Genomic DNA, 66,777 nt, shown 5'->3' on the forward strand with positions numbered 1-66,777 from the left:
GAAAAGCAGCAGTCAGAATCCCCTGAGGTTAGATAGAACTTAGCCGTAAATGCTTGGGAGAGTGCAGGCAGGGAACCACAGAGAGCTGAGTGGGGCAGAAAACTGCTGACTCAGAGGAGGCAGTAATGCTGAGCCTCTTGGCTGTGAGCATCTGTGGTGTCAGGGACTTTATAGCTGGGGGAGGAGTTAAGCCATGACCACTATCCAGGAGAAAAGCTCTCTTTTCTCTCAGGAAAAGAGGGCTTTTCTGAAAAACGTTTGTTTCTATGGGGAGAGAAGTCCCTACCTTCAGATGCAGAGAAAGTCACCACATCAGGGGCTGTTTCCGGGGGAGAGGAGATGAGCTGAGACTAAACCCGGAGCTGTCTGGGAGGGAGTCTCTCTGATGGACCTGTGGGAAAGCTCTGTTTTAAGTGCTTTCATTTCTTTTCATTGACTGGCTGGGGCAGATGAGAAAGCCCCTAGGGAATTTTGCTTTGGGCATGGAGGGACCTGTCTGCATGATTGGGAGGGTACACTCAGCTCCAGGAACAGTGTCAGCAAGGGAAAACACCTAGCAATGCCAGCTCAGGGAGAACAGAAATCTCCCAATCTCCTGTGATGAAAAAGCAAAAAGCTCAGTTCAAACTTCCCATGCTGAAAGCAAAAACTTGGCTTTGGCCGTGTAAAGGGAAATGGAAATGGCAGACCTGAAAGGAACTATGGGAAATGGAGTCTGAAAGGTAGCTCAATATAGAGAAATGCATTCTGGGAAAGGTAGTTTTTCAGCTTAAGATGGCAATACTGTCCAGAAACTTTTTTCAGCTCAGAATGAAGTTTCTTTTCAAAGCAATGTTAAAAAGTTTAGCCTTATCTCTTGAGAACTAAGACCAAACAAACAGCTTGCCTCTAAGATAATTAAAATGCTAATACTGTTTGTCAACAAGCCACTTTAAAATCCTTAAAAAAGCAAGGGAGGGAAAGCAGTCCATACATTGAACATTGTTTTAGATATGAAGAAATCTATGGGCAAATAAAACAGTTCTTTGCCTCTTGAACAAACGGCCTGCAATGAATGATTCCTTTGAAAATCTCATAGGGAGACAAGGAAACTGGCATTCAAAAGGATGACTGCTTTATAGATGGGGCTCAAACGCCAAAAAATTTAGCTATATCACAAAATAGAGTTGCTTCACTTCCTGTGTTGTTAAGAGAGTCTCTCTAATAGTTTTAAGAAAGTAGTCATATAGAAAGTAAGTTTATATTAGGGTGGATATTGTGTGAGTCTTTCTAATAGTTCTAGGAAGTATATGTGCTAAGGTAGTCCTATAGAGCTTAGAGAGTCTTTCTAATAGTTCTTCTTAAATCGCTCCTTAAGAATATAAGCTTATAAGAAATATAAATAAGTATATGTTGAATGCGTGTTTGTGAGAAGTGTAAATGTTGAATGTAAGTCTAAATGTTTATTGTAAGCTTACAAGAAGTGTAAATATGTATAGTGATAATAGTTAAGAGAGTTGTAAATATGTATGGGGATGTTTATACCAGAATTATCTTAAGGTTAATGAACCAGAGTTTGGTAAAAAGCTAAGGGAATCTTTAAGTTAGATATAGTTTATTGGATGCAGTTTGCATCAAGAGTTTTAGTTGAAAAGGGGGTTGGCACAGCTAAAATTGTTATGGACATCTTAAGACCCATTCCAAAAATTAAATGCCATCTCTATCATCTTCTACTCCTGTACTGGGAGGTGTAGCAGCTATAGAGATCACTTTGGAGGTTGTAAGTGTTAGAATTCTGCCCTCACTCCAGCTACATGACTGCACATGTGCAGTTCAAGAGTTAAGCAAAGGGTCTTGCGTCTTATGTCATTACGTTCACGGCGTGGTCATATAATCAGTGCATGCATGGTGTAGCTTTGTAAGCCCACCTGTGCATGTTCACCAGGAACCCTTAAAGAGCCATGACTCAGACCTCTCTCTCCTCTCTCTCTCTCTCTCTCTCCTGCTCTGTCTCTTCCCAACCACCTTTCCCTCTCCCTGCATGTGCTCCTTTCCCAGGTCTGGTTCTCTTGTACCCCCCACCCTTCTTCCTCCTAATAAGTTGTCTGCTACTAGGCAGCCATGACTCATGACTTGTGACCTTTTTGTGCCACAACCAGTGCCATTTATCATTCATTTCAGTAAGCTCAATAGGAACCTGGGCCAGAGCTGAGTTAAGCTCAATACTCCCTTCTATCAGAGGCTGAGAGTTAAAGATGGACAATTTTCTCTTGATAGCTTCCAGCCTAAGATAGAGTGTGCTTGATGGAAAGCATATCTCCATGACGGGTAATGGAAGAAATAATTATAGAGAATGACCTAAAACAGAGCTCAGTCTATTCTGTGGGGCCTCAGGGGCTCTTTAAAAAATTAAGAGGAGGGACCTGTGGGAGCCCAGAAAGATTTTCTAGTGAGATCCAAGCTTGCTTTACACAGCAGAGCTGCATTAGGGGATGGCTTGACCATTAGCAAGGTTACCAGGTATTTGGGATGGTCTACACTTGGCTGTGCTGGGGGGAGATCTTTTGCTCCACCCCTTGGCATTCCTTTAAAAAGCCCCTTAGTTGGGGCTGGAGTGATGGCTCAGAGGTTAAGAGCACTGATTGTTCTTCCAGAGGTCCTGAGTTCAATCCCAGCAACCACATGGTGGCTCACAACCATCTGTAATGAGATCTGGCACCCTCTTCTGGCATGCAGGTATACATGCAGACAGAATACTGTATACATACTAAATAAATTAATTTAAAAAAATAAATAAATAAAAAGCCCCTTAGTAGAGACAGAAGGGGCTGATTGGTTTGGACCTAGGCCCTCCTGAGGCTATCCTGTTTTCTGTCTCTCTCTATATATATATTTCTATCTACAAATTCCTCATTTCTCCCTGCTCAAGAGTACCCTGGGGGAACAAGAAGAAGCTGGTCTCCCTCAAGTAGGTAAGTAGATGGATGGATAGGTAGATGCATAGGAGGGTAAGTGAATGGAAGGGTGGATAAATGGGTAGTTTGATAAGTGGGTAAAGGATAGGTGGATAGATGAATGAGTGGATGGATGAATGGTAGGATGGGAAGATAAGTGGTTGTATATGTAATGGATGCATACATGGGTGGATGGCTGGATGCTAGGATTGATGTATGGGTGGATGCTATGATGGATGGATGGATGGATGGATGGATGGATGGATGGATGGATGGATGGACAGGGATAGATAGATGATAGAATGATACATGATAAGTGGATAGATAGTAAACAGGTGATGGACAAGTGGATGGGTGAATGAATGAGTATATGGATAAATGGATCATGAGTGGATGGTTGATTGATGATTGGTAGGAGAAGGTGCTTTTAGAGAATTGCTACTGATGGCCAGGGTCCCAGGGAATAATTTAAGGTGTGGCGGGCTATGCCAGGTGCCAGACAGCAGATGAGCAATACCCATGTCTAGATTTGTGGCTCCATGTGTAAAGGTTACTCTTGTGCTAGAAGAAAGGGGTGTGGAGGAAGAGCCCCAGGCCCAGAGGCCAGGCCCAGCTACGTCTCCTCTTCCTGAGTGATGATGACCGAGGTTCTGCCCATCTCTGTGTCATCTGAGGCTCTACCTGTATGATTAAAGACAGAACAGGCCTCAGGGAAACAACCCTCTCTCCGTTGCCTGACTCAGAGAGCATTTACATGGCTTTGCAGAAGAAGAGATGGAACCAGGGTGTGGCATGGGAAGCTGAGGCTCTGCTGCCCTGGACTGGTATCCTCTCCACCAGCTGATGGCTACCTACCCTCAGGTCCCAGCTTAGACAAGTCTACTTAGGTCAGTCCTCCTACAGTGCCTCAGAGCGCCTCACCCCCCTCTCTAGTTATCACACTCATGCAGTGCATTCCTCACAGCAATGAGTTATCTGTGTCCTCTCTCTCCTATTAGTCTGTGGCACAGGCCCTGACTCTCTCCTTCCTCAGTGTCCCTTATACCAGTAGTGACTGGAGTACAGTAGGTCCTTCTAAAATATTAGGAATGAGTAAGTGAAGGGCTTTGAAATACAGGGTAGCTTTGGGAGGCCCTGGGGTGTGCCTATCCTTATACCCCAAGGTGTTTGGACACCTTCAGCCTAAGGATATAACCTGCCTACTGAGTGCCTTCTTCAGGTCTGGGAAGGACCCAGGGCTGTGCTTTCAGAAGGGCTGAGGTATTACACTGTGCCTGTGCTCACTCATATGGCTTCCCTCTGGGCCTCTCACATTCTCCTGATCTCTGTGTCACAGACATGAATGCAAGGGGGAGGGACATGAGCAGGGAGACCTCTGCTCCAGACAGAGGTCCAGGCTTGTCCCTCAACTTCCTGGCCAGCTTGCTGAGGTCAGGGAGCGGGCAGGCCAGAGAGACAGCATTCTCTGCTCTGTGTCCCTTTATTCCACTTCCTGGGCAATATTCTTCTGTCAGCATCTCAAAGGTGGAAGTCATGTCTCAGCCACAGTCCCAGGAGCTATGAACAAGGGCTGGAAGGATCCGTGCTCTCAAAGCAGTGACTGTCTGCAGAAGAGGTGCAAAAGGCAGATATAAAGGACGTGATGGCTCCTGTGCTCACTTTATCTTGGCTTGCCTTCATATCCTAGCCTGGCCACCTCCAACAAGACCCTTGCTGACTGCCCCCGTAGCCCCAAGAGCTCCTGCTGCCAGAATCACACACTCTTCTAAGGGTAAATTTAGTATGTTTTACACTTCTGCTGGGACCCAGCTGGGGATAGGTGGCTGACACATCCTCCTAGCAATCCCGCCAAGGACAAGGGAACTTCTCACAATGGATCTCACCATGGACCCCACCATGGACCTCCTACAGCCTCCAGCTCCAAGATCGATGGCCACCATGAAGCCTGAGGTCCCTGGGGGCATGCCAACATGCAGATGCCTCCTCCTACCCTGGGTGTGGGTGTGAAGCCTTTTGTACATTGCTCTCAAACTCAGGCCCAGACCCCCACTTCTATTCTTCCCTTCATGCCCAGACCCCACAACTCCATCAAGCCCATAAGTAGATCCAAACCTGTTTTTCCAGAAGTTTCCATACCTCTCCCAATGAGTCATCTTTCCACCACCTGCCAACTCCACCATCACCACCTTGTCATGGAGACCTACGTTCTGCTCCCTAGGCTGGAAATCACACTCCCTAACCTCCACCCACCCATTCTCCCTGTATCTGATGTATTCAGGGAGGCCCTGGAGGTGGGTGGGCCTTTCCAAGAAGGCCAGGATCCTGAATTTCAGGCCTTTCCTGTGACATTCCAGCTGCCCTAGGCAAATCCCAGGGACCCAGGCACTATCTAGCAAAACAAGGGACAGCATGGGACAGCGATGGGCCTTCTTCAGGGGCTCCTATCCAAGCCTCTCCCAGATTCCAGGTCCTGCCAAGTCTAAAATTCACCTCCAGGAGAACCACATGGAAGTCCTCAGGGTGTTTGATCCAGTCCTGGCTTTGCCTCCTCTTGATTCAGCTCAGGAGAGAGCTAGCCCAGGGAAAAGCAGAGAGGAGGGCCCAAGGTCTATAGGGCTTCAAGAACTTCAGCCTGGCCCAGGCCAACCCTCCCTGAAGCAGGTCCTGACCTATCCATCCTTGTTGGTGCTTGTCTATCTGCTTTGCATGGATAGCGGTGGGATAAGCCCAGGACTAGTCTCTGTCTGTGTCCAGCCCATGGTTAATAGCCTGGACCCCCCAGGACAGGGGCAGAAGGAGGACTCTATAGGGCCCACTCACACTACCCCCAGATGAGTAGACAGAACCAGCAGCTAGGGGGACAGTTACCTTCCTGCTAAGAACTAGAGTCACGGCAAAAAAATGTCTCCTATGCATACAAACAGAACAAGGGTGGGGCTCCGACTGCGTGACAGAGACCTTCATCAGCACCTGCCCAGGGCCTTGGCGTCTGCCCTGAGATGCTCTCAGCCACAGGGGAGCAAGGCAGAGAGGCAGGAGATTGACAGTTCTCGTTACCATTGTGTGAGGGTCTGGGGTGGGGATTTGATGAGAATGGAGCCTGAGGCCCAAGTGGAGGGAGGACGAAGTGGAGGGAAACTCCTACCTCTGCAGCAGTGAGAGGCCCCCACAGCCTGCTGCTTCTCAGTTGAACCTGTCCTACCCTGTCCCCCCCCCCCCCCAGTTTCCTGGGATGGCCAAGCTCCCATGATCTAGGGTCTTCATAGCCCTAACCTGGTTATACCCAGTACACACATAGCCCCTCTGCTTTCCCCCCTCCCCCCGCACCCCACAGTCACCTCCACATCGACTGCAAGGACTATTTGCTTCCCTGGGGTTCCTTGCTCCGAGGTCCCACTGGATCAACCCGGCGCTGAGCTCAGAGCAGAGAGGAATTTAAGCTCTGTGCCTTCCGACCTGTGACTATCGAGATAGCCAGCATGGGCTGTAACTGGAGGTAACTACCCAGTGGTAGGCAGCAAGGAGGGTAACACAGAAGTGGAAAATCTATGACAATGTGACCCGGGAACAGGCAGGTAATCAACAAGGAACTGAGAGCCAGAGACAACAGTGAGGGAAATGGAGACTCAACAGCATCTGGTGTCCTGGAGCAGGAATCGGAGCAACCTAGAAGACTTCTGACCACAGCCAACCCTGCTTAGGGAGGCCCCAGAGGTGAGGGGGTTAGGAACCTCAGTCCTTGCAGGAAGCAGAGCTGTTCTGGGCTTCTTGGCTTGGGCCGGAAGGGTGGGGTGGGCCCCGATTTGCATGCTGCTGTCTGGCCTGCCCTCACTCCTCCCACAGCTCCTCCTGCCCCATCTATAAGGGCTGGGGAGAGGAAGAGCCCCCACTGCTTCCAGAGGATACTTAGGATGAAGACGGCTCTGCTCCTCCTCCTTGCCTTGGCTGGGGCCACTAGCCCAGGTGAGAGGCTGCACCTGGGGGCTGGGAAGGGGTGGGTAACTTTGTCTAGATACTGGACCCTCAGCCTCCGGTAGCCCATGCCTGGCAGAAGGTCATCAAATACTAGAAACTGGCTTAGGGAACACTGGTTTTGAGGGATGCTTGCCTCCTGAAATTGAAAACAAAATGACTTTCACATCTTAACTCGGTGAAATCATAAAAACGCAGTATTTCACAATCAGAGAATTTTAGCACTGACCCTTAGAACTGGGGGTGTTTTGAGAGGGAGGAGGGCTGGAGCTATTTAAGAGGATTCCCCCTAACACCATCCCCACCTCACATCTGTCCTGGATGGCCCTGGGGTGGCCAAGTCCCTCTTCCTCCAGGCTCTTCAGGAATTTAGACCTTTGAGGTGGGGGGCAGCTGCATCCTTAGCAAAGACCAGGAACAGCCTGAAGTCCTCGGAGAAGGGCCCTCTCCACTCTGTACTCCCTCTGCTTCCTCACCTCTTCCCAGAGGTGGCATAGGATAGAACACCCTCTCTAGGGCTCTGAGGGATATCCAGACAACCCTCTGAGCTAAACACAAGACATGAGCCTTGTGGGGTCTAGGACAGGAGTAAGGTAACACATGAGAGAAGGCTCTGTCATAGCAAAGACCTTTATTTGACTGACTCTCTGACCCCCTCATCCTCCAGCCTGGGCACTCCAATGCCACGTGTGCAGCAGCAGCACTAACTGTAAGCAACCTCAGACCTGCCCAGCCAGCTCCAAGTATTGCAAAACTGTCGCCACAGGTGAGTCTCAGTCCAAGGCCCTCAGGACCGAGAGAGCAGCCCTAGGCACGTTCACTGGGGGTGGGTCAGTCATGGTGATGATGATGGTCTGGAGTGGAGAACGCTGTGTGGGAGCCAGGGTGCATGGTAAGCTAGGCCTGATGCCCTTTCCTCTCCTGTGTGCAGTGGACACTCTGACTGGGAACCTGGTGAAGAAAGACTGTGCAGACTCATGCACTTCCAACCACAGCCAGCAGGGCCAGATCAGCAGCGGTTCCTGGGTCACACAATGCTGCCAGGGTGACCTGTGCAACGAGAAGCTGTACAGCGCTGCGCCTGCACGTGCCCTGTTCAGCAGTGCCACCCTGGGCCTGGCAATGAGCCTGGGCCTCCTCGCTCTTGCCGTTCTTGGCCTGTAACACGCTGCTTGGCATTTTCCTCGCCCCGTCCCAGGGACCCCACGGCTTCCTCCTTGGCCATGATGGAGGCACCAGATGCTAAGACTGGGGGGCTGGGTCATGGAGGGCACCAAGAGCTGATGACATACCACAGTGCCTGCCCCAGAACAGGAAGGTTTGGCCTGCTCCCCTCTGATTTTGTACTCGCTCCATTTATTTTTCTACCTGAACCTCTACATGGAAATAAATGATCTAAAAACACTGTAGCTGTGTGGAGTGCTGAGTGGGACGGCGGAACCTCTGGCACACGTTACCCTGGACAAGCCTCGGCAGCATGTAGCACCCCCTAGCACCCGGCCTGAAAGACATCTCCATCCTGGAAGGGGCAGACTCTCCCGAAGTCCCATGTGGGGAGGAAGGACACTATACCCTAGGCCCCAACCCTGAGATTCTGCTTCCCCCAGGCTGTAAAGAGACCCCAGTCTTAGAGTTATGAGGGTACTGCACACAGCCCTGGTCCAAGGTGAGTCTAGCTACCAGGATGATCTCACTCCTTAGGAGGGCTCAGCTGGAACTCATCCAGATGTGGATGTTTGGGGCAGGAGTGACTCAGTACAAGCTGATAAGAGACAGCCTAGGAGGAGCCTAAGCAGAGAAGAGCCCTAGGGACCCCAGGAAAGCTCACTGCCTACTTTTCCATCCCATTCAATGGATTCCTGCTGCTGCCTAGGCTCCTGTGTGCTACTTGGATTTAGGCAGTTTCCCGAGTGTGGTGAGGCTGTGAGGTTGAATGAGGGAGAGGTATTCAGCAGGCACCCAAACATGCAGTCTTCCTTGCCGGCAAGCAGGCTAGCCCATTCCACTGCAGCCACTACCCTGCAAGCCTGCAGGGGTGGACACAGGGTTAACATCCTGGCAGGCCTGCATGGCAAACCCCGCCCTTTGCAGATGTCAGAGGGATGGTGAGGGACCCTCCTCCCTTCATGCACCTACACCCTGAACCTTGAAGAATCCTCACCACCCTGCTTCCAAGAGAGGGTTATGAGAGGTGGAGTGTGATGCAAGCTCCCTAAACTGAGTCTCAACGTCCAGGTAAGGCACTGCTTGGTCTGGGGTGAGCCCTGCTACCTCCACCCAGTCAGTCTCTTTTTTCTGGGCCCCTTCTGGTCCCCGCTTGGAACAAAGTGCTGGACCTGCTGAGCCTGGGTTTTCTTTTTTTTTTTTAACGTAGACTCCCACACCCAGTCACCACTGATTGTAATGGGGGCGTGTCTGCTGGAGAGCCACGTCCCTGTGGGAAGGCAAGGAGGAACATTCTCCAACCCCAGAAATCAGGAGGTTTTCCAGGAGCCATGGGTGATAGATACCCTGAGCTGGCTGCTGGGTAGCATGCTGTTCCCTGGGGTCATTGCTGGAGCTGAGGGCCAGGCCTGGTGCCAGCGCGCCCCCTAGTGGCCAATAAGTCAGGCAGCAGAAGACAACTATCGGGAGGGAATTCTTTGCTATTCACGTTCCATCAGCCTCCTCTCTACAGGTGCCCCGAAATGCCCTGGTCATAGAAAGCCACTTGTACGTGGGAGTCACGCAGAGAAGAGGGCTAGGGGAGCATAAGCTTAAATCCTAGCCATTTCCAAGTATGGAAATAGTCTGGGAGCAGGCTTCCCATGAGACACAACAGCATCTGAGGCTGGCAAGATGCCACAGAAAAGCTGAGAACAGCCAAATCTCCTAGCCCAGCTCTGTCTTCTAATCTGCAGTCTGTAGGCATCTCAAACCCAGCTCCCTGTATGCCCCTGTATGATTCCACTGGACAGCTTCTCTGGTATGCCTAGCACTAACCTAACTTCACCTCCACTGACTAGGTCACAGCCCTTGGCAGGGTATGCAAAGATGGGAGCCCTCTCCAGCTACATACAATCCTATGTATGTGGACAGACTTCCAGGACCCAGTGGTAAGACTGCACTCCTGCCCCTCATTCTTAGGGTTCCTCCTGCAGGAGCCTAGTCCCAAGGCCTGCACAGCAATGTGGTGAGGTCATGACAAAGACAATAATAGAGGTAAGAGGGGCCCCAGTGGTGACCCTAGCTGGAGGTAGCAGCAGAACAGTGCCTAGGAGCGGCAGAGTCTGAGAACTCCAGGTGCGATCCGATCTGCAAAGCAGCAACCCCACTAAAGGTCTGGGCCGATCCCTGACCCACCTAGGACGGGGAGAGACACCATTCCCTTTGCATTAGCAAAACACATGCCATGTGTGGTAGTTTGAATGGAATTGCCCCCATAAGCTCAGAGCAAGTGGCGCTATTAGGAAGCATGGTGTTGGAGTAGGTATGGCCTTGTTGGGGGAGGTGTATCACTGTGGAAGCGGGCTTTGAGGTCTCGTATATGCTCAAGCCACACCCAGTGTCTCAGTGCACTTCCTGTTGCCTTTGGATCAAGATGTAGCTCCTTTTCCACTCTCAGCTCCTTCTCCAGCACCATGTCTGCCTGTATGCTGCCATGTCCCACCATGATGATAATGGACTAAACCTCTAACACTGTAAGCCAGCCCCAACTAAATGTTTTCCTTTATAAGAGTTGCTGTGGTCCTGGTGTCTCTTCACAGCAATAGAAACCCTCACTAAGACACCACACAACCAAGCACAATTTCCAAATAGTGGTTAGGGGACTTCAAAAAATAGCTTCTCATGTCTTCTGAGAGGGCCAGCCTACCCAGAACATCCATTGTCCTCACCATCCCAAAGAGTGTGACCTATAGCCTCCCTGGCAGCTCAGCCTAATTGCCTGTTTCTTACAGAGGACACAGGGCTGCCTATTGACTGTTCTGATAGTCAGTCACTTGGGTCTGGCTTCTGATAAGCCCTCTCTCTGGTTGGGCCATGGACAAAAAGGGGCTGGGATGGTACCCCTCCCGGGCATTCTCCTAGAACTGGCCTTTGAATTGATCAATTCTCTTACTGTTTTGATTTTTGTATTTCGGTGATTTCTTCCCTTTTTTGCTTTTAGTGTGTGTGTGTGTGTGTGTGTGTGTGTGTGTGTGTGTGTGTGTGTGCATGTGTAAAGCAGAGAGGCTGATGCTGAGTGCTTTCCCCTATTACTCTCTACCTTTTTTCTTCCTTCCTTCCTTCCTTCCTTCCTTTCTTTCTTTCTTTTTCTTTTTTTTTTTTTTTGACACAAGGTCTCTCACTGAAAAGTGGAACTCACTGATTTGGCTAGATTGGCTGGCCAGAGAATCTTGGTGACCCTCCAGCCTTCACCTCCCCAGCACTGTGATTTCAGGCAGATACCACCCAGGCCAGCTTTTAACGTACTTATTTTCTGAGCAACAGAACCTGTTTCATCAAATACAGGAGTTCGTGTGTCTCCAAACATCACTTCAGAGTAGCATTTCTCCAGACAGCGCCTTCTGTTCTAATAGTGTGTCGACAGAGATCGGTAGCCACAGTGTTTAGCCCGGCTTTTCCATGACACTGGGGATCCGAACTGAGGACCTCACACTTGCACAGTGAGCCCTTTACCCACTGAGCTCTCTCTCCAGCTCTGCTCATGTTTTACTGTATTTTGCCTCCTTGGGGTCTGATTCGCCCCTTTTTGTTCTAGTTTCTGAAGGTGGAAATTCAGGTCCTCATCGGGGACCTTTCTTTCTCCTAAAGCAGCATTTCTGTGGAATCTCCCTCCTGAACCGGCTGTCACTGCATCCTACATCAGTGGCTTTGAATGTTTCTGACTCCCTGATGGATGCCACCTTTGCCCATAGGTTATTTAAAATGTGTTACCCAGACTCTGTGCATTTGTAAATATTTTGCTGATTACTTTTAAACCTTTGTTGTTGTTGTTGTTGTTATTATTATTATTATTATTATTATTTTATTGGGGGTAGTGCAGGCACACCCATACTGCAGCAGAAGTATCAGAGGACAACTTTCAGGAGTTGGTGCTCTCCTTCCACTGTGGGCTCCAGGAATCAAACTCGGGTGTCAGGCTTGGACAGTAAGGGCCGTTGCTCACTGAATCTGGCTAGCCCCACCATGCTGCGGATTTCCAAGTCCTTTGCCGTCCAAGAAAAGTGATGTTTGGTTTCCATCCTTGCACATGTATGTACTGGGATTCATTTGAACATGGTCTGTCTTAGTTACTTTTTATTGCTGCAATGAAACACCATGACCAAGGCAACTTGTAAAAGACAGTATTTAATTTGGCTTACGGTTTCAGAAGGTCAGAGCCCACGAATGATGGAGCAAAGGCATAGCAGCAGGAACAGCTGAGAACTCAGCCTTGATCCCCAAGCAGGAGGCAGAGAGCTAACTGAGAATGACGTGAGTCTTTCAAAACCCCAAACTCTGCACACCTCCTCCAATAAGAGCACACCTTCTAGCCCTCCCCAAACATGTCCACCAACTGGGGGCCAAATACTAAAACAGATGAGTCTATGGGGGCCATTGTCATTCACACCTCTGCATGGTCTTTATTGATGAAGGTCTGGGGAAACAGGTGTGTTTTCCTGGGGACCAGAGTGTATTGGTTATTTGTCTCCGTTTTTGTTTGTTTGTTTGTTTTTCTTTTTTGTGTTGTTTTATATTTTGATTTTTGGAGACCGAGTTTCTCTGTGTAACAGCCCCAGCTGCCCTGGAACTCAAAGAGCTCCTCCTGCATCTGCCTCCAGAGTGCTGGGATTAAGGGCATTCGCCTCCAAGACTTGTGTTTGTCTCAGTTGTAAGGCCCCTTGTATGTGCGTGCATGAGAGTCTGCTGGAAGACTGGCCTGTGCACTCTCCACCATCTCTGCAAGTTTTCTTTATCTTCTTCCTCACAAAATGGGGTGGGGGAGAGTTTGTGAAAACCTATTAAATTTTGGCTGCTTGAAACAGAATAAAAAATAAGACGAATTTTAGAGACATAAAGTAATTATTTAGTGGTGAACTTTTGATGGTGAGAGCAGCCTGTGAGCCATGGGATGCCTCTAAGCCTGGCTCGAAAGTCTTGCTAGTGGATCCCATGTAAGGACAGAGGTGCAGTGAGGTCCCTGTCCAGGTGGTACCTCTTCCCAGAGTCAGCATGCCCACCCATCAGTTTGGTCTGTGGGAGCAGGCCAGCAGGAGTGAGAAGAGCTTCGATGAAACGTGAGGAGAATGTCCAGGAAATATACGCTCACCTCGGGATCGCTACTGTGTCACTGTGAATCTGCGCATGAGTGGGCGCATTCGGATGCCCATGGGATGCCCAGGCTTTGCTCACCAGAGGGCTCACGACTGAGCCTACAGAAGTTAGCTTGTGGGCAGGGTTTGGGAGGCCTCGGGGGCGGAGCGTTTGGCCTGGAGGCGGGGTGGGGCGGGGCCAGTAGTGCGCTGGCACTGCGGGTCGGTTGCGGCTGCGGAGCCTACCCGGCCTGAGATGCCGTGCAAACGCAACACCAAGTGTGCACAGACTCACGGTCAGACCGCGGGAGGGACCTGGGAGCGGCCACGGGTGAGTTCCCATGGCGACAGGGATTGTGGTGGTGAAGGGCAAGGGCGAGGTCACCCCGCACCCAGCCCGCACTGGGAGCCCTCTTGAAGCAAGACTGCAGTCTTTCGGGCGGAGCTCCCCGAGAGGGCTCAGGAGGGGCCGGAGCCTCAGGCTTGGCCTGATTCAGGATCTCAGAATCCTGGGCTGGCACCAGGGAAATGGGTCATGAAGGATGGGTTGTCTTCCGGGGAGTGTATTTTGGTACCCTCAGCAGGGGCCGGATCGCATCTGTAGGCAGGGAGGAGAATATTGGTCCACATCCCCCCAACAGTCCCAATCGTCAGACCCAGCCTGTGGAACTCGGTCTTGGGCAAGCATCGTCTGGCGTGCATCCGAAGAGTCTTTAGGTAGGAGCTGGGTACTCATCATGGCCCCTTCCGCTGTGGCAAAGGACTGACACAGCGGAGGAGTCTACACTTTCCTGGGGGGGAGGGAGGAGAGTCCACGCGGGGGAAGCAAATGCGAGAGGAACCTCTGCCCCAGAAGAGACCAAGCCTGGGTTCCAGTCTTCTGGAGAGCCTCCTGCACTCTGGGCTCTGCCAGGAAAAAACTGCGTGCCAAGTTTCCATAACCCCCTCTTAAAAAAAAAAAAAAGAAAAAAAAAAAAGATCCGCTGGATGAAATCCTCTATTTTTGGGATTCAAGGACCTCAGGGCCTCCCCATTTTCTTTGATGCTGCCCGTTCCTCCCCTTCTTTAGCTCCCTCCACCCTCACCTTTGCTTGCTTTTGGTCTTCTGTTGGAATGCCGCATATCCTGCTCCCTCCTCCCATCTCCAGGTAAATGAAAATCAGCAACACCCACTGAGCTGGGAGGCGCTTGCGCCTGGCCCGCGCCCAGCTGTGATCACAAGTCTCTGTCGTTGTCTGTGCAGGATTACTTTATCCTTAGGAGAGCAAGAGCTCAAACGGAGAAAGAGCCTGCCCTTTGGATCCAGGACCAGCCGCTGTCCACCTGTTCACTTCCACACTATCCTCACATCTCCATCATGACACCCCTACTCCCAGTGTTCCTGGTGGTTCTGGTGGGCCTGCCTGTGGGTAAGGTGGATAGAAGCTAGAGGGACCTTGTGGGACAGGCAGGTAGAAAGTCAACCAGCTGGCCAGAATTCTCCTGCCCTCTAACTGTCCTGACCTGGTGGTGCCTAGTAGGAGTGGGAGGTTGGCTGGAGACAGCTGGGGTCTGACTGGTAGGAAAAGGATTTCTTCCTGTTCTCTGACCCCCATCATGGCCCACAGCCCAGGCTCTGGAGTGCCACGTGTGTGCCTACAATGGAGAAAACTGCTTCAAACCCATGCGATGCCCAGCCATGGCCACCTACTGCATGACCACACGTACTTGTGAGTTTGGTGTCCTGGAGCATTGGGATAGGAGTTGCACAGGGAGAGAGGTCCCCACCTGTCCTGGTGGGCCTACAAGCTGTGATTGAGCCGTCCAAGGTCCTGACCCTCTCTCACTGTAGCCTTCTTGTGTCCTGTCCCCTGTAGACTTCACCCCATACCGGATGAAAGTGAGGAAGTCGTGTGTACCCAGCTGCTTTGAGACTGTGTATGATGGATACTCCAAGCATGCATCTGCCACCTCCTGTTGCCAGTATTATCTCTGCAATGGGGCTGGCTTTGCTACCCCAGTGACCTTGGCCCTGGTCCCAGTACTCCTGGCCACCTTCTGGAGCTTGCTGTAAAGCTCTGTTCCCCTAGGCAGACCCACTCAAACACAAAGCTCTTAAAAGACACAGTTGCATCCTCTCACCCTCTTGCTCCACCCAACCCTCTTCCCTCTGAGACTCCTCAGCCACAATGAGGGCCCATGGCTATCTACAACAGACTGATGACACCCAGATACCTCACTCCAAGGCCATAACCTTTTGTTTTCAGAAGGCTGATACACGGATCTAAATCTCTTTACCCAGGATCAGGGGCATCCGGGAGAGTGCTGTTTGCGGGCCGAGGGGCATCACTCAGTCAGTTAAGGAACACTGATTTGAAGGAATTAGTGGCCAAATTCCACCTTCATGGCATCAGGACCCTGCCTCAGTCTACCCAGCAGAGGATAGGTCTGCTAGAGGGGGGTGAAAGATCATGAACTGAGTAGAAGCAAAGAAAGACTCAGCAGAGCTGTTTCCTACTGAGTCTAGCAGCTGCCCAGAGCAAGTATGAGACGGAGGCCATGTGAGAAAGCCTTTTGTCATTTCCAGCTAGCTCAGGAACTCTGCCAGACCTGGTGTCAGGACAGCTCTTGGCCAAGGGTAGCTAGCAATGGCTTTATTTCCACGGGCCACTAAGATCTCTCCAGCCCCAGCAGCTTAGCAGGCCCCTTGACCTCCACTACACCCCCTCACCCTCACACTAGCTGCTGGGCCTTGAGGCTGGCAGGGACATGAGGGCAGGTGGCCCATGCTATATTTTGTCTGGCCTGTACACTGGCCAGAGCTATTCTGGGCATGGCAGAAAGGGAACAGAGGCAGGTCAGAGCAGGCTAGTTGGGGTGACTGGGACGGCAAAGCAGACTTCAGCAGGCTTCCCAGGTCCTGTAGGCAGCTTCTGTACCCTCTTGTCCCTTGGTAAATTATGGGGAGACAAATTCACAGGGAGCCAGCCCAAGTCCCGGGTGACTGCCTGTGAAGTTGATTGTGACTGAAGACTTCTGGGTATCAAGACTCCAAAGAACCCAGCCCCAATTTAGGAGACACCGATCTGCCTTTCATGCCAGTGTAGTTGACCCAGGGAGCCTTACCCTCCTCTCTTGACTCATGTGCCACTGTACCGCAACTCATGTGCCACTGAGGAAACCCCTGAAGCTGGCCCAGCCCAGGGGTCAGGATGTTGGCCAGTGTCCATGTAGTGGGATTACCCATGGCTGGCTATAGGAGAGTCTTATTGGTCACCACATCCTACTGGTCACACATCCTGAATGCTTTTCTCAGACCAACCAGCTGTAGGAGCTCAGAACACAGAGGCCCATCCTGGGGACCTTCCTCTCTGTTCTTAAGCATGCCTGATCTCTGCTGCTGAGACTGATGTCGTTTTCTGCCTCTGTTTCCTCCTCTGGGGACAGGCTACTCTATTGGGAGATAGAATCCTGTTGGTGGGCTTGCCCAGATCCTCAGAAATAGGAACTGTGCGGCTCTATTGCAAAGATGAATTGGATGGGAAATGGCCCAGAGATGAGGAGACATTGACTACCCAGAAAGAATATGAGTCTCATGGGAGGTCACGAGTAGGGGGGCGGGGAGCACACGTGCATATGAACACACAGTGACGACAGAGCCCAGAAGGCAGCACTGGTTATGGTGTCCCCTGAGGTCCAGGCAGGCTGCTGGGAGGAAGCCAGTGCTGCCCCTACCCATGCTTACATACAACACACACACACACACACACACACACACACACACACACACACAGAGCAAGCAGCATTGGAACTGACCTATGGAAGCCACAGGGTTCTGGTAAGGAGGGTCAGAGGCAGGTCCCTGACTCAGTGGGTGAGGCCTGGGAAACATTACCCTGCTTGTGCAAGTCCATTGTCCCCAGTCAGGTGGCATCCTGGGCCAGAACTGGGCCAGAACTGGGAGGAGGCCCGAGACTAGGTCCTCCCTCCCACCACAAGGGGGCGATGTGGAAGAGGCCCTTGATTACCTGTGGTTGAGAGCGTTGCCGTGTTGGGGGCAGTTTCACATGTCTCGTGACACCATCCAGACAGGCCCCACAGTGTCCACACTGCCACCCCTCCCTAGCCTGTCCTTGGTGCTTAGCACAGAGCCCCAGAAGGTGCTCACTTAACACAGGGCCAAGCCTGCCAGTGGGAGGTGCACATTAGGGGCACAGTGCCAGATGGCTTGTCCTAAATCCTGTCTGCAGGTGACTCTGTACCCTCCACAACAGTTCTGCAAAAAGTGCGCGTGCGTGTGTGTGTGTGTGGGGGGGGTCATTATTGCACCCCTTTGACAGGTAAAGAAACTGAGGCAGAGAGGAGTGAAGCACTTAGTTTTCCCGGGCCACCCGGCCACCTCATCTGCTTAGTACCAAATCATTCTACTATGGGTGTTCTTCCAACAGCTGGGGGGGGGGTGGTCTTTGAGGCTGCAGACCCTCGGGATGACCATGGCTTCATAAACCAGAGAATCTCACAAGTTGTGAAAGCTTATGGAACGGAGGCCTTAGAAGGGGACATCAGAACTGGAGGTTTGGGGGGCTGGAGAGTAGGTCAGGGGTGCCCAGCCCTGTGTGAGGATACGTAGAGAAGGAACGCAGGATGGAGTGAGACAAAGCAACCAAGTACCATCAGCCGTCACAGGCTGACCTTGCCTCTGTCAGGCACTAGGGCTTAAGGCAGTGGGTGTTCTCACACTAGGGTAGACAGCAGCCCTTCAATGTGGATGGTGTCCAGGGCGGCTGGTGGTGGTTATCTACAGAGTTGCATTCTGGAAGCAGCTGGGAAGTCACCGGAGAGAGGCTGCTGGATGGAACCGTGATACCACAGAGCGTATGAGTGCATGTGCCTCTCTGGGGTTTGGTGAAGCCAGGTCAACACATGAAGCTAAGGCATGCCGCAGAGGTGTCTGCTCTAGCCCACCAGAGAGGAGCTGCCAGCAGTCACGCCCTGCCACCATGTCTGTGGTTGGCTTCCCCAAAACGGATAAGGGGAAGGGGGCGGGGCAGACCACCTCCGTCTTCATCTTCTGCTGCGAGCATGGGAGTTCACATTCTGAAACTCTAGAATGATTTCCAGGAGTAAAATGGCCCCTTGTTTCGGTGCTTGGTTACTTTCTAGCAAGTACCATGGCATCCTGCAGCATGGCTTGCCCTGCGTTCTTCGGGCACAGGCTCACACTCCAGCCATCTCACTGGTGAAAAGACAGTGACAGGACCCACCCAGCTGCCTCTTGGAGGCCAGTGTCAAGCCCGGGGCCTGCACAGAGGAGGCCCCGAAGGATGCGTGGATACATGCTGCCTGGCACTTCCCTGGGTTGTATCTCTGCCAACCCTCAGCTCTCACCCAGCAAGGACATGGAATCCACTTTTATGCCACAGGTTCCTTCCCCCCTAGCCAACCTCATGTACCTATACTTCAGAGTGGTCAATGTCAATGTCCCCCCATTGAATGAATAAACAAATGAAGGACATGTGTCTATCTTGATCTCCTACCTGCCTTCTCCCTGAGTTCAGACCTCACCCACCCAGATTGGCTTGGTAGGTCCTCCTGACCCTGAAGGTCCCTGGCTCCTGTCCTGATGTCAGAGCCAGCCAAGGCAAGAGAAGTATTAACAGGATTCCAGGGGCTTGATGAAAGTCACCCCCATTCTCTGGAAAGAGGCAGACCCACCAGTTCCCATCTATCAGCTAACAAGCCCAAGGGTAGGATGAGGAACTGGGTAGGAAAAGACAGGACCCCCCTCCCCCAACAAACACACACCTGGTTACTTCTGCCTTCTTCTGGCTTTTTAATTTCTGGTCCCACTTTCTTGCTACTTAGTCCTCAGGAAGAATTCTCAGCCCCTCTCTCAGGATCTCTGGCTATTTGCCCTGCCCAGCACCAACATGTTTGGGGGCCCCATAAAGCATGGAGGTAAATCAAAGCCACCCGGACAGCCAGAGTAGACACGTGGGGCCTTCCGCCTGGCCTGAGTGCCTGTACAGCCAGTCTATTGGCAGATGATCCCCGCCCTACTATATGTCACTTTGGTCTCTTACCCCAACCTGGAACCTTTTTAACACCAAAGGCTTTGCTTCCCCGTCCTGCTGCCACTGGGCATGTACCACAGGACTTAGTTTCCTTGGTACCATGTCAGTACAGTCCCTTGATAGGTAACACTCACCCCTTGTCCCCAGGACTATGTGAATAGCCATGCTTCTCCTGACTTTCTTAGACTCGGGAGGGCCAGGACAGGACTGAAGCCTGATTTGGCAGATGAGAAAGCTCCGACCTCTCAAAATCCTGGCTACCGTGCTCCATGCAGAGTGAGCGGCTGAGGAAGACGGTGTAGTTTCATCGGGACTCCGCTCCATTCACACTTGCAGGGGAGGGGAGGGGAGATCTGGATGGCTCTCCCATGCCCTCCATGCAGCTGCAGGGTGAGATGGACCTGGACTGAGCTTCCAGCCTGAGCAAGGTCTTTCTTGAGAGCCTTGGGCCTGATGATTGGGACATCCCTACTCCATGGAGGAGGGAAGAAAGCTTGTGAAATTGTACCAGGCTCCCTGAGGCCACACAGCAGCAAGCTCTGCCAGCACCCATCTGAGCCAGGTTGCAAGTGACTCAGGGCCGGGAGCCAGCAGCAATGGGAGCCAAGGGTGGAGTGGGAGCCACAAGCAGGTATAAGGGGGTGGCCAGGGAGTCAGCCTCATCCTTAACACGGAGAACATGAGGCTTCTCTTCTGGTTCCTTCTGGCCGTGGTCTTGAGCATGGAGCTAGGTGAGTTGGGGGCGGGGAGGGTGGCCACTTTTTCTACTGCCCTTACTTGTCACTGTCCTTCCAGCCTGGGCTACTACTCGCCCTTGGGGGTACCCCTTTCTTGTCCCCTCTTCTCGTCCTGGGCACCAAGACCCTCTCTACCCACCAGCTTCTGTGCTCTGCCATTGACCTTCATAGATTCCTAAACCCTCTTCTCTGGACCCCACAACATTCAGCACCGTCCTCGGCTTACTGCTCAGTTTGAAATCCACCCCGAGGCCTCTCCAGTTCCATAGCAACAGCCTTGCACACACACAAAGCAGGGTACACCTCTGCTGCTTTACCCTCCTCCAGCCCTAGAGCCTCGGCTAGTCTGCAGCCGTTCTCTCCCGATGCCCTTCTACCTCCTTGCTTAGATTCTATCTGTCCCGCCTTCTGTGGGCGACTTCATCCGCTTGACTTCAGTCCCCTCAGATTTCTATACCCTAGCTTCCTTGGCTTTAGTAACAGGAGCTTTGACTCTAGCGCCTGTGGATGGCCTCCCAGGGACAACCTCAAATATCACTGCCTCTGCCTGGCCTCGACATCACTTAGTGGGGCCCGAGTTGTTCCTATATCCAACCCCAACCAATGCCTGTGCAAAGAAACAATTGCCCCTGTTGTTCATCAGCAACTTGTGCTCCAAACTCAGCTAGCCCCAGCTCCCAGAGGCCTCACCTAGTGAAACCTCGGTTTCCATCCATGGGTGGGAATGCTCTAGAACTTGGGGTCCTCCTGAAGGGAGGTGGGAGGTCCATGTGTACATCTCTGGCTAGAGTTCACCCTTCTTGGCCTGGGCCTCATGGGGATTCTAGGACCTGAGAAAGCCTGAACTATTGCCTCCCAAACCTTTAGGACAGACCAGATCCATTTTGATGGTCCTGAGCTCAAAGTTGAGAGAACTGTCACTGTCGGGGCTGAGGTTTCAGAGGGGGTGCTCAGTCATGGGCGAGTCATCCTCTCTGTTTTAACCAAGACCCTAGTATCTTGGGAGTGTCTGTGAGGCTGAGACCACACTCTGCGCTGGGACCTCCCAGTCTCTTCCTCCATGGAAATCACACCTGCCCTTCAAGACAAAAGCCTCAAGCCTGGACAGTTAGAAGTTGGAGGGAGCCAGGCTCCATGCGCCTCTCTCAGCATATCCCATGTCCCACATCTTTTCTGGGTGCCTGCTCTGTCACCCATGGGTAATGTCATCTTCCCAGGGCTCAAAGCAGCCTGGGAAGGGTGGGCTGCATCCTAAAGCTGACCTCAGGGTGAGCAAACAGGATCAGAGGGAGTCGACTGTACCTGGCAACATTGCAGTGGGACCGGACCTGGTGGACTCTGCTGTCCCAAGGCTCAGCCCATTGTCTCTCTCACCCTCTTCTCCAAAGCCTTCCCTTTCTCTCTAAGCAAGTCCTGACCTGGGGTCTGTCCCCATGACCCTATCGCTGCACCCAGAGCCAGTTTCTTTTTGAGAGCTAAACCTTCCTAGCCTCCTTGATGAAAATACAAAAAACCCCAAGAGGGACGGTTATTTCTGTGAATGACCCAGCTCTTGCTCCAACTCCTAGAGCTCATTCATTCATTTGTTTTCTAAACATCTCCTGTGACCCATCCGTGCTGCGGAGTGCAGTGTGATGGATGCTTGGGGGGCACTGGTGAATGGGGAAGGATCCCCATTCCTCTCCAGAACCCTGGAGAATAGGAGTGTGGAGGCAAGTCTTAATCGTGAAAGGCCGCTGGGCGGTAGTGGCGCATGCCTTTAATGCCAACACTCAGGAGGCAGAACCAGGCGGGTCTGTGTGAGTTCGAGGCCAGCCTGGTCTACGGAGTGAGATCTAGGACAGGCACCAAAACTACACAGAGAAACTCTGTCTCAAAAAACCAAAATATAAAAAAAAAAAATAGCAAGGCCAGCCCATGCATCAAAGGAAAACCTCTGCCCCAGAGCTGAGAAGCTCCTTGGGAGGAGACAGTCTATGAGCTGGGGCTAGCTTGTGCAATATTGATGATGGAAAGATGAGTCTGGGCAAAGCTAGGAGGCATGGAGAGGAAGAGGAATGGGAGGTGGTACTGGTCCTATTCCCCCAGCACCTTGCCTGATCCTTTGGTGCCCCATCCACCTGTCCCTCCGTCAGTGGCCATCTAAGCCCTTCTCTGTCCAGAAAACCCACGTGCAGTCTGTCTTTAACATCCATGGGACAGCTACAGGCTTGGGGGATTTTGCTACCTGTTTGTGTCTCTGGCAGAGTCTCAGCTTTCTCTGCAGGGATGGTAAGCAATCACGGCCAAGTGGTGGGGAACTTGCTGTGGTATGGACTTCCTGTCTGTCACCTGCTCCATAGTTCATAGGATGAAGGACTGGCCTTTGAGGCTGCCCAGAACTGACCAGCATACTTACATGTGAGGTCTGGTAGAGGTGTGGTTGTAGAAGGAGCCCCGGGGGGAGCTCTCCTCTCCAGCACTACTGGCCCAGGCAGGATGGGACAGGGCCTAGGAGCTTCCCCACTCGGTGTCGGCTCTGGACTTGCACAGAGCCATTGTGCATGCAGCAGCGTGATTGGTACTGGAAAGGGCAGGCCATGGGGTTAGGGATTTTATAACCCAGGGAAGGGAGCCTAAGGAAGCAATAAAGAGATGCAGGGAGGCAGGGAAGAGGCAGGGAGACAGATGAGGGGATCCAGGGAAAGCAAGAGAGAGCATGGCAGGCCACTTGCCCGACTGGCACCCCCTGGGCTGGATACGAGACGAGTGATGTAGTATTTGCCAGGAAAATGGCAAACAGAACTCAGTGGGCTCCCACCTTCCTTCTGTCTGGCCTTGCCATGGACTCCCTACTAATTGGGTAAAGGCCCCATTGTCTCAGACCGCAGAGCATTTATACCAAGGGGTATACATGATCCTTCTCAGGTCCCTGGAGGTAAAGAGGGCATGGCTAAAGTCTCAGGCCCCCACCCCTCCCCCACCCGGGTCTTCAGGACCCTGAACCTGCACTTCTCTCCCCCAGGAGGTCTCACCTCTGCTCCACCCAGCCCTTGGTGCTCTGAGCAGAAGGACGCAGGCCGGCTGATTCCAACATGATCCCTTGTATCTCACACAGTGGAAGGCCGAGCACCAGGGTCTCACTTAGCCCTTCCTCCAAGGTCTTAGAGGGCCTTTGTGCCCTAGATGAGGGGTTGGGAAGCTGGGCTACAGAGACGTGGGGCTGGCGGAGAACGGAAGCAGGGCGCTGGGTACAAGAGTGGGTGTGTCACCCTCTGCAGAAGTTGCTCACTGGCTGCCCCTCTCTCTGTCTGCCTGTAGCTGTAACACAGGGCATGCGGTGCCACCTGTGCAAGGGCTTTGGAGGCTGTTCCAAACCGTCCGACTGCCCAAGGAGCTCCACCCACTGTATCATCATTGGCACCCGTGAGTGTGGTGGAAAGGGTGGGCTGGACACACCCTTCTTGCGCGGAGAGCTGGTTCACTGGGCAGGCAGAGCCCAGAGCCCATGTGGTGGCCCAACGGATCAAAAACAGAGTAGAAACATGTCTGGCAACCTCTGACTAGGGCAGAGACCGGGCAAGGGCTCTCAGTGCCTAGGGGTGACTGACCCTCAGCACCATGGCTGAGGTGACGGAGGTTTGGGCAGCTCAGAGATGCAGGAAGCATGGTCTCTCTCTTATCCCTCAGGATCTCCCATCAGCTTTACAGACCTGCCTCTGGTGACGAAGATGTGCTACAATGGCTGCCCTGAGGTCTCCAAACTGGGCTTAGGCCCTCATGTGTCCCTCGTTTGCTGCCAGTCCAATCTCTGCAACAAGGACTAATGACACTCGGTCACTACCAGCTGGCCCCACAGAACCATGCCCAGACCTGATCCTTGGAGGTTATTCCAACCTGGTCAGCCCAAAGCACCCTACCCCCAGACTCTTACTTCCTCAGGAAGTTCTAAGTGAAGTCCTGTGCGAATCCCTGGTGGTACAAACTTAAGGCCCTAATTCACTGTGGGCCACTCTCAGTGTCAACGAATCTCCCAATAAAAAGCAGCTGCATCACATGGTATGAGTTGTCCAATGGAAGTAGTGTGTCGGGCACTGGATTCAGGCAATTCCGTAACCCCGCCCCCACCTCTTGTCAGTCATGGCCTCCTTGGCCCAGGCTGTCTGCGACAGCTCCCACTGATCTTTTCTCTTTTACCAAGTGCCTGCCTATTTCCAGGTAGACACAGGGCCTGAAAGGCACAGGGGGCTGCAGATGGCTGCTCCTGCTCTTGAGCAGGCTGTGAGGAGGAGCTGAGTCCGTAGGCACTTGAGAAGCACCCTCAACTTGAGTCTGGGGCACCTGAGTATCACCCTGACCTGGGTCTGATATGCAGAGGAGTGTCCCAAACTTTGGACTTGAGGGTGAAGGAGCACCCAGACAAGGGGCTGAGGGCTAGGGAGCACTCCATCTTGGGGATGAGAATACCCTTGATCTGGAGTTTGGGACACTTGAGGAGCACCCCAACCTGGGCTTGAAGGCTGAAAGGAACTCTGACCTGGAGCTGATGAGCACCTTTACTCTGAATGAGACTCCAGAAGCCTCCTACAGACCCACAGTTGAGCAGGTGAAGGAGGAGACCTCTACAGAGGGGGATGGTGCTCACAGCCCTTTGGGGACTATCTACCTCTGTTGTCAGTAGTTCCTGGGGAACTCTGCTACCGTCTCAGCCTTATGTTTCTGGCACCTCGTCCTGTTCTATCTTTCCTACCTACCATGTCCTTGCCCGGTTCGCCTTGCCTTTGTCTCCCAGAAGGCTGCCCATCTATCCAACCCTAAGGGGATAATTCCACCGAGTCTATTTGGTAGTCAAAGGAATTTATTTGGGGTTTAACTCACAACAAGAATAAAGGAGGTGGTCTCAGAATCCTGGAGGGGTGGGGCATTGCCCAACGCGGTTCTCGGGAGAGCTCTGCCTTGATCCGCAGCACCAGCATCCAAGACCATGAGGTAGCAAGAGAGAAGAGGGGCGCACGTATGTGCATCCCATGTCTTAAGGGTCTCCATCCGAGCCACACTAGGGGTGGTGCACAACCACCCACTACATAACCCTGTGTGGCCCTGGATAGGAACTCTGCCTCTAGGCACCCGTCAGAAATCTGCAGTGGGAAAGCTGTGCCCTGAGGCAGTTAGATAGAGCTGCCCAGAGAGCATAACCACTCATTTTAGTATGGACACAGGGGTTAGACACCCAGAATTTGTGGAAGCTACTCGGTAAATATTTACCCACTGGCTCCCAGCCAGGCCTAGAGATAAGTTTTGGGCTCTCAGTTTTGGAGGCACAAGGCAAGTCACAGTTGGTACCCGACAGGAAACACAGAGGCAGGCCCTGACCTCAACTTGCCTATTCTCAGCTTGGCAAAGTTCTCATGAAAACCAACACTTCTAAAACACTCATGAGGAGGGCAGTGTCCAAACAGAGAGTGACTGACAGAAAGCTGGGACCTCAGCATCAACCAAAACGCAAAAAATGCCTGAATGAGCAATGGTGTTGCTCAGGGCCAGAGAAAGAACAGCTGGCAGCTTACTGGTACCCAGGTGTAAAGTCAAGAAGAGATGGATCCAGACCTCTCTCACCAGTTCAGAAGACATTTAAATTGAATCAGAAACTTCAAAGTAAAAACAAAGACCTTTTGTTTGTTTTGAGAACTGATCTCACTGTGTAGCCCAGGCTGGCCCAGCTTCCTGCGTGATGGAAAAGAAATTCTTTAAATGCTTACCCATTTAGAAGAGAAAAGGCCTCCAACATGACTCTAGGCTCACAAATGATTAACTGGATCATTAAACCCAGGTAATGGTATGACTCAGAAGGGGTGCCCCTGGACTTACACACAGAAGTAGAAACAGGTCCACTGAAACTGGCCCACAATTGCTCAGAACAGAGCTATATTCACACACAGCATCCACAGGGTGGAAACCCACAAACCCATCACTGTGAATGAACACATGCAATATGACATCCTTCAGGCCACAAAATCCTAGTCACCAACATCTAGGGGTGAGGAACTGACCCACACTCCTCTAGAGTTGACCCTTGAAAACGCGACAGAGTACTGCGTCCTCTAGGACTCTGCATGAGGTGGCAGGGATTTAAGGCAGACTGGAAACAGATGAGGGAGGAAGGTGTACAGGGCAGAAGGAGACTTCCAAAGCATTTCCTTCTGCTGTACCATTCAGCATCTCTGATCACCAAAATGCCTGTACATTTCTTTGGTCACTCTAAATATCAGAAAGATTCTCCAAGAGTAGTATTTATTTGGGGGATGACAGAGCACTAGGATGGGAACACACGTCCTAGTGACAGAGGCAGAGAGAAAGGAGAGCGGGAGAGGTGTGCCTACGCTGTTTGGGTAGCCGGCTGCTGGTCTGGGAAACATGGGAAAGGGCTTGGCCACTGTGGTCAGCGGTGAGTCTGCCGTGATGGCCAAGGCATGTTGTCCGAATTGCGGCAGTTACCGAAATCTGTGTCTTGTCCTGGGTGTGCCAAGTACTGGCGGGCTCTTGAGACAATCATTGTCCCAGACAGGACAGGAGCCTTCCCGTCACAACTTCCTGCCTCTGTCTAGTTTTACTAGGTCTGACAAGAAAGTTCTCATCCTGGGATCATTAACTTTCAGGCTCTTTGCCAGCCAGCCAGCCAGCCCATCTCACATCCTTCATTCTCTGTGTCTTTCCATATGGTGTTTTTGGCATCTTTGGTCATGGCCTTGATTTTAAAAAAATGGGTAAAAGTGTCACCTGAATTCCTGGGGTCCACTAAGGAACATCAGAGCCTCCATGCCTCTCCAGGACTTTCTCAATATTTTTCCCAAGAAGCCCAGAATCTCCCATGTTAAGCAACCCAGAGGCTGAGAGTCCTGTGCCTTCGGGGTTTTATGGAGGTTTCATTATGTGGGCATGATCGATGACATCATTGGCCACGGGTGATCAGCACAACTTCCAAACCCTCTCCTGTCTCCAAAAGAGACTTGGGGTGGGGATAAAAGTCTCCACCCTCTAATTTGCGCAGGTATCTCTTAGGTGATCAGTCCCATCCTGGAACTACCGAGGGGCCTCCCTCCGCTGGTCATTCATCAATTTATAAAAGACACTCTTATTGCTACAGGGTTTCCAAGAGGTTTAAGGAGCTGCGTGCCAGGAAACTTGGCTGAACACCAAGAGTATCTTTCACAATGCTGCAGGAATGGAGGGATGGTTCAACAGCTAGGAGCACAGGCTTCCTTTCTGAGATAAGGGAACGTGTCAACCTAACTAGTGGCATTTGCAGCTATCTGTGGCTATGCCAAAACTATTGAGCTCAGTAGTGGGATCTCCCCCAACTCTCTCTCTCTCCAGCATGTCACTATGTATCCCAGGCTGGCCTTGAACCTATGGTAATTATTTCTCAGCCACCCAAATGCAGGGATTTGCAGGTGGGTATCACCATACTCGGCAATTGGTACACTTTGAAATGTGTGAGCTGCCAGGTATGTGAGGTATACTCAATAAAGCCGCCGAAAATTTAAAAGAAAAAGATAGCCAGGCAGTGATGACACACACCTTTAATCCCAGCACTCCAGAGGCAGAGGCAGGTGGATCCCTGAGTTCCAGGCCAGCCTGGTCTACCGAGTGACTTCCAGGACAGCCAGGGATACACAAAGAAACCCTGTCTCACATGCCAGTCTATCCAAAATAGCACTATTCACAATAGATTTGAACTGGAAGTTGCATCTGTCCACAGTAGGACTGATCGTTACAGTCTAGTCACGGCATGGAAAATAGCATGTAGAAAATAACAGGAACACTGAAATCTCATGTAACAGGAGTGAATACAGGCAATGGGAATGAAGGAAGACAGGAAAACACACACGGGACATGCAGGATGTAAACACATTTATACAACATGTAAACACAAACAAGTCTGTGCCCATACGAGCCTGGATAGTGGGCTAAAAGAGATGGTTCAGCGGTTAGTAGTGATTGCTGCTTTTGCTGAGGACCCAGGTTTGGTTCCCAGCACCCACATGAGGTGGCTCACACCCACCCGTCACTCCACCTCCAAGGGATCCAGTACCCTCCTCTGGACACACACATGCACATAATTGAAAATAAAATGAAACGTTAAAAAAGAAAAAAGAAACCCTGTCTCGAAAAACTAAAACAAGCAAACAAACAAAAACAAAACAAAACAAAAAAAGAAAACAAAAAGATAAACACTATGCAAAATCTAAATGGAGAGTCATAAGTTACGATAAAAGAATCTGTAAAATCATACACGTGGAAGCTTCCTAGTACTTGGGAGCCTGGGATTGAAGGTTCAGGCCACCCTGGGTTCCGTAGGGAGACTTGGGAGAGGGGCCTGTTAGCAAACTTGAAAGGCAGAAGACCAGGAAGGAAATATTTGTCTCACATGCCAAGAAGCACGCCACCCTCCACGTGTGCCCACAGGGCAGTGCCACAGGAAATGCTCAGAGGACATGCACAGGGAAGCCAGGAAAAGAGGAGTGCTGAGGTAGGGGTGACAGGAGAGAGCCTCATCACCCTTATTATCGAGGCTGTGACACAGGCACTAAAGAGCACTCGATGAAAGATGCCGTGGGTGAGGCCTGTGGGAGGGGTGGCCTCCGGTGCTGCTCCTTGGAGGAAAATGAGCAGACTCTGAGGTATTCCTGAAGTTTGCCGGATGCCGCGTCTGTAGACACCTGTGTGAACTAAATTCAGTGCACCTGTGACCACTGCTGTGTGGCCATGGCCATGTGCAGTGACTGCTTTGCAAAATCAGAGGCTTCGGGGCAGACTTTCAGGAGAGGGGCTGGATAGTAGGCTGAAGTGCAGTTTTGGGAGCCTGAGACCAGATGTCTGAATATGGGGTGCCCTTTAATGCTTTCTTCTGAGGACTCCATAGGTCCTTTGGGAAGGGCTTGAGTTAAACCACAAGTACTGCTGTGTTTACCTTCCTGTACACCTCCTGGACAGGCTGCTCTATGGTAGTGAGGACTAAGGTGGTTTCTGATTTCGGGGACAGTGAGTCTGTGGTGGTTCTAGTTCCCTCTAGCTGGTGGGTGGAAAGGGTAGGTATGGAAAAGATGTCTACTGCCCCCTTTCAGGATGAAACTGTGAATATCTAACACTCACGGGTCCAGAAGCTGGAGCACAGGGGCTCATGCACACCAGCATCCTTCTAGAAAGACTCTGGAGGAACAGGGCACAGTGGCCTCTTTCCAGAGCCACCCTGGGTCCTGTTAGTGAGCTCACTTTCTTTTCAGTGTGGGAATTTTAAGAGCCACTCATCTGGCTGGGCACTCAGGAGACAGAGGCAGGCCGACCTCCAAGGTCACGGCCAGCCTGGTCTACAGAGTGAGTTCCAGCACAGCCAGGGCTACACAGAGAAACCCAGTCTTTAAAAACAAAACAGAACAATGACAACAACAAAAAAGAACCACTCGTCTGCTCTCCTGGATTCCCCTTTATGGGGGACAGAAGAGCTAGAGCCCTTTGGCTTTCCTGGAGTCAGCAGAGCCTGGCTGCAGGGGGAGGGCCCATGGCTAGCTAGGGAGGAAGACATGTGGGTATTTTTCCCTCAATGGAACATTCTGGGTTGAGGGCGAGCATGGCCAGCATAACCTTGAGTGGCTGTGGGTGGGGTACAGGATTACAAATTGCCCCAGCATGACCTGCTCTCCTGGTGAGGCCAGGGCACCAGTGCACAAAGCAGAGGTACTTACGGGGTATATGGATGTTCTCTCAGAGACGGTGTGAGAGGGTGAAGGAAGGAGCCACAACATTCAGTGAGGACAGGGAAGGCAGAGGCAGGGCTTTCTTGAACTTAAGAGAGCATCTGCCTAGACAGACCTCCCTCCATAGCTTCTCCTGGGCTTCAAGTGGTAACCAGTGCTCCCTTTCCCAGACATCCGGAGCCAAGTCTCTGCTGCTGATCTCCATTACCTTGAGAGGCAGAGGCAGGGATCAGTGCAGAGTCCCTGCTCAAGGGCTTCTTCCCATCCCTCACACCAGTGCATTTCCTTAGTGCTGCGGCCAGAGGGAGGTGGACTGGACAAGGTCTGGAAAGAGTCTCTACTGCAGAGTCCCAGTAGAGCAGTATGAAAGGGGCAGAAAGGTGGGATCTGACTGAATCACAGCTCCAGCCTGATTCTCAATGTCAGTAGCCCCAGAAGAGAACCCACAATGTCCTAGCACAGTAGCAGTGTTGTGGAGGTCCTCCGTGGTCACCCTTTGAGCCTGAAGCCCAGACATACATAAGGCCTGCCCCTAGCCATACTCTGAACTGATCCTGGTTATATACTAACCCCTGATCCTAATCTCCAGGCCTTATTCCTGGTTACACTCTGAGACCTGATCTTGTTCACACTTTGAGCCCTGACCATGGCCACACACTGAGCCCTGATCCTGACCCTGGTCATACTATGAGTTTTTACTCCAATCATATTCTGATCCCTGACCCTGGCCACAGGCTCTAAGCCCTGATCCCTTTATACTCTGAGTCTTGATCAGGTTACACTCGGAGCCTTGATCCTAGTCACGCATTAAGCTCCGATCCAAAGTTTCCTGGAACTGAGAAGTGAAGGGTGTGGGCCTCTCAGAACAGAGGCCTCCCAGACAGAGCCAGCCCAGACCCTGGCTGGGTTACATTCCTCCCTGCCCCATGATGGAAGCTTCCCAGGTACAGCCTGGGTCTCCCAGTGCAGTGGGTGGAAACTCTAGAAGCAGTGACGCTTAGGGGCCAGGTATATTCCAGGGGGTAAGGCAGAGGTGGGGCCCCTGGGCCTGAGGACAGGAAGGAGCTGAGCTGAGCTGGGTGTGATGAAGGGACTGGGTTCAACTGAGTGTAGAGTGGGCTTTCTTATCCAGTCAACTTCAGCCCATCTGTGCCCGCTGCCGTGTGGTCATGGCCACGCGTGGTGAATGATTTGCAAAATCAGACAGGCTTGGGATGCTGCCTGGCTTGCTAGGTGACCTTGTCTCAGTCAATTAGCTTCTGAGAACCTTGTTGCTTTATCCACACTAAAATTAATTAGTACTCTGTCCCTCCAGAACTGTCAAGAGGAAAAATACAGTTGGTAGGCTGAGTCTCTGACTCATTCTAGGCTAGGAAAGCCCTGGAAAACACAGTGGTTGGTCCGGTGCCTAGGCAAATGAGAATCTCCACTGCAGGGTGAAGCCAGACCCCAGTGGAGCTGCTTGGCAGGAAAACCCTGGGACCCTAAAAGGACCATAGAAGAGATTCACAAAGATCTCTTTAACTGAATGGGCAGGGGAGAGGCAAGAATAGACAGCCCTTGCTGTGGGGCAGCAGGAGCAGAGCCGGGACAGGAGTGAGGTTTGGATGCCCCCGCCCCCACAAAGCCTCCTGGGGGGCCCAGCAACAGTGTGGTCTTGACCACTAGCAAAGAATCTGGCAGCTGCGCCCCCACCCCTACACTTCTCAATCGAGATAGGGTACTCTAGGGAGATGCCTACGGGGAATCGGGGAGCAGCGGGTGGTGCCAGGTCATGGGGATCCCTGTCACAGCCTCCTGTCTGGGGCAAGGACACCACACAGACAGACAGACAGACAAGAGAGAGGAGAGGGAGAGAGAAGGAGAGACAGAGAGACAGAGAGAGAGAGAGACAGAGACAGAGACAGAGACAGAGACAGAGACAGAGAGAGACAGAGAGAAAACTTCCTTCCCTCCAACCCAGTGGTTCTCAACCTTCCTAATGCTCTGACCCTTTAATACAGTTCCTCATGTTGTGGTGAGCCCGACCATAAAATTACTTCTGTTGCTACTTCATAACTGTAATTTTGCTATTATTATGAATTGTAATGTACATTTTTTGGAGATAGGGGTCGCTAGCCACAGATTGAGAACCACTGCTCCAACCCCTTGACTTTCAGGGGAGGGAAGTGGAGGGAGGGAAATGGGCCTAGAGAAGTCCTGCCCAAGACCAACCCATGGGCCATTTGAGATCAAGGTCTACAGACAAGCCCAGAGTGGATGGCCCTCCAGGAAACATGGGGTAGTGGTCCCCAAAGCAACCCTGGGCCCTCCCCATCTCACCCTCCCTTCAGAAACCTTCCTGTGGATCAAGCAAGGTCTGTCTTTGTCCCTTAGGCCTTTGAGTAAACTCTGGACTGGTTGTCAGTGGCAATTCAGCACACCCCACCTTCCCACTTGACTACTTCAGAGGAGCTGGGAGGGCACAAGATCACCTTGGAAAGATTCTGGCCCAGAACTGACAGGCCATTGCTCTGCTCTGCGGACAGTAGCTGGTCACGAGGCAAAGGGTCTTTAAGAAAGCTGAGAGTGGGCAGGAGAGCCCAAGCCCCACCGTCCCATTCTGTGCAGCCTGGAGACTCCTGACCTGTCCCAGAGGGAGGAATCTGGAAGATTCCCTTGGCTAGGAGTTTGCAGGAGTGGTGCGGAAGGGCCCCCGTGGGGGGAGGAAAGCAGCCCCAGGACCAAGGAGGCAGCTTTGAGTGGTGGAGCTGAAAGAACAGTCTGAGGGGGACTGGGTATGGTCAGGAAGGAGCCTGAGGAGTGCCCTGGAGAATGGGGTGTTGGTAAGGAGGCGGGGCAGGCCCTCCAGAAATCTGATCCCCCTTCTAATCTGCTTCGCCAACCGGTCAGACCACCACACCACTGTAGGCATTCCAGCATCCCCACCTGGCAGGCCAGAGTGAGCACTGGGACTATGCAGGGGACCTGGATGGTGCTGTTGGCACTGGTATTGGCCACCTGCGGGGAGCTTGGTGAGCATGGGGGACTATGGGGGCGGCAGGTTCGTGCTTCCCGGGACTGTCCTCAGAGACAGCACCTCACAGGGAGGGGGAAGGGGAGTTTCAGAGGGGATGCGGGCAGAGCTGGGGCCGGCCAGATGGGCAGAAGGCAGTAACAAAGTCCTAAGTGCCAGCTGGGAGCTACAAGCTGTTAGCATGTTTTCTAGGGAAAGCCTTTGAGCTGGGGGAGAGGGGAGAACTGTGACACTGGGGCAAATTGCCTAGGACTCTGGGTACAACGGAGATGTAGCGGGGGGGGGGGGGGAAGGCGACCCAGAAACGTCCAGAGATGGGGTGACACTGGACTCGGGGTTCAAGAGAACACGCAGTGCCTACATGATACTGGCACTCAACCAGTTAGGGTCTCTGTGGTGTGGACCTAAGCCAGATAGTTCCATACATTTCTAGAGATTTTGAGTTGGCCAGAGACAGAAGCCCTGCCAGGTCACTGGGGGAGAGGGGAGGTGACTTCCCTGTGACTCTGGATTGCTTGGACCAGTTGGAGACAGTCAAGCATATCAGGGGGGCTCCTGGGATTGGGGCTGGGATGCTGCCGAGGCGAAGCACAGTGCCTTTCAGCTAGGCTCTACACCTGCACCCCTGCCCTCAGGGAGGACACCTGTGCCAAGCGGGCACCTGTGACCTCCTAGATGCAGCTTCCACCCCAGTGCTCCAAGGACCTGCTTGCCTGACCCCAGGACAGGCAGCACTTCAGCAGAAGGACAGTTGGTGATGAGGAAGTGGAAAAGTACCTGCCTTAACAATGTCTGCATGAAACTGGCCTGTGGCTGTGGTCTCGGTGTGGTGTGTGTGTGGGTGTGTGTGTGTGTGTGTGTGTGTGTGTGTGTGTGTGTGTGTGTGTGTGTGTGTGTGTTGACGATCATTCCAAACCAGCTGTCCTTAGCCCGGCCCTGGGCTGAGCCCATTGTTCCAGGGGCACATTCTGTAAGACCCTAGTTCAATGGTTGTGGTGTCATCCCTGAGCTTGGTCAGGGGGCAGCTAGCCTCTGGTTAGTGTTCTTGTCTCCTTATACTAAGCCTCCGTGACAGAGCTGGGCATTACCCGCAGATGGTTGCTGGGGTTTTGGAGGAGCAAGGCCTGTTCACTGTCCTCTCGTCGTCTCTCTCCCAGCCCTGGCCTTGCAGTGCTATACCTGTCAGGATCCTGTGAGCGTGTCCAACTGTGTCACCGTCACCATCTGCCGAATCAATGAAACCATGTGCAAGACCACGCTCTATTCCCGGGAGATTGGTCAGTAGGTTCTGGGTGGGACAGAACCGGGGTCCGTCCGGTGTCATAGCCCCTTTAGACCAGTGATCTCGGCCAGCTGGGCTTCCACACAGCCCATACCACCATCCCACCATTTCCACTAAAAGACTTTCTGTCCCAGCCATCAGGCCTTCCTCCCCTTCTCCCCTCGTGATGGGAGGCACTTGCAGAAGCCCCTGGGAAGGGCCGGCTCTCTTACAGTTTGGGTTTTACATTCTGGATTACATGCAAATCACCCTACAGACCAATGCAAGATGCCATCGGCATTCTTTGTATGTCATAGTCACGCAGTGGTCCTGGTGAAAGAGGAATGTAGGCCAGTGGGGTAGGTGACCCCAGAGCGGGTGGCCCCTGGGCTTGGGGCATGACCCTTCTGGTTGACACTTTTCCCATCCTACAGTGTTCCCTTTCTTGGGGGACTCCACGGTGACCAAGTCCTGCGCCAGCAAGTGTGAGCCCTCAGACGTGGATGGCATTGGGCTAACCCGGCCAGTGTCCTGCTGCAATTCTGATCTGTGCAACGTGGATGGGGCCCCCACCCTGGGCAGTCCTGGTGGCCTGGTCCTTGCCCTGGTCCTGATCTTTCTCTTGGAACTCCTGCTGTAAAGCCATGGCCATCTTGCTCTGCCCCCTTATCCCTGACAGCCCAGTTCCCTGACGCCTTGAAGAAGTACAGTGGTCTCTTGCATCAGCCTCTTGAGTCTCCTTTCTGGGTACCGACCTGCCTTGTGGGCAGGGAGAGGGGCCTCCTTGCTACATCTCTGACTCCATCTCTATCCCTGTTATTCTCTCCTGTCTCCTATAGTTTAAAATCATAAGCAAGGACAGTCAGTCCCCAAGCCAGGGGACACTCATGCAGACCAGGTGATTGCTGCCTTCTAGGTCGTAGGGCCTGTGGGGAGCTTGATAGGTGGGCAGAGGCTGAGCTAGAGAAGCTCACTGCCAAGATGCCTCCTCTCCTGCTGGAACCCACCTCTCTCCTCCCTGACATGCAGATGTCTCTGCTGCCCCTCACTAGCATGCCTCACTTACCTTCCCTGCTCTGGGCCTCTGGAGGAATCAGCCTTTCATTCAGCTGGTGGCATCTTCAGCTAGGCTGAGATGGAGTGGCATTATCTTGCTTCCATCGTTACCCCAATCCTTGACCCTGGATCCAGGGCCCTTCCTCCTGGTCACAACCTCTGGTTCCAGGCTAGGGTCCCATGACCAAGTGCCACTGAGGACACCCCATACGCGGAGAAGAGGATACTGAAGATGGGGGGGGGCCTCCCTGTCCCTGGGACCCAGGGGTCCCCATCCTTGTCTCCTGTGGAGCTTTTCACTTCTGGGCCGGCTCCTGGGGTCAGGGCCCCAACCGTCTAGTGCGACCCTTCGCAAGTCTTGGGGGAAAACCAATCCCAAGCGTTATGGCTCTCTATCTGAAGGGAGAACGGGGGTGGGGGGTAGACTTCTGGAATGTGGATAACGAAAACCTACGGTTCTTTTGCTAGCTTGGGTACCCACATCTGGGTGTGTGATTCTGAGTTCTAACTTTGTCAACAGGAGGGCATGGTCCTGTCAGCCCAGCACACTTTCTCACCTGACTTTTCTTGTCTAACATGAGCCTTTACAAATGTACAGGCACTCCACAGACCACCACAGAGACTGAGGACAAGGCTCATCTGTGATGAGAGATCTGGGCTGGCTATGACCAGAGAGCAGGGCTCAGTTTATGACCAGAGAGCAGGGCTCAGTCCATGACCAGAGAGTAAGTCCCAGTTTATAGTTTTATTAGGAAGCTGTCTAAAACTAACATCATTTTTGTCTGTGACCAGGATCAGGACCCAGTGTATTGCCCCGGAGGGGTTTCGGTTTGTGTTTTTTTTCCCCAGGTATCAGTTATGTGGAACCCAGAAAATTCTTTGACCTCAGTCTCATTGGCTGTGAGCCTCTCTTCCAGAGACTTGTCCCTGTCTTTGGACTAGCTAAACCCGAGCCTGTCAGCTGGTCCCCTCTCTAGTTCACTGGTCAGAAGTGAGGTGCTTCAACAGGCCCCCATCCTGACCAAGGGCCTGACCAATGTGGCAATCCAGGAAATTTATCAGGCAGCAGGAGGCAGATATGGCAGAGTTTGGCCTGATGGCCTCTGACTTTAGCTGGAAGAAGATTCAGCTCCAGGCAGAGAAGGGAAAAGTGATTTGGGCCTTCAGCGGCCCACTCCAATCCAGGGCTGGTTGATAGGTTAACTTCTAACCCTTTCCTGGAGCCTGGCAGCTCCAACACACACACATCCCAACACACACCTCTGGCCTTGAAATCAGAAGTAAACAGACCACCTCTCTGCATCCCAGCCTTGCTCTTGCCCTGAACACAGAACCAGATTTCAGCTCCCAAGCAATACGCTCAGAGACAGATTTCTTTCAGGGAGCAGGGGCAGGACTGAAAGTAGATGAGCCCTTCAATCCCGGGGTTTCCAGGCCTGTGACAACTGAGCTCTGCAAAAGCTACGAGACAGGCCATTTGTACCCTGGGGAGAGGCCAGTCCAAGGTCCAGGCTGGGCTATAGACAGCGCTATCCTAGATCTCTTGGGAAGAAACAACAAACCCCTAAACCACTCACCATCCACCCTTTTATCCCTCTGTCTACCACCCCATCCATCCATTCATCCATTCTCCCATTCATCTGTTCTATTATTCATTGATTTCCACCCATCTTATATTTTCACACTTGCCTATCATCCCATCTATTTATCCATCCTTTACTCCATCCATTCATTTATCATCTTGTCTATCCACCTCTCCATACATTTAATCACAACACATCCTTCCATCCATCTCTCCTATCACCTATCCATCATCCTCTAATCCATACACCCATCCATTCTCCATCCTTTCAACTATCCATCATTTCATCTCTCCATCCATTTCTTGAGAGAGGGTTTCATGCAGACCAGGATGATTTCAAACTCATTTTGTAGCTGAAGATGACCTTGAACTCTTGACCCTCCTGCCTCCACTTTCCAAGTACCACTGTGCCGGGGTGGCTACCCATCCTTTAATCTATTCATCTACTTGCCCATCCCATCCATCTTACCTATCACCTGTCCACCATCCCCCCATCCATTTACCTATCCATCCTCTGTCTTTTCAACCATTCATTCATTTACCCACCCACCCACCATTCCATCTATCTACCTACCATTTTCTTCATCTTCCACTCATCCATCTATCCTCTCATATCATCTATCTATTCTATTATCCATCTATCCAGTCACCCCCTGTCCATCCCTCCTTCCCTCCTCCAGAAAATGCTCTCAGCAGTCAGCATGGCCAGGTCTGGGTTGGGAGTAGGAAGGAACTCTGAACAATGGAAAACAATGTTCCTCCACGTGCAAGGCCGATATTCCAGCAGGAGGCAGGAAGGGCGAGCATCAAGTACCAAGGGTGGAACATTCTGTCCCGAAGGCAGTAGAAACCCAGGGGAAGTTTCTGAGAAGAGTAGTAAGTGGAGTGATTTGCATCTTAGCCAGCGCCTTTCAGTGGAAGGTAGGAGGATAGGGCGAAGGAGGAGGAGCCAGACTCCCAGAAACAGACAGGGTGATCCAGCAGACGGCTAGGGCTGGACGGTAGCCAGCTGGATGGGAGGGAACAGGAAGAGGCCATGGTTCCAGCTTGCATAAAAGGTGAGGATTGCCTGGACAGACCAGGAGAGGAACCTAGGGGTCCTTGTCAGGGCAGGTGCAAGAGAGATAATTTGGGGGGATCTTGTCAGAGCCCCTGTTTGTTTCTGCAGGCAGTCTTGCTTGGCCTGGGCAGGTTTTACAGACATTCCCTCATTTCAGCATTCTAGCAACCCCAAGGGCTAGGACGTCATCACTCCAATGTAAAGATTAGACTGGCTCAGAGAGGAGGAATGACTGGCCCACGGCCACACCACAGCATCTGCAGCACTCAGGTCCATGGAGCAGTTCTGTCCCAGGCTCCGAAGGGCGAACTAGCCCTCCAAGTCACACACTATCTTGTGCTGAGCTCAAAACCGGTCTCCAGGTTCTAGACCTGGGACCAATGGCAAGGGTGTGGACTGGCACGAAGAAGCTGGCAAACAAGGGCATAAATTCTGCCCTGCCCAGCAGTGTCTATCCAGACACAATGCTGCCTTCCCAACCTTACCAATTGGGGGGAGGGGGCAGGGCGGCTAGAGGAGTGGCATGGTCCCCCACGAGAACACTGTGTGCCCTCTCCTGGCTGCTGCTCCACCCAGCACCTCCCCTGCCATCACTGACCGGTGAGGTCATCCCTCCTTTCCAAAGCCAGGACAAGTAGGCCCTTCAGGTGACCTTGGGTCAACCTCATGTCAGCATGGCCTGTCCGCAGTACAAAAGCCTGCACTGAGCATCAACACTCTCTCCCCAGCCCTGGGCTCCAAGTTCACCTGTACTGTGGTTCAAAGGGCCTTACGGGACCATAAAGACCCACTTTTACTGAGCATGGTACTGTAGATGCTCATCCACCCAGTTTACAGACGAAAGAAGGGGAGGCCAGAGTGACCCAGAGTGCCTGGTGAGCAGGCCTGGGTCACCCAGCAGGCCAGATCTAGGCTCAGTCTCCCAGGCTTCAGAAGCAGACATTCCCTGGCTCCTCTCCCAACCTCTAGGTGTGGTCTGTGGACAGAGCCCCAGGGATGAGTGGCCCCACTATTTAACTTGTAGGAACTGCAGTCCCTCCCTCTGTAAGCCACACCTTCTCTTTACTTTCATGTCAACCTTGTACAATGGCCTCACCCTACAGAGCCAGGTCACTTCTGCCCTAGCAACCCATAAACAGGAAACCAAGGTCTGGAAGGACAAGGGGAGCATCCCAAGGCCACACATAGAAAGACCTGAAAAGCCAAAAGAAAAACTCATCCCTGGCCCAGAGCTTCTTCTCGGTTCCCATCCTATCAAAAGGTCAGGCTAAAACTCTGCTCTGACAGCCTGTAACAGGTGGCCCAGTCACCAACCCCTGACAGAGACACACATGCAGGCTGCCACCCTACCTATGCAGTCATCCATCTATCATCACTTATTTTTAGCCAAGTATTATCCATCCATCCATCCATCCATCCATCCATCCACCCACCCACCCATCCATCCATATATCCATGCATCCATCTACCCATCCATCCATCCATCATCACTTATTTTTAGCCAAGTATTATCCATTCATCCATCCATCATCACTTATTTTTAGCCAAGTATTATCCATCCATCCATTCATCCATCCATCCATCCACCCACCCACCCATCCACCCACCCATCCATTTATCCATCCATCCATTATCCATCCATCCATCATCCATCCATCTATGAAGTTAATCATTCATTCATTGTGCATCTATCCATCTACTTGTCCATCCATCACCCATCCTCCACCCATCCATCCATCCACCCACCCACCCGTCCATCCATCCATCTACCCATCCATCCATCCATCCATCCATCTACCCATCCATCTATCCATCCATCATCTATCCATCCATCTATCCATCCATCATCCATCCATCCATCATCCATCCATCCATGAAGTTAATCATTCATTCATTGTGCATCTATCCATCTACTTGTCCATCCATCACCCATCCTCCATCCATCCATCCTTCCACCTGTCTTTTCACCCTTTTTCCCTTCCTTCATCTGCCTCCCTTCCCACACACATCCACCTACATAGCCACACATTAGAACCTTGGAGAACAGAGAAAAAGCAAAGAGCCCTCAACTGGGTTGGGCTGTAGAGGATGAAGGCCCAGATGGTCCTTATGACATGGGAAAACAGCCAGTGTGCCCATCATGTGAAAGGCCCAGCACAGGAAAAGTCATAGGAAGTCAGGAGAGACTGTCAGGCCAGGAGGCTAGGGGGTAGGTGGAGTCCTGTTGCCAGAACTAAAGCCAAGAAGCTCAAGCTTGGTCTACAAGCCATTCATTAATGGTCAGGGGTCTGGTGGTGGTGGTCAGTCTAATGCCCCATATCTATCTCCACCCTCCTAGCACCTACACCTCACCAGCCACTCCCCCCTCTCCACACTGGCTCAGCCTCTACTTTGTGGGGACACAGTATATCAGTCTTGGGCACTGCCTAGGCAGAGGGGGATACAGTTCCTGTGAGGCTCCCTGTATCAGGCAGCTCTAAGGCAGCCTTGCATCTAAGCCTCAGGGGTCCTCAGAACTGGGGCTATGTGGCCTACTGGATTCACTCAGACATAGTTGAGGCAAGAGGTTCATCAGAGGGCCAGTTGAGCCAAGCTCTAAAAGGCTTCCTCATTTGGAGTTGTCCCAGAACAGCAGGGCAGGGTGTCTAGTCCTGGAGGTCCGCCAGCAGATGTAGGACCGGGTCTCCCAGACAGGGGCTCCCAAGAAGTCCATAGAGGGGCCCCACCCCAGGGTGGTAAATGATGATGGCTCCCATCCACCACCCACATCCCCAGCCCTGTGCCGCCCTACTGAGTCACTCTGGTTCTGACAACACCCAGGAGCCGAAGCCGGAGGCTGAGTATAAATCCTCAAATATGAGACCGGCCAGGGCTCCCAGCTCCTGAGTACTGAAGAATGGCCTCTCGCTGGGCCATGTGGCTGCTGCTCTTAGCAGCATGGAGCATGGGCTATGGTGAGTGGCTGGGAGTGAGACCAGCAGGGGGACTCTGCTGTGGGCCTCAGTTTACCCCATCTCCTAATGAGAGAGAGGTGCTGGGAGGCTTTATGACCAAGGCATCCTCTGGACCCCTGGTGAGCCTCCTGGGTCTTAGATCTCAACTTTTCCCTGGGACAGGAGTCATGGCCATGGCCTGTTCTCCAGGGAGGGAGACAGATTTGGATGGTGGACACGGTGTCTGTCAGTCAGCCATCTGGGTCCTGAAGAATCTCAGGAGGCCACTTTCATTCACATCTACCTGGCTCCAATACGGGCCCCTGGAGCTAGGTGGTGAGACTGTGTCCGCCCCCAACCCTTGACAGGTGAGGCCTTCAGGTGCTATACCTGTGAGCAGCCCACGGCCATCAACTCATGCAAGAATATTGCTCAGTGCAAACTGGAAGACACAGCCTGTAAGACCATACTGGAGACAGTGGAAGCCGGTAAGGCTGGGCTCAGTCAAGGGTTGGGGGGGTCCACCTGGGGTCAGGTTTACCTTTCTCCCATGCTTCTTTTCATCTACCATTGTTCTGCTCAGCCTAGGAGGCAGAGGGGCAGGAATGATGTGTGCATGTGTGTACGTGCATGTAGAGGCACGGCCCCTTAAGCACCCGCGCTGAGATAATAGCATGGGAATAAGGGGAGTGGAGATAGGTAGAGGTTAACCGTTGGCTTAAACCCAGGCTCTGTCAGGGTTTGCTACTGTGACCTGGGCTCGAGCCCCCACTCAGGACCTGGGAGTGCGCATGCTCCACAGAGGCTGCTGCTAATATGAATAGCCGTGCCACCGATGGGGTTTGGGGGGATCTGGGATGCGGGTTACGCGTTACGGGAGGAGTCAGAGAAGGCAGAGTGATACCGGAAGGGTTTGCAGAGCGAGACAGGCGCTATAGCGACTTCGGGCTCTGACGTCTGCCCGTCTTGCAGAGTTCCCCTTCAACCACAGTCCTATGGTGACCCGCTCCTGCTCCAGCTCCTGCGTGGCCACCGACCCTGACGGCATCGGGGTTGCCCATCCTGTCTTCTGCTGCTTCCGTGATCTCTGCAACTCAGGCTTTCCCGGCTTGGTGACCGGCCTCTAGTCACACGGGGAGCCTCGGTCCTCTTCTAGCTACTCTCCCGGCAGGGCCTGGTGCCTCCTGCAGTCATCTCTGCCTGCACGGCTCTGTGAGCAGAGCTCGCTGGGCCTCAGGCCACTCACTCTGTCCCCCCCCCCCCCCAAATTGTGGAAAATAAAATAAGCCAAGGGTGAGGGGACTTCTGTCCTTGCTGGGGACTGGGAAGCCAAAGATAAGCCTGCAGGGAAGACAGGCTATGTTCTGGCATGTTCCGGGCCGACCCCCATTCTCATGCAAGGCTTTCCCTGACTCATTCTCATGCAAGGGTTTTGTTGTTGTTTTTCTATGTCTCAGACGAAGAGACATAATCTTAGAGGGAAAAAGGTCTCCTGGGTCACTCTTTCTGCACACTAGCCCGTCTCAGTCGGTTCAGGGCAGGTTCCTCAGCCCAGGAAACCCTCCCCTAATAATCTCCCCCTGCACCCTGGACACCATCCTGTCCCAGAAAGGAAGCTTGAGGTTGGGATTTGCTTCCAGGAATTTGTGGTCTGTCCAAATCTGCCAGGAACGATACAGGAGGGCACGGAGGGAGGTAGACAGAAGATCAGCAGCCTCTCTACCCTAGTCTTTTTGGGGTGTCCATCTCCACAAATCTGTCATCCCCACCACCCCACTCTTAGAATGGCCTGCCCACACCTTCAGACAGCTGGGGATTAATTCTGCAGCCAATGTTTACTTATCTCCAGACCCAATGCCAGGCTGGACCCAGAGCACTCCAGGGGCAGTGGCCTGGACTGCTCCTGGGGGCACAGGATGGAGGGCAGTGCACACTCAGGGGCTGCCTCCCCAGCCAGGAGCCCAAGTTCCTTAGGACCCAAGAGCCCTTACCTTGTGGCTGCTGCTTCCCCAAAACCAGTGTTGCCTCTGGCTGTCCCTTCCACAGTGCTCTGCCATCTGTGAGGCATGTGGCCACTGTGGAGCCTGAATGACCCCAGGGACTAATGCCGCATCCCTGAGCACTTCCTGGACTCTCCCAGCTGGGAGGCGGGGGCGGGGCGGGGGCATGGTCCTGGAGTCTCATCCGCAACCGGGACTGCTGGGTTGGGTACTGTGAAGAAGGTACCAGGCTGTCCAACAGAATGCAAGGGCAGGGGAGAATTACCAGGACAACAACAGGGTCCCTCAGGACCCGAGGGGTGTGTGAAACACCTCTTCCCCCTAACATTCTGTGCTGCCAACCTAGGGCCAACTCCATACACGCAGTTCCCCTAGTGGGGCAATTCCCCTGCACTGTAGCTTAATTTCAGAGCTTCGGATTTGGAGGCAAGGGGCCAGCCAGGGCGATCGGTTCACTGTGGAGACTGGGCAGATGTCACCCCCTAGTGGAGAAGCTGGGGTACTGCCTCAGCCCTCTTCAGAGAGGCAGTTGGCAGGAAGGGGAGAAACTAGCCAAACCTAATCCTGGTCTTGAGTCCATGGGGGGAGGCAGGAGAGCTATGGCTTTAGCACCCGAGGGACCAGCTCGCTGAGCCACAAGCTCGGCTCAGCTACCGGGTCCCCAGTGACAACAGAGGACTGCAAAAGCCCTTGCCTCATGGTTGACCTTGAAGCTACCCACCAATGAACACAGCCGGATGCACGACTGCCATCTAGGTCATTAAGCAGGGAACTCCACCTCCAGGCCCCTCCAGCCGTGGCAGAGACATAGAAGCCCCGTTGGTCCTACCGCTTCCTATCTGGAGTCCCAGTGGGACCGTCTGGCAGCGCTCCAGATACCTGCTATGATCCAGCCATACATCCTCCCAAGGACCCTCACCTCTAGATCGCCCTTGGCCTACTTTACTCTCTGCCCATCTCCTGCCCTCTACTCCACTAAGCCCTGAAAGGGCACGACCCCTCTCCAAAGCTCCTGAAATTAAGACAATGAGTAGCCACCCACATGCCTACAGATTCAGGGTGGGAGGTGGGGAGGCAGAGGTGTGGGATAGGTCTTCTCAGCTGCACACTACTGGCTGACTGCACAACCTCCCCGCCCCTCCCCCATCACCGAGTACGTATTTAAAATTAACCCACTTCCCCCCCCCCCAATAAAACATCTGCTCTAAGTCCCGAGGATCCTACTCGCCCTGCTCGCAAAGAGCATGAAGAGCCCAGTGCTATCTGCACCCTATTTTCCTCCTGACTTCCTGGGGCCTTCCTGGGACTCTAAGGAAGGAAACAGAAAAAGCTGGGCTGGGTACATGTGACTAGAACTGCAAAGTTCTCAGGCTGGGGGTAGACAAGGAGGGGATGAAGGGTAGGAAGGCCAGCTGGGGCTCTAGCCTGCTCACGCTTGGCCTCAGTCCCATGACTCCTCAGGCGTTGCCCTATGTTCAGAGGCACCCACAAGCTTGGGCACCCTATGCCACCCACGTTCCTCCAGGAGACATATCCAGGGAGTGGGTAGGTCTGTGCAGGGGTGGTAGGGCTGCAGAAACGAGAACCTCCCCCTGCATTCATGCCTTTTAAACTCTTTAATCTTGTGCTTTCTTTAAATAAAACAGATTGCAGCTTCCCCTTGGTAGCACTAAGGCAGGCATAGTAGCATGGGGGGGGGAGGGCTAAGGGGGGTGCAGGTGAGGGTCAGGGCATCACTGAAGCTCTTGGCTCTGGCTCCAGGTATGGTTCCCAGAGAGGTAGCAAGGAGGCAGTGCCTAGTTTCAAGCAGCTGTCCCGCCTCCCTGAGCTGACAGGGCAGGTGCTCAGCATGGTCATGGGACCCCCTACACCAGGGCTCCTGGCCTTGGTGACCTGGCTAGACAGGGTGCATCCTCTTAGTGGTGGGCATCACCAGAATCTTAGCCAGGGACCAACTTCCATTTGCCCTTCTGTGTTCCAAGGGGCCCTTTGGGCTGGTCCTGGCCCGATCTTCCCTGCTCTGAGGTGACCCTCCAGAGGGCCCGCTGTCCCTGAGTAAGCTGCAGGTCCCAGCCACACCCAGGACTACTGTGGCCTGCCTGGCCACAAGCAGCCCTGGCTTTGGGCTCTGTGCTGGTCCTTCCGCTGCTGCAGGATCCTGCTCATCATGGGCACACGAACAGTCATGCTATAGGGACCCAGGAGGCAGAGCTGGGTCAGGACAACGTCCACCCCAACAGCTGCCCAAGATGAGGTAAGCACAGAGGAGTGTCAAGCGGGTAAAAGGAGCCAGGCTTGTCCGAGGCCACTCCGGCTAGGAGTGCAGCCCAGGTGGCCCACTCTGTGGAATGGACCGGCTGACAGGCAGGTAGGGAGGGTGCAGACGTGGCAGTCACTGGTCCTTTGGGGTGTCACTGAGCCCACTCTCAGCGCGGAGCAGCTGGCTGCTGGTCTCATTGTAGGCGATCCAGTGCTTCAAGTCTTCTGGTAGCTCGGGGGGTTCCACCTGCAGGGGAACAGGAAGCTAAGGTTCCAGAGAGCAATCTGCTGTCGTGTGTTGAGAGAGAGGCACCACAGAGGGACAACCAGCCAGGCTGCTGCCCTCCTGCCTCTGGACCTCTGCTGATCTCATGCTCCAGCCTGTGACCTTGTGGGGCACCATGCCCCATTATGACACCCGCCCAGTACCTCCCCAATTCCCTCTTAACCTATTTTCTCCTTCCTAGCTCTTTCCATCCCATTTACACTGGCTAGGCCTCATCAGCAGAGCCATGCTGGAGTCCCGTCTCCAGAACCGGGCAAAAGCCTGTGAGGCTGGCTGGTGGACAAGTTACCAGCTGCCTGGGGGAAATCGGGATGAGGGGCAGGGAATGGGAAGGCGCTCCTCCAGGAGTGCCAGACAAGGCTGTACTCACTCCTGTGAGTCCTGGCAAATGGGTTCTGAGGACCGAGGGGTAAGGGTAGAGGCTGAGCAGAGGCTCTTACCTCTCATGATGAGTGCCACACAGCAGGTGGGGAAATGCTGGCCCACAGCCTGGGTCCTTTCTGGGTACCTGCTACCAATCTATAGTCGGGGTTATTCCTTCCTAGCACATGGCCCCAGGCTAGCCCCTCAGATTACAGGACCCAAGCCCAGACTCAGCCTGTCTTGAACCATATCTGCCTCTCCCTGGGACCCAATTCAACCCAAGACATAGTTCCGGTAACCAGGGCAAGTCCCAGCCAACCCCAGGCCTCCAGCTGAGCTGGGTTGCCCGGGTGCATGGGTTCCACCTCCTCCACACTGTCATTGCTTTCTGTGACTGTACCTCCGGTCCCCTCACATGCACTGTACCAACCAGTACCAACAGCCCCTAGGAGTTCATGACTCAACAAAGGCAAAAAGCCAGGGAGCCATGTCTACCACCAATCGCTGTGCAGACTGGGCGAATTGGCCACCATCTCTCTGAGTCTGTGTGTCTCTACAGATATAGCTCCTAAGCATAGATGTAAGGTCATTCCTAGGCCCTAGAGGAGGCACCTGTCTAACTAAGGCCAGAGAAGGCACAATAGGGTGGGGCATGCCCTGGCACCTTTCAGGAGCCTGGCCTGGCAACCATCACCACCCTGGCTGTCTCCAGGGTCACCGTTGCCATACTAAAGGAGCTGGCTCTGCCACCACGCTTGCAGGAGTGGGCCCTGGGGAAGGGCCTTGGGTCCCAGCAGGTATAGGGCTCTCCTCCCTCTAACCTTGGAAAGACACGAGGCTTGTGGTCTCCTGGGGTCAATCCAACCTCAGGCTTCTCAGCTGCAAGTTGTGCAAAGGAGGATTTCAGGCCCCCTGGAATTCCCAGCAAATGCTTCTAACTGACCACACTTTTATCTCATGCTCAAAAAGAGGCACCTGTCGAAGACCAGAGAGCGTGACTCAGCACTCTAGACCACACAGAACTAAGACTCAACTCCTAGTAGAGAGACGTGCTCTGAGCATCTCAGTTCTACAAGAGAGGGAGGGAACAGAAACCCTGGGGTGAGGGGCAGGTTCAAAAATGGCTAACTGTAAAGTCTTAATTCATAGATAGTGGGGACACAGAGGGAAAGTGCCAAAGTGTTCCAATACAAGACCAGTCCCAGAACTTAAAAGAGGTTTTCCTCGCGGGAGGGGGCTGGGTGTGGCACAGGGCAGGGGCATCGGGGTGGGGCTGCTCACCCTGCGCTTGCACAAGTGCTGCACTACGCGATCCGGCGAGGTGCCCAGCACGTGCTGCCGGGAGCGCAGTAAGGCGCACAAGAAGCCGTCGCGAAGGCTGACAAAGCGCGCCTCCAGGTAGAAGGCGCGGTCATCCCAGCCTAGCAAGCGGGTGCGCACCTCGAACGGCTCGAACAGGCGCAGCGAGCGGCGATAGCGCGCGCACGAGGCGGCCAGCACCGTGTGCGCGCCCAGGTCGCGCAGCGCCCCCAGCACACCGCAACGGGTCAGGTGCGCGGCGCGAGCCACATCGGCCTCGCGCAGGTAGCGCGCGTTGTTCATGTGCAGTAGCAGGTCCAGATCCGATGGCAGCACCCGGCCCGCGTACCGCTGCTCGGCCAGCAAGTCGCGGACGCGCGGCTGCAGCAGGCGTGCGCGCAGAACAGCACACGGCACGCGCACCAGGTACCAGCCGTCCAGCAGCGCAAAGAAGGCGAGCGCCAGGGCTAAGGACGCTACCAGTAGCCCCAGCATCTTGGCAGCGGGCGCCGGGTGCCCAGGAACCCGGTGCTCAGGTGCCTGCCGCGGGCCTCCCCGGGAGCCTGGGAACTCCGGGAACCGCTCGGAGCGCACCACCTCTTCCAGCAGTCCAAGGGGGAGGCGCACCGGAGGCAGCAGCGCCGCCGGTTGGAGTCGCGCGCACGGCTCCGGTCATACCCCCCCGCGCGCGCCCTTGGTGGTGTGTCCCACGTCCTCCGCCAGAGCCGCTTTCGCTTTTCCCGGGGCGGGGCGCGGCGGGACGCGCGGGGCAGTACAGCGCCACCTGGCCGCTGCGCTCGGCGCTGCAGGTGCAGGAGCGACAGCGAAGCTTGCTTTCTTCCGTGATCCAGTCACTCAGATGAGCATAGCCAAAGATTTCCAGAACTTTCCCGGAGCCCCTGAGGAACTTTGCAAGGAAAACGGACAATGCATCGCTAAAGGTGCTGCTTCTGCGAGGCTGCCCGTGACCCACAAGCCTGTCCAGGCATCTTGCTTTCGCAAGGCCCCTGGGGCGTTCGCTGCGGGTTAGAGAGAATTAGAACCCGTCTTCCGATTGCATTTCAGTCCCAGTCTGCAGACACTTGTCCCCCAATACTCACCCCCTGTGCGCCAAAAATCTTGATCACCCGCCTTGCACAGCCTTGGTGCAGTGGGAAGGGGCTTGGACCTGCCTAGGCTCAGTGTGCTGGGCTCGGCTGACTCCCCGTGGGAGACCTTGATTTGGGGGATGTGGGGATGTGGGGATGCGGGGTGGCTTGGGAGAGAGGCCGGGGGGGGGGGGGGAGGATCTGTGGGTGGTATGTGAAGTGAGTAGAAAATTTCTTAATAAAGAAAAATAAAAAAAAATCTTGATCACCCTAAATGCACCCCAATAATCCCCACCCTTTACCAACTTTAATGCAAATAACATCCAAGGTGGAGGAGAAGTGGGACGTGGAGAGGAGTGCGATGAATGTAAACTTTTTTGTGGAATGTCAGTCCCTTTCCTTCAGAGTAGAGGAAGGTTTTGCGGTCGCGTTGGTTCTCCTGGATAGCCTCCAGGACTTTGATAATCCTATGACTGACTACAGGGAGCCCAAGGATGGGTGGACTGATGGTGTTCCAGATCCCCTGGGCACCATTACTCCAACTGTCCCATACTGGGCTGGGTGGGTCTGCTGTGGTCTGTCCAGAGCAGAGTTCTTTTCTTTTTCGGTTTTGCTTCCGAGGCCAGGAACTATGGCACGGTGGATGCCTGAGGTCTTCTTGGATACTCCAAGAGGCAAAGAACTCACTGCCAATCAGGGTGGCTCCAAACTACCGGAAGAAGAACCTTTCCCACACATTGCTTCCACCTGAAACACCTACCTTCTCCGGCTGCACTCTGGCTGGGGGAAAGGCAGCCTCTGAGGAGGAAGAGACTAAGGAGTACTCTCTGAGTCCGTTGCTCAGAGAATGGGCCTTCGGCTAATTACTCTGTCCACCCTGTCTCGTGCCTCCAGAAAAGAGACCCGCCACAGGTAGCCAGGCCTTTGAGACAGGAAAGACGTGAATGAGCACCCATCTCCCGGGCCTCCTCTGCTCCTGTCACCTTGCTTCGTTTTGAGCCTCTCTGCTGGCTGCTCGCCACACGCTGTTCACTCTGCTTCTTCCATTTTTCTCTCTCCTACCCTAGCCTAGACCACATTGCCAGGGTCCTCGCAAAGGGATCTGAGCACACCTCGCTGTAGTTTTGCGTAGAAGTCATGCATGTCTGTCTCACAGAACTCTGACTGGAGGATGGCCTGGTCGCCCTAACAGCCCTTGGTGTCTACAGGATTGCTCAATACATCTCTCTCTGCCAGCACTAGCGAATAAGAGTCCTGGGTACAGAAGCTTCGCTCAGGGACTCTGGGCTCTTCGAGGGCTCCTGTGTTTGCCCTAGAGCCCGGCGTCACCTCCAGAGGCAGGTTGGCAATCCATTTTGGCCACCAGGGGGAAACACAATGCTCGGGGCGGCAGTGCAGGCCCCAGCAGGATGACTTGCCCTAGACCTCGCCCCGCCCAACTCTGGTCCCTCCTCTTCCTCCCCTGGCTCCGCCCTGTTAGGTGAGGGGGGGGGGCACGCTGGTGGCACTATGAGCGAATTAGAGGCCCATGCCAAGTCATAGGTTTGGTCTTGGCACCCAGGGGCCCTCCTCGGGGCACCTTCTGCCTTCTTTCCTCAACCTAACTCTAATAATTCATTGCAAAGTAGTCTCCAGGGTAGGGTGTGAAGGCCCTATTGTTCCTCTGCCCCTGGGCACCTTTGACCTGCAGGCAACAACCACAGGGAGAAAGAGACTCAGCTAAGGGGCAGCTGAAGTGTGGTCCCTGGTGGGCTATTCTGCACAAGCCAGCTCTGACATCCTCTTCCCTGTGTTCTCCCAGCTCTGTGTTAAGAGCACAAATACTTCCACGTTTCTCTTATTTATCTGAGTCTGCTGTCCTGCAGGCTCCATGCTGTGGGGGTGGTTTGGGGGCGTCCAGGAGTGCCAAGGAGAACCTAGCCAAGCCTAGGTAACTGCTGGATGTGGTGTGCCATGAACAGCCCTCAGGAACCAAGCAGATGCCCTGTAACTGCTGAGCAGATGAAGCCGGGCCGGGTCCTGCAAACTGTGCCTTGAACTCTGTTATCTCCAGGGAAGACAGCAAGCCTCAACCAGAAGGTTCCCAAGACAGTGCTGCCAGAAGTACCACCCTGAGCAACACCCCCACCCCCCACCCCCGTGGCTGCTGTTACCACCACCACCACCACCACCACCACCACCCGTGGCTGCTGTGGGCCCCAGGTCCTGCACCATGTTCGTAGTAGATGTGAGGTCCTGCTGGATCTTCAGGGTTCTCCTGTAAACACAGGGCCTCCTAGAGCCTGGACTCAACCTTGGATGCTCATCTTATCCTAGGCTTGAGAGGGATGCCTCCTACTTGAGCTTCTGGCCAGGCTCACCCTCAGCACGACCCCTGTCCCACTGGTCCCCAAGCTCCTGCTACCACCACTGAACTCTGGGGCTCAGGTTCTGACACCCGGCTCAGTACACAACTGCGTGCTTCGGCGATCCTGTGTCCCCTGTGTGGACACCCAGAGCCCACAGCCTGTGCTGTTACTCACTATTTAGGAATTTATGATCCTCTATGTCCCCTGGATGGGCACCCAGAGCCCACAGCCTGTGCTGTTACTCACTATTTAGGAATTTATGATCCTCTATGTCCCCTGGATGGGCACCCAAAGCCCACAGCCTGTGCTGTTACTCACTATTCAGGAATTTAAAGCTTTAGTAAATGCCTGTGATCCCTGAGAGAGGGGTAAGAGGCCCCAGGGACTGGTCACACATGGAAAAAGCCCTGCAGGTCACTAGGCTCCAGGGAGGTGCAGAGACACTTCCTTAACTTCCTCATGCTACTGTAGTATTTGTCACTCTCTCTCACTCTTGAATGGTAAAGATAGGGCCAGGCAGCATGCTCCTCAGGTTTTAAGCTAGTCAAGCGGCCACGCCCTAGGAGCTGGTACCCCAAAGTCATAGGTGGAACGAATACCCACTACACGCTATCTCAATATTGACATGGGGAGGTGGGGGACATCAGCTGTAGAAATGGGGTCCCTATGCAGATCCCCACCCAGGATCCAGGCTTTTCCCAGGTGTAAGACGGGCTTCCTTCAAAAGCTTTCCCCAGGAATGGGAAGGGTGGGCATGTCCTCCTGTAGATAGCCTCTCCCAAACTTCTAATGGCATGAACACAGACTCAGGAGAAGGAACTCGGGCGTGTGGGCTGGACACACTCCTGCGTGGGGTGGGGTGGGGGCAGCTGGCTGCCTTCTCTGAGACCCTTGTGCTTGTATTTCCTGTGTGCCTGCAGTATGCAACAAAGTTGTTTGTTTGTTTGTTTGTTTGGGGACAGGGTCTTGCTATGTAGCTCTGGCTGGCCCGGAACTGCTATGTAGACCAAGCTGGCCTCAGAGGCACAGAGAGTTGCCTCCCTCTGAGCCTCCAGCCCTGGGATTAAAGGTGTGCCACCACGCCCAGCTAGAATAAAGTTTTGTGTAGTCGATTCCCTGGGGGTAGAGGAAGCTGCAGAATGCTCTCCTTCCCGGGGGCTCCTCTTATCCATGGAAACTCAGGGCTTCCTACACTGAGAAGGTCATAGAGGAGCACACAGGGTTCTGAGAAGCTTGGCAATGTGTCCGAGTCTGTACAGCAAGGGCTGGGTGTCCTGAGATACGCAGTCCTACCTCCTGCCAGGTGCCACATATGTGGCCTACCAAGACCAGGCCTCTAACCCCTAAAGTCAATGGCATGTCCACAACCCTTGATAGGCATTGCCCAGGTGGAGGCCGGGCTCATCACAGGCTGCTTAAGGATAGACACTCTCTCCAACTTACCCAACAGGTATTTATTACAGGCCTACTGTGTTCCGGGGCTCTACAAACATGTGGCAGGTCCACCTCCCCCCCACCTCCCCCCCCCCCCCCCGCCCCCGACACCCACAGCGGGTCTCATCTCCTAGGACTCCCAGTACCTCACACCCACCTCCCAGCCTCATTTGTGCCCAGTCCATCTCATCTCAGCCTTCACCAGACCCTTCCCAAGTGTCGCTGTGCAGACGGGCTCAGCTCCTGGAGAGTAGGGTGGTGAGGGAGTCCTGTGGCAGAAGCCAGAAGCGCGCAGAACTGGTAGGGCACAGTGCTGATGTGGGTGGGTGGGGGGGCCGTGGGGCAAAGCGCCAGCTGTAGAAATAAAAGCAGCAGAGAGGAGGGCACACCACCAGGAGAGGCAGGATGAAGGCCAGCCCTTGTGTGGATGCTAGGAGTGGTGGTGGTTGGGGGGCGGGGGGTATCCCTGCACAGTAGAGGCTGTAGTAGAACTCTCCTAGAGCCTATAGATGGCTGGAACCCCACAGCAACAGGCTGCAGAGCACAGTGAGCAGCCCCAGGGTGCTGGCTGGCTTCAGGGTGGGGGCCCCATTGACGTTGCACAGGTCGGTGGAGCAGCACGTGACGTTCTTCTTGCCCACGTAGTAGTTCTCCGAGTCGTCCTCACAGTTTGAGCTGCAGCCCTTACTGATAACTGTCACGAGTCCAATGGCCCCTGGGAAGACAGGGTGACACTTGGACTGAAGCCAGGCCTTGCTATTCTCCTCCCTGCCCCTGCCTCAGGGCCCCTTCCTGAGCATGCTAAAGCTCTGAATGAGTGAGCAGGGGAAGGAGGGGGAGGGTAGGAAGGTGGAGTTGAGGGTTGGGGTGGCCGAGCAGGAATGTGCAGATATATGGATAGGTGGGCAGATGGACAGAGGGAGAACTGTGGCAAAGCCCAAAGTCAAGATTCTTTGCTGCTTAGCTGGAGAGGGGAGGGATGCTGAAGAGGCAGGATAGCAGAGTAGCTGGGCAGCAGAGAACTGTGTTGGGCAGTGGTGGGGGGGGGGGGCGACATGACGACTCACGGACGCGTGATGTCCAGCAACTGTTCTGGCCCTGGCTGCAGTTCTGCACATTCAGGCAGTCTCTGTTGCTCACTTGCGCTGTGCATGAATAGCACTGCAGGGCGGCACCTGTGGATGAAGCAGGAGGCTTGAGGCTCAGAGGCTGGCCAGCTGCACTTCAAGAGAGCCTTCCCAGACACTCTCATCCCCACACAGAGTGGAGAGACACATCTCGGTCCCCTCCAGACTCCTGAAGCAGAAGTCCAAAAACCTCTGACACCCTTCGGAGAGGGCTCTGCGCCAGCCTACCTCACCTCCGTCACCCAAAGCCCACAGTCTGCACTGTTACTCACTATTTCAGGAATTTAAAGCTTTATTAAACACCTGTGATCCCTGAGAGAGGGGTAAGAGGCCCCAGGGACTGGTCACGCCTGGAAAAAGCCCTGCTGGGCCCTAGGCTGGAGGGAGGTGCAGAGAGACACTTCCTTAACTTGTGCATGCTGCTGGGCACTGAGGTCATCTGTCTTGGTTCCCTAAACCCAGCTTGCCTCTCAGCCCCTCCTAGACCTCCACGATGCTGTGTGGCAATGGTAGGGCCCCTGGGTCCATCCTGCTCTGTGTCTGGGGCAAGTGGCCCCAGATGCCAGGATGTGTTGGTTGTCTTCTCTCTTCAAAAAAAAAATGACAAAGCTGGGGTTCAAGTCACATCTATAGGAACAGATGCTGAACCCCTGACTTCAGTGGCTACAACCTTTGTGCTGCGTAGGTCTCCAGTGCCTTACAGGCAGCCCCCACCCCCACCCCCACCCCGTCTAGATGAGGAAACTGAGGCTTTGAGAGTACAGTGACCTTTTTGGAGTCACTTGATGGGAGGGCCCAGCACACTAGATCATCACAGACTGACCACCCAGTGGACTCTCACACTGGAGGCAAAAGGAGATAGACCCTTGAGTCCCCTCTCAAGACATCCTGAATACCTTTCCTGCTCCATTCCTCCCTCCTTGCCCCTGTGACACTTCTCAGCTTGAGACTTTGGGCCCCTGGGCCTCCCTGACGAAGAAGGCCCAGTAGCCCTGTGTATCTGTCCCTCAGTGGCCTTTCCGGGAGCCCTTCTGTTCTTCCCAGCCTGCCTCTCACAGGACGATAGAGTCCTCCCTGCAAAGCTGCTCAGGCTCCTTACTCTTCTCTCTCCTATTCCCTCCTCTTAGTCCATCAGCCCCTTTAACATTTCCGCTTCACTCTTCCCTAGCCCTGCCCCATGGCTGTCCAAAGCTTACCGGGCTGCAGGGCCAAGCAGGTGGCCAACAGGACGAAGAGGATTGCCTTCATGGTCGCAATGCGCAGCTGGGAGTGTGCCTCCAAAGGGTTTTTTTTTATATGGCTTCAGCTGGTGGAGGAGGGTCTGTTACCTACAGTCAACAGTGACAGGTTCCCTGGAGCCAGTGAAAGCCCAGGGACCGGCCCATTCCAATCTGATCTCCCACACCACCCCTCCCACTGCCTGTGTCCTTCTTTGTGGTGCTGGAGGGCACAGCCTATCCAGGGTGTGGCCACTGCCTCTGCTAGAAGCCCTTTCTCAGCCACCCACAAAACAAGGGCTGGAAATCCTAAGACACCCACACTGTGCCTGCCCTTCTCAGGGGAGTGAGGCCAGTTCTGAAACATTACTTTCTTGAGGTTCTCTACTCCCCAAGTCATTTTGGCCAAGACAAAGGTGCATCTGTGGGACCCCAGTGCTCGGCACCAAGGCTGTGTTGCCTTCCCGGGGGCCCATGCCCCCTGAGAAAACAGGCCTGGATTGAAGGCCACAATGACTGACTGCTAAAAGGTGTCACTGAGTAGGGGCTCTTCTGGGGTTGCCTTCCTTGGATAGGGACCCAAGAGCCACTGAGGAGTTTGGAGAGCCATAAGAGCATGTCCTAGAGCGTTGGAGTATGCCAGGCCCTGGACTAAGGGATCTAGCCTCAGGACCTTGTTTATCCCCCAACTTGGAACTTTAGCTACAAGAGAGTCGGGAAACACAGCTTCCAGGCCACCACTTGATATGTGCTGCTGTCCCCAGACCCACCTGGCACACTGCTCTGTGGTCTGGGGGGCATCCAGCCTACAGAGCAGGGAGGGAGTGGTCAGGCCAACTCTCCCTGGGCAGCCTCCCTGCTGGGCTGTAGTGGCAGTGGCTGTCTCTCTTGAGCAGAGGCCACAGATCTCGTGGGTCAGCCTTCCCCAGTCAGCTCTGACCACAGTTGCCTTTAGATCCAGGGGTTTGGTGCTTCCTACAGCTGTTGGCTTTGGGGTGATTCGTAGTCTTTGTTGTTTGTCTCAACCTGAGGCTCACCTACACCCATCATCCTTCAGCCAGGCTCTCTTGGTAACCTTGCTGGGCACACTGTTGTTCTGGCCAGATGCCAGTGGGTAGAAATGCTGGCCATGGCTGCCACCCACTTGCCCACAACCAGGGACAGTGGTCTCTGGTGTTCTCTTGCCCCTGCTGATAGATCCCTGATTACCCCTTCACCTTAAAAGTTCCCTGAGAACAGCCTGGACTTTAAGGCATGAGAGAGTGTTAAGTATTCCCCTCTAGCCTCAAGGAAACATGCCACGTCCCAGCCATGCCCAGACCGTGCAACAACCACAGATTGGCCCATGGACTCTACTTGCAGTAATCTGTAATCTCCCCTGCCTGACTCTCTAGCACTCCTGGGCTGGCCTCTTTTCCCTGGAAATTCTCTACTTTGGCAGTAAAGAGCCTGTGGCTCAGAGAGAGGGGGGCAAGATCCTGCTCAAGGTCACACAGAGTGAGGGTACCCTCCCCTGGATGCTTTCCTGTTCTCTGCCCACCTAGAATTTCCTCTTAGAACATCCCCTCCTGCCATAAGCCTGCCAGTCCAGGGAGTGCTGTAAGTGCCCACCGCTTGGCTGTGTCCATAGATGACTGTCTGCCTGCTCCCACCCACCATGATGGCTGCCCCTGGAGAGACCTTGCTTATCTGTCTCGGCACTGGAGGCACCGGCACCCAGCACCAGCTGGAACAGTCATTCCCCAAATATTTACAGGTGTGTAAATGTTTGTCGATCATGCTTGATATGAAGTGAATATTCTAAAGGCGGTAGTTCTTGAATGGAACAAGCCTCCTCCCCTAGGATCAATGCCTAGAGGCAGTTCTGGTTGGCTCAGCCTGGGGGCACTGGATGGATATAGTGGGCACAGGCCAAGATATGCTCAACACCCACAGTACCAGAACCTTGCAGAACCTCTGGGCCCCAAACACCAGTGATGTCCAGAGGGGAAACTCTGGTCAAAGGGTAACCTAATAACCTTACTTCATCTCAAATATTGAAGACTGTGACTATGATTTTCCTACAGCCCCACCTCTCACCACAGGCTTAACTCTGACCTCAGCCCAACACTGAACACTCATTCTGGTGACTCTAGTCCCCAAATAGGGCATTATCATAGCCACACCCTGAGGTCTAGCTATGCCCATACATGAGCCTGATCATGACCACATGCTGAACCTTGACCCTGGTCACACTCTGAGTCTTGATCCTTGATACACACTGAGCCCTGATCCTGGTCACGCTTCCTAATCTTGGACACACAGTGAGTTCTGCTTCTGTTCACACAGTGATCCTGACTCTGGTTGCAAGCTAATCCTTGACCCTACCCACACACTGAGTCTTGATCCTGGTCACACTGTGTGCCGTTACTCTAACCACATATTGAGCAGTTGACTCTACTCACACACTGAGCCTGATTATGGTTACAGTATGAGGCTTGATCTTGGTTACACACTTAGCTCTGAACTTAGCTACTGGCCTGACCCTTGCCATTCATGCTTAGGGCATGCACTGAATGCAACCTTGTGGCCTGAACTACGCATGAATTCTCTGGTGGTACACTTCCTGAAAAGGCCTATCACAAAGTGCATACTCCCTTCAAGTCTCTCCAAGAGTGAATTGTGGTGATATTGTGTTCCCCATAATATTGTGCACCCTAGGAAACTTATCTGGGGTCAGAGAACAGAACAGCCACTGGATATAGAGGCCAGAAAATGGTGGCACACACACCTTTAATCCTAGCCTTCCAGAGGCAGAGATCCATCTGGATCTCTGTGAGTTTAAAGCCACACTGGAAACAGCCAGGCATGGTTACTCACAACTTTAATCCCAGAAAGTGAGCCTTTAATCCCAGGAAGTGATGGCAGGAAGCAGAAAGGTATATAAGGTGTGAGGACCAGGAACTAGAGCTGGTTAAGCTTTTAGGCTTTTGAGCAGCAGTTCAGCTGAGATCCATTTGGATGAGGACACAGAAACTTCCAGTCTGAGGAAACAGGATCAGCTGAGGAATTGGCGAGGTGAGGAAGCTGTGGCTTGTTCTGCTTCTCTGACCTTCCAGCTTTCATCCCAATACCTGGCTCCAGGTTTGTTTTTATTATTCGTGCTACAGTGAATGTGGTCTGGGTGTGACCTTGACATGGCTCACCCTTAGCCTGGCTCCACTGCCTGAGTCTCTAGTTTTTCTTGTTCTCTCTTTTCCTCCACTGTCCACCACGTTCCCTGGAGAGCCTGCCCGTTCACATAGCAAAGAAGCCACTGTTCTTTGGGTGTGTATTCTCAAAACTATGCCTTTCCATCAGACCCCTACCTCTTCTTAGGGAGCCATCACAGGGTCCCCTGCTTGGACACAAATCATAGTTGGGTGAAACTGTAATTTTGCACATAGATAGCTTTTAAAAGCAAAGTCACCATGTGGAATGCAAAAAACACAACTGACTTCTGTTTATGCCACTGCAGGCCTTCAGAAACATGGTCCCTGAGGTCAGAGGTATGACACGTGCAGCCAGGCCTCCAGGAAGCTGGGTATCCTCTCCCACTAAGGTCCCTACATTGGGTCCTGGAAGTCAAAGCCACTCCTTGCAAGCTGTGTGTGTGATATGCTGATGAAGTGGTATGGAAACCTTGCCACGTGACAGAGTGTGGGTATTGGTCAAATGTACAGTATGTGTGTCTTGTGAGAGTGAGCACATGTACAAATTTGAGTATTGGGGGTACTGTCCTGGAGTACCCCCTGGGAAGTGGGCTGGAGGTCTGAAACTCCACAGGTCCTGTTGCATCCTGGGACATGTTCTAGTTTTAATCTCCATGGCCTCTGGTTACCCAGAGATGATTTTTTTTCCTCAGCATTATTCATGGCTCTGTCTGCAACACCCCCTTCCCACAGGCTCCCAACTGCCATCAGCTAGCCTTTGCTTTAAATCTCTGAGACATGTCCCTGTTTGTCTTCACATGCCCACTCCTCCTTGGAGACAAGTCAGTGAGACAGAGAGGCCTGAGCAACCTTGTGAGGCCGAATGGGAGGCTGGTGATTTCTCCACCTGAGTAATAGGCACCCCTGCCGTCCAGGCCTTTTTCAGGCAAAGGCTTACAGGTAGAGGGACAGTCTTGCAGGGATGATCCAGGCACTTGGAAGATGGCCGAGGTAAGCTAGACCATGATAAGTGATCTGCCAAGACCGACCCTTTCCAAGGCCACTTTAGATAAGCCGGGAGGGCAAGTCTGGCTGGTGAGGAGGCCGCAATGGTACAAGTGTCACCTCAAGGGCTTAACTATGGATTAGTGGAAGGGAGCAGAGGGGACCTCTTGGTGCCAGGTCCAAGGGGACACCAGTCTTCCTCTCTTCCTGAACCCTTCCCCATGGCTAGCGTGAACTCAGTCCTTTAGATGATAACAAGGGCCCTGGAGTCATGTGCCAAGCCCCACTTCCATACTGAGCCCTACCACTAGAGAAGTGTGTGATCCCATGTTCACAAGATGGCAGCAGAGAGCCACATGCAGGGGCCGCGCCAGCCATCCCAGGGGAATCCAGAAAACTGTCAGAAATACTTAAGGTTCTGGGTTCCAGTCACACCACATGCCTGGTATCCTCTGTGACTCAGTTTCCTCCTGCATTTCTCACGCATTTAACTTCATCATGCAGTTCATGACCCAGAGCCACCTGCTGCAAGACAATGGCTGTTCCAAGCCACTGTTTCAGGACAGCTCACAGTGCAGCAGCAACAGTTGACAATGAGGGAAGGACAGAACAGGACCAAGGAGGAGGCAATAGACCACCAGGGCATGGACCAGGGGTCAGGCAGATGGAGCGGGAGGGGAAATCCAAAGGATGGATTCTGGGGGCAGGGCTAACCAGAACCGCTTCACTGGATGTAAGGGAGCGTTCAGAGTGACCCTTAGTGAATGGGAAGGTGGAACTGCCAGGAAGCACTATATGTACTGGGGGTAGGGGTGGGGTGGTGGGGGGAGGTAAGGGGAGGTGGGGGGGGATTGCCAGGCTGGTCAGGAGGCTCCTGATCTCCATCTCAGAAACACTGTGTTCAAGGTGCATGTGAACAGCTATGTCCAGGTGCTTGGCAAAAGACAGACGTTTGGACATGGGGGGGGGGTGGATAGATTCTGGAAGGAGACATGGATTTGAGAGCTACCTAAACCCCAGTACAGGAGATCCCTAGAGGGTGTGAATGGAGGGAGCAAAGGATCCGACAAGAGAGGGTGGGGAACAGTGGGCAGAGGGTCCTGGGTGCTCAGGCAAGGGTGTGAATTAAGGAGGAGCAAGTTTCCATAATCTGCGTTTCTATGGCACCGTGACAAACTGCCCCAGTGTGGAGGCCTGAAACAACACAATTCCGTTTTCTCACACTTCTGCAGGCCAGGGTACTGAGATCGGGACGCCACCAGGGTTGTATTCCAAAAGAGGATGTTTCCTGGCCTTTTGGAGATCCTGTAAGCCATTTGTACTTCTTGTTGGTATAGCCTTCCTCCATTTTCAAAACCTAGGGCCCAGCCTCTGCTGTCCCTTCACTGTCTCCATTGAAGTGTCTTCTTTATATTCTTTGTATTCTGATTCAGGTATGGTTCACATGCAAAAAGGTTCATCTCATCTCAAGGTCTCCCAAAGCCTCCACGCTGCACTGCGTTTCAAATCTCAGCATCAAAATCCTCTAAATTGGACACATTTTGAACTCTAGTTAACGGAAGGGTCCATAGGGATGGAAAGGGATGCTGGAAACTGGAGGGCCTTGGGAACCTCCCACCACAAGGTGGCGCTGGACTTAGCCTCCCGTCCGTGCTCGCCCGGCCACGGTTCCCAGGACCGGACGCTCAGCCCAGGCTTCCGCTCCTCATGAACGCGCGGCTCCCTCTGGCCTTCGTCGTTCTACGGGCGGGGGAGCTGCCGGGCCGGGGCTGCTCCGTTGTTCAGCCGCGGTGTAGCGAGCTAGGCACCACTGAGAATAGAAGCCTCCCGGTGGTCTAGAGCGTCCCCGGAAGTGGCTCGGGGAAGGCCGCGAGGAGCGGACCGGTGGAGAGCTGCGTGGCCGGCATTTCCGGCCAGTAGTGGCGGCTCGGGGTCCTCAGGTGAGTGGGGCCGGGCCGGGCCGGGCCGGGGCCACCGCGAACGGTGCTGGAGGCCGGGCCCACGGAGCCGGACGCGCGTTGTCGTTTCCCTGCCCGGAGCGCCTGGGGACTAGCGGATCCCTTCTCAGGAGTCCCGGGATCGGGTCCCCTCGGCTCCCAGGCGCTCCACCAGCACGCAGACCGGGCAAGCTTGGTTGTTCCTCCCCTCCTGGGACCCTTCATCTATCGTCTCTTGCCTGTGTTTTGAGTTTTCTCTCAGTGCGTCGTCCGGGCTGCAGCCCAATGGCAGGTCGTTTCTTAGACCCGTCCTCCAGATGCCTCAGGTCCGACTCGAAGAAATTTGCCTCTCCCCTTAGGAGCTTACAGTCCCGCCCCCAGAAGAGTAGTCCATTAAGTCTCTGTTCAAGTGGCCCTGGGTGGTTAGTGCTTCCTTTGAAGTTCCGAGGTTAGAAGCCTCCCGGATTTCTGCAGCCACGTTTAGGGGGTTCTAAGTAGTACAAGATTCGAATTTTCCCTCTCTTCCTCTTTTCCCTTCCTGGCCCTGTACTCAAAGCAGTTCTGCCTCTGCCTCCCAAGTGCCAAGATGGCAGGTTTGAGCCACCACAGTCAGCTTGGCAAAATTTCATTTCTGGAGTGTGTGTTCAGCCCCTTAACCACTCTCTACACATCTGCAGGGCAGGCTCCAGGAAAGAGCCAACATGAGCTGGGCCTCCTTCCGGAAGCTCGACTCTCCCTCAAGTTGCTGCAGAATTCCTCAGCTCCTTGGGTTTGTTATTAAATGTTCCCCCCTGAGAGCAGACTGTGGCCTTGAATTCCTTCTGTTCCACAGTGAGGTGCACACAGCAAATGTTGTACATGCCAGTGGTATGCACACCTCCCTCACTGACTGGAATGGGAGACCCTTGGGGACCAGCACCAAGTTCTGCAGACCAGGAGGCTGACTTGAGGGAGGAAACCGGGTTATACAGCTCGCTGGTGACAAGCTGGCATTCCCCGTGTATATTAGGAACTCTTGCACATTTGAATAAATGTCTCCTGTCTCTTACATTGTGGTCTCAGGTACACTTTTGTGCTGCTCATGGAAGTAACCCTGTAGCCTTCTGTCTCATCAAATGCTTGATTGGAAGGATCTGCCCAGCTAAGGTTTGGTGGGGGGGAAGGAGAAGGCAGAGGCCATTAGAAATGCATTGTGACTCTTACCTTTTCCGGACAGTTATGAAGGTTGCTGGTGCTGCTTGCTCTGTGGTCTGCAAGGAAGGGCTGGTTAACAGACTGGATAGCAAACCCCAGGCCAAGTGGCACTGATGTTTGAGGTGACGCTTTCCAGTGACCCTAAGCCCGTCTTGATTGTTCTTAGTAACATTTCTTTCTTTCTGCTCTGCTTTCCAGTTCCTGAAGTGTATGGGTAAGACAACGTTGTGAGTCCTGGTGAGAAGTATTCCCAGCTCAGAAACCTGGACACTGTTGAAGGGGAAAAGCTGCCACCTTTTGCCATCTGGGTGAAGGCCCGCGGCTCCAGCTACACCCAGCAGTCCAGGGTAACTCAACCCTGTCACCTCCCCTGAAGAGAACAGCAGTCGACTACACTACTAGGATCTGAGGCCTAAGAGGGCTGGAGCCCCAATACTGCAGGGAAACTGAGGCAGGATACTGCTGTAGGCAGGGAACAGAACCAAGAATGAACCTGGCTTGAGCCTAGGCTCAGTCCTGTGGGCAGGCAGACAAGAAAGGGAGAGACTGGCCCAGGGAGCCAGAGAAACACATAGTCAGGGAAGGCCAGGCAGAGCCCCAGCCTGGACCACCTCCTCATGGCCTCCAAGCAAGCTGCAGCCAAGGGCAAGGGGGAGAAGCGGAAGCGAGTGGTGTTGACCCTGAAGGAGAAGATCGACATCTGCACTCGGCTCGAGCGTGGTGAGAGCAGGAAGGCACTGATGCAGGAGTATAACGTGGGCATGTCCACTCTGTACGACATCAAAGCCCACAAGGCCCAGCTGCTCAGGTTCTTTGCCAGCTCAGACTCTCACCAGGCGCTGGAGCAGCGGCGTACCTTGCACACGCCCAAGCTGGAGCACCTGGACCGAGTGCTGTACGAGTGGTTCCTGGTAAAGCGTGCCGAGGGCATCCCTGTGTCGGGCCCCATGCTCATCGAGAAGGCCAAGGACTTCTACAAGCAGATGCGGCTGACAGAGCCCTGTGTGTTCTCTGGAGGGTGGCTTTGGCGCTTCAAGGCCAGGCATGGCATTAAAAAGTTAGACGCCTCTAGCGAGAAGCAGGTGGCTGACCACCAGGCTGCGGAGCAGTTCTGTGTCTTTTTCAGGAGCCTCGCAGCTGAACATGGGCTGTCTCCTGAGCAGGTGTACAGCGCTGATGAGACAGGTCTGGTCTGGCGGTGCTTGCCAAATTCCACCCCGGATGATGGGCCTGTGCCCCGCTTCAAACAGAGCAAGGACAGACTGACTGTTTTAATGTGTGCCAATGCCACTGGCTCCCACAGAATCAAGCCCTTGGCCATCGGGAAGGGTGGTGGCCCCAGAGCCTTTAGAGGCATCCAGCACCTGCCTATTGCTTACAAGGCCCAGGGTAATGCCTGGGTAGACAAGGAGATTTTCTCAGACTGGTTCCATCATATTTTTGTCCCCTCCGTGCGAGAGCATTTCAGAACCATAGGCTTGCCTGAGGACAGCAAGGCAATTCTCTTGTTGGACCATTCCCGAGCCCATCCCCAGGAGTCCGAGCTGGTGTCAGAGAATGTCTTCACTATCTTCCTGCCTGCCAGTGTGACCTCCTTATTGCAGCCCACAGAGCAAGGCATTCGCAGAGCCTTCATGAGGCTCTTTATTAACCCTCCTGTAGCCTTACAGGGCTTCCCCACCCGGCACAGCATGAACGATGCCATAGTCAATGTGGCCTGTGCCTGGAATGCTCTGCCTAGCCAGGTCTTCAGGCGGGCCTGGAGGAAGCTGTGGCCCACTGTCACATTCGCCGAAGCTTCCTCCTCTGAGGAGGAAGCAGAGTGCTGCAGCGTGAAGCCTCACAATAAGACTTTTGCACACATCCTTGAGCTCGTGAAAGAAGGGCCCTCCTGTTCTGGCAGCAGGCTTCAGAACAGCAGGGCTGAAGAGCAGGCTGTGGCAGGGAGGGACATGGATGAGGCCCCTGCTGTTGGGACACCGTCTCAGGCCACTGGGCACGCAGAAAAGGCAGAGAAAGATGCTGGTGAGGATGAGGTGGCCGCCTGGGAGCAGGCAGCCACCTCCTTCCAGGCACTTATGCACTTTGCAGAGCGGCAGCCATGTTTCACCACGCAGGAGGTGGGGCAGCTGCGGGTACTGCACACGGTGTTCAGGAGACAGCAGCAGTTGAGGCAGCCCCGCGTGGCTCTCAGGGCTGTGATCAAACTTGAGACCCTTCAGGAGCACCCCGGTGTGTGTGTGGCCACAACCCCCTCCACCTTGCCCTGCTCCTCCGCAGCAGGTGATAACTGAAGATGTCTGTGTCTGCTGACCCCCTGCAGCTCGGCTCTGTAGTGTGTGCCGCTGTGGGGCTCAGACTGCCTGCTAGGCAGGAGCGCGTGCCCAGATGAGAGCAAGCAGGACTCGAGCCCCAGGAGCAGGGCTCCTGTCAGGGTGGCTCCTGGTTTACACAGAGGGCTCCCTGTGTTCTGGCTAGTGGTTTGACTGTACCTCCTAGCACAGGTGTGTATCTTGAATGGCAGGAGACCTGTGCCCTCCCTCAGCGCTCTGGAGCTCTCCTAGCTGCAGCTGGGTCCAGTGGGCCAGCTCTGCCTCTGGTGTTGGAAGACTGAGCCACGTTAGCAGGTTGAAGTGCCTTGAGGGGTGTACCTCCAGCCCTCAGGAGGCTCTCTCTCTCCCCAACTGGTGAACCCCCAAGCCCAGTCCTGAGGGCACTGGCTTCAGCTCCTGACCTCAGTGCTCACATCCCCCACTAGGCACCATGCCGTCCTCTTGGTCTGAGCCCACCTCAGCCATGGACAGACTCAGTGGTGAGACTCTAGTGTCCCTGTCAGCAGCAGGCCCTACCTCTATGGGTCAGGTTCCATGGAGACACTGCATGCTAGTTTTAGCATTGCTCAGAGGCCGACATGTGTCCAGAAGTCTGTGCTCCCCAGAACTTCGAAGTAACAGCCTTTATGTGAACAGCAGTTGGTGACTTGGAGCTCAACAGGATAGGCAGGTTAGCAGTGATCCTATGGAAGATGTCTCTGCACTAGTTGGTTCTGTGGAAGCCAGCTGTCAGAGAACATGACTTTTCCTGACCTTGGAGCTGATGAGTAGCACCATGGCTACTGTGCCTGTGACTCCCGGTGCCGTTTGTCTGCAGCGGTTAGCTCTCTATTCTTTAACCATGGCTTTGTCCTTGACCCCCACTGCCTTTGGGATTCATGTAGCTGAACTGCCACAGTTTCCATTCCAGAGTTCGACAGCTGCTTCACCAGGAGACCTTTGCTGTGGAAGCTCTGAGAGCCAGGGAGGGGGCCTTGAGGAATGTTGGTTTGTGTTTCTATGTCTGTCCAAACACGGAGGATGGATGTTGCAGACCACTCTAGTTGTGGCTGGATGTCTTGCTTTACCTGCATGTGTGAACATTATAACTGGGTTGTTTTTAGAAGTCTTCGTTGTGATTCCTCGGTCTCTGTTGACAGGAGTCATTGTTCTGTCACACCGCTTTTTCTGTGTGTCTAAGTGACATTTGTATGCTCACGTGCTGTGTGGTTTCTGGCTACTATGGGGACTGTTGTGTTACTGTTGTGGCTACTTGAGCTGCTGCAGGTCAGAGGTTGGAAGTCACGATGCCTGCAGCATCAGATGATGGACATGTGGAGGGAAAGTCCCACCCTGGGAGGATGGGGCAGGGCTGGGGGAGCTCCTGGGTCCATAAGGTTTGTGCCCATGAGACCACACTCCAGGACCAGTGCTGGCTGACATTGAGAACCTGCTCCTGGTGTTGCCACCTACTAGATATGTGATGTCTGTTCCCAGGGCACCTTCCAGAACAACCGAGGTGGGCAGGCCCCTTTGTCTTCAGAGAACAAATGTTCTGCCCTCCCATTCTACAGCCATTAGCAGCTAGCTTCCTTGAGGCTTGTGCTAGCGGTATCTAGGTGCAGACCTGGGAAAGGGGTGTCAATGGCCCGAGAGCATGCATTTCTGTACTGCCTCCCATGTATACTCTGAGCATGCCCAAGGCACTTCCCCTTAGGACCAGCCTCTTAGAAGCCCAAGCAGTCTAGTGTTTTAGCCTCAGAACCTTTTCCCCAAGCACTCTGAGGTGGTAGAGCCAGTGTGTCAGATGTAGAGACAGACCTGGCAAGACCTCATTCCCTTTCCCTTTGCTCAGTGGTCACTGAGGCCCTCAGAAATCCCTGGGTTCTCCAGGGCAGAATGTGCTCTGGTCCCTCTATATATTGTCTGCTTCCTCCTTTGCCTCTCAGATACCTGTGTAGCCCAGGCTGGCTTAGAACTGCAGCCCTGCTTCAGCCTCCTGTGTGCTAGTATCATGGGCGTGCGCTGCTGTGCTTGGCACCTTCCTGCTTCCTACCAGGAACCAGGCTGTTGTTCCATTGACAGACGTTGGGCACTGTAGTGTCGCAGTTGCCTGGCTGCTCCCTTCCCACCAGCAGAGCCTTTTCTCCCCGTATATTAGTCAGAGACCCTCCACATCACCTCTCAGAGGTTAGTTTGTCAACTCTAGCCCCATGCTTCCAGGAGCCTGGGATGTTGGCAACCCTTGTGTTCTGAACAGGGCCAGCATAGGACTGCTCCTTCCTCTAGATAGGCACAAGGAGCTGATGCCCATAGTCCGTTCCGGGTCCAGCAAGCGATAGATATCATTTCCAGGGTGCGCAGTTTCCTCTTCAAAGGGATGGGTACCTTGAGCCCTACCTGGCCCTTTACAGATGTCTGGGGAAGATCATTCTGTTAGCATTTGGTTGGAGAATATTGTTCCTGTTTATGAGGACCTGGGTAAGACTGTACCCCCTTACCAGTACTTGCTGCTTGGTGGAAGAGCAGAAGCACCCTGTTACAGCCCTGTGTGTTGTCTCCACAAAAGTACATCCACAGCAAGACAAGAAGCCTTTGTCCTGTGGGTGGAGGATGGTGAGCAATGGGTGGGCAAATTGGGTTAACTGGGTGAGTGGGTAGAAGAAGAGGCTGCTGCCTTGCCCAGTTACCTAGGTGGAAGCTAGAGTCTATTGGGAAGCAACTTCATGACCAGCTGCACTGAACCTCAGTACCATGTGATCTCAGAGAAACTGGGAGAGGATCCTGGATGGGGCTGTGATGGCTGCTGTCACCTCCTTTGTTAAGATTGAGTCTGAGGTTAGCTAGAAGAGGACCCTGTGGGAGGGTCCAAATCTGGAATTTGAAGCTGGGATCATCCTCTTGTGAGCCTGGCCCTCAGTGAGAGGATACCCTGAACTTAGCAGGGTGGTAGCTGTGATGTGTCGGGGAGATAGTGAGGCTGTGGAGTGGACTGCCCTTAGTCCTGGCTCCTGCTCGTTTACATGGTGGCCTTTTGCCAGGTTGTCCCTGCCTGCCTTCAGCCCCACCGCCAGAACACTCCTTGCATCCCCAATGAGTGTCATGCCGTCCTTGATCATGGGACGG

General features: G+C 53.6%; 8 protein-coding genes across 9 annotated transcripts in view; 6 read left to right on the top strand and 2 right to left on the bottom strand.

Moving 5' to 3' along the window:
* Positions 1-6,797: 6,797 nt before the first annotated feature.
* On the top strand, positions 6,798-8,284 carry Ly6d (lymphocyte antigen 6 family member D). The gene is made up of 3 exons (XM_059248095.1): positions 6,798-6,896; positions 7,573-7,671; positions 7,837-8,284. The coding sequence occupies exons 1-3, from the start codon at positions 6,845-6,847 to the stop codon at positions 8,067-8,069; spliced, it is 384 nt and encodes a 127-aa protein (XP_059104078.1). The 5' UTR covers positions 6,798-6,844; the 3' UTR covers positions 8,070-8,284.
* A 6,253-nt stretch (positions 8,285-14,537) lies between these two features.
* Positions 14,538-16,022, top strand: Lynx1 (Ly6/neurotoxin 1). Its single transcript, XM_059247869.1, has 3 exons — positions 14,538-14,589; positions 14,788-14,889; positions 15,037-16,022. The coding sequence occupies exons 1-3, from the start codon at positions 14,538-14,540 to the stop codon at positions 15,231-15,233; spliced, it is 351 nt and encodes a 116-aa protein (XP_059103852.1). The 3' UTR covers positions 15,234-16,022.
* A 3,890-nt stretch (positions 16,023-19,912) lies between these two features.
* On the top strand, positions 19,913-23,776 carry Slurp2 (secreted LY6/PLAUR domain containing 2). Its single transcript, XM_059247870.1, has 3 exons — positions 19,913-19,964; positions 23,271-23,375; positions 23,640-23,776. The coding sequence occupies exons 1-3, from the start codon at positions 19,913-19,915 to the stop codon at positions 23,774-23,776; spliced, it is 294 nt and encodes a 97-aa protein (XP_059103853.1).
* Positions 23,777-32,660: 8,884 nt separating this feature from the next.
* On the top strand, positions 32,661-34,621 carry Lypd2 (LY6/PLAUR domain containing 2). Its single transcript, XM_059247192.1, has 3 exons — positions 32,661-32,718; positions 33,878-33,997; positions 34,416-34,621. The coding sequence occupies exons 1-3, from the start codon at positions 32,661-32,663 to the stop codon at positions 34,619-34,621; spliced, it is 384 nt and encodes a 127-aa protein (XP_059103175.1).
* Positions 34,622-40,575: 5,954 nt separating this feature from the next.
* Slurp1 (secreted LY6/PLAUR domain containing 1) lies at positions 40,576-41,739 on the top strand. Its single transcript, XM_059247055.1, has 3 exons — positions 40,576-40,633; positions 40,981-41,100; positions 41,585-41,739. The coding sequence occupies exons 1-3, from the start codon at positions 40,576-40,578 to the stop codon at positions 41,737-41,739; spliced, it is 333 nt and encodes a 110-aa protein (XP_059103038.1).
* Positions 41,740-44,213: 2,474 nt separating this feature from the next.
* Positions 44,214-47,387, bottom strand: Them6 (thioesterase superfamily member 6). The gene is made up of 2 exons (XM_059247581.1): positions 46,802-47,387; positions 44,214-45,118 (listed from the first exon to the last, which is right to left on the bottom strand). The coding sequence occupies exons 1-2, from the start codon at positions 47,312-47,314 to the stop codon at positions 45,005-45,007; spliced, it is 627 nt and encodes a 208-aa protein (XP_059103564.1). The 5' UTR covers positions 47,315-47,387; the 3' UTR covers positions 44,214-45,004.
* A 4,412-nt stretch (positions 47,388-51,799) lies between these two features.
* On the bottom strand, positions 51,800-58,272 carry Psca (prostate stem cell antigen). Its single transcript, XM_059248106.1, has 3 exons — positions 54,013-58,272; positions 52,757-52,864; positions 51,800-52,404 (listed from the first exon to the last, which is right to left on the bottom strand). Exons 1-3 carry the CDS (start codon positions 54,062-54,064, stop codon positions 52,193-52,195), a joined length of 372 nt encoding a protein of 123 aa, XP_059104089.1. The 5' UTR covers positions 54,065-58,272; the 3' UTR covers positions 51,800-52,192.
* Positions 58,273-59,931: 1,659 nt separating this feature from the next.
* The window catches only part of Jrk (Jrk helix-turn-helix protein), a 7,495-nt gene continuing 649 nt past the window's right edge, over positions 59,932-66,777 (top strand). Inside the window, exons 1-2 of one of the 2 annotated variants that reach the window (XM_059248107.1) lie at positions 59,932-60,148; positions 61,538-66,777. The exon at positions 61,538-66,777 is cut by the window's right edge and continues 649 nt beyond it. In XM_059248107.1, the coding sequence (XP_059104090.1) occupies positions 61,957-63,633 (1,677 nt within the window). In that variant the 5' untranslated portion in view covers positions 59,932-60,148; positions 61,538-61,956 and the 3' untranslated portion in view covers positions 63,634-66,777. Of the gene's footprint in view, positions 60,149-60,184; positions 60,438-61,537 lie in introns of those variants that run through there. The other variant, XM_059248108.1, reaches the window with a different exon arrangement.

The sequence above is a fragment of the Peromyscus eremicus genome, chromosome 20, assembly GCF_949786415.1.
Source record: "Peromyscus eremicus chromosome 20, PerEre_H2_v1, whole genome shotgun sequence".
NCBI lineage: Eukaryota > Metazoa > Chordata > Mammalia > Rodentia > Cricetidae > Peromyscus > Peromyscus eremicus.

What these genes read in the sequence shown, in the direction of transcription:
- Lypd2 (XM_059247192.1), top strand. Translation starts at nt 32,661, where the DNA reads ATGCAGGGGACCTGGATGGTGCTGTTGGCACTGGTATTGGCCACCTGC. An exon ending in GGCCACCTGCGGGGAGCTTG is followed by an intron (nt 32,719 to 33,877) that starts GTGAGCATGGGG and finishes TCTCTCTCCCAG; the next exon opens with CCCTGGCCTTGCAGTGCTAT. An exon ending in GCTCTATTCCCGGGAGATTG is followed by an intron (nt 33,998 to 34,415) that starts GTCAGTAGGTTC and finishes CCCATCCTACAG; the next exon opens with TGTTCCCTTTCTTGGGGGAC.
- Slurp1 (XM_059247055.1), top strand. Translation starts at nt 40,576, where the DNA reads ATGGCCTCTCGCTGGGCCATGTGGCTGCTGCTCTTAGCAGCATGGAGC. An exon ending in AGCATGGAGCATGGGCTATG is followed by an intron (nt 40,634 to 40,980) that starts GTGAGTGGCTGG and finishes AACCCTTGACAG; the next exon opens with GTGAGGCCTTCAGGTGCTAT. An exon ending in ACTGGAGACAGTGGAAGCCG is followed by an intron (nt 41,101 to 41,584) that starts GTAAGGCTGGGC and finishes CCCGTCTTGCAG; the next exon opens with AGTTCCCCTTCAACCACAGT.
- Ly6d (XM_059248095.1), top strand. Translation starts at nt 6,845, where the DNA reads ATGAAGACGGCTCTGCTCCTCCTCCTTGCCTTGGCTGGGGCCACTAGC. An exon ending in GGCTGGGGCCACTAGCCCAG is followed by an intron (nt 6,897 to 7,572) that starts GTGAGAGGCTGC and finishes CTCATCCTCCAG; the next exon opens with CCTGGGCACTCCAATGCCAC. An exon ending in TTGCAAAACTGTCGCCACAG is followed by an intron (nt 7,672 to 7,836) that starts GTGAGTCTCAGT and finishes TCCTGTGTGCAG; the next exon opens with TGGACACTCTGACTGGGAAC.
- Lynx1 (XM_059247869.1), top strand. Translation starts at nt 14,538, where the DNA reads ATGACACCCCTACTCCCAGTGTTCCTGGTGGTTCTGGTGGGCCTGCCT. An exon ending in TCTGGTGGGCCTGCCTGTGG is followed by an intron (nt 14,590 to 14,787) that starts GTAAGGTGGATA and finishes CATGGCCCACAG; the next exon opens with CCCAGGCTCTGGAGTGCCAC. An exon ending in CTGCATGACCACACGTACTT is followed by an intron (nt 14,890 to 15,036) that starts GTGAGTTTGGTG and finishes TGTCCCCTGTAG; the next exon opens with ACTTCACCCCATACCGGATG.
- Them6 (XM_059247581.1), bottom strand. Translation starts at nt 47,314, where the DNA reads ATGCTGGGGCTACTGGTAGCGTCCTTAGCCCTGGCGCTCGCCTTCTTT. An exon ending in AGCACTTGTGCAAGCGCAGG is followed by an intron (nt 45,119 to 46,801) that starts GTGAGCAGCCCC and finishes GTTCCCCTGCAG; the next exon opens with GTGGAACCCCCCGAGCTACC.
- Slurp2 (XM_059247870.1), top strand. Translation starts at nt 19,913, where the DNA reads ATGAGGCTTCTCTTCTGGTTCCTTCTGGCCGTGGTCTTGAGCATGGAG. An exon ending in GGTCTTGAGCATGGAGCTAG is followed by an intron (nt 19,965 to 23,270) that starts GTGAGTTGGGGG and finishes GTCTGCCTGTAG; the next exon opens with CTGTAACACAGGGCATGCGG. An exon ending in CTGTATCATCATTGGCACCC is followed by an intron (nt 23,376 to 23,639) that starts GTGAGTGTGGTG and finishes CTTATCCCTCAG; the next exon opens with GATCTCCCATCAGCTTTACA.
- Psca (XM_059248106.1), bottom strand. Translation starts at nt 54,064, where the DNA reads ATGAAGGCAATCCTCTTCGTCCTGTTGGCCACCTGCTTGGCCCTGCAG. An exon ending in CTGCTTGGCCCTGCAGCCCG is followed by an intron (nt 52,865 to 54,012) that starts GTAAGCTTTGGA and finishes CTTCATCCACAG; the next exon opens with GTGCCGCCCTGCAGTGCTAT. An exon ending in TTGCTGGACATCACGCGTCC is followed by an intron (nt 52,405 to 52,756) that starts GTGAGTCGTCAT and finishes CTGTCTTCCCAG; the next exon opens with GGGCCATTGGACTCGTGACA.